General features: G+C 42.1%; 2 protein-coding genes across 3 annotated transcripts in view; both read left to right on the forward strand.

The window, feature by feature from the left end:
- The first annotated feature begins 15,402 nt into the window (after window positions 1-15,402).
- LOC115458904 (protein virilizer homolog) lies at window positions 15,403-47,942 on the forward strand. The gene is made up of 6 exons (XM_030188750.1): window positions 15,403-15,522; window positions 21,348-21,444; window positions 28,885-29,051; window positions 41,019-41,350; window positions 42,852-42,992; window positions 47,508-47,942. Exons 1-6 carry the CDS (start codon window positions 15,425-15,427, stop codon window positions 47,660-47,662), a joined length of 990 nt encoding a protein of 329 aa, XP_030044610.1. The 5' UTR covers window positions 15,403-15,424; the 3' UTR covers window positions 47,663-47,942.
- A 21,665-nt stretch (window positions 47,943-69,607) lies between these two features.
- LOC115458903 (DNA repair and recombination protein RAD54B-like) overlaps window positions 69,608-72,089 on the forward strand; it is a 94,259-nt gene continuing 91,777 nt past the window's right edge. For both annotated transcript variants that reach the window (XM_030188749.1, XM_030188748.1), the window contains exon 1: window positions 69,608-69,887. The gene's annotated coding sequence lies outside the window, so the exon portion shown is untranslated. The remainder of the gene's footprint in view (window positions 69,888-72,089) is intronic.

Consider the following 72,089-nt stretch of genomic DNA (forward strand, 5'->3'; position numbering starts at 1 on the left):
TCTTTGCTTAAGGAACTGGAGAATGAGAGGGAGTTCCGGGAGTCCTAATAATTCACGGAGTTGATGTAATTTGTCTTAACTGATCAGAGGGCAGTAAGGCTATTTTTGCATCCAAAAAGGAGCCAAATTGCATAGGGTCAAAAAATCTATATTTGACCGAATGCAACTTAACTACACATTTACATGGAAAATTCAACCACCAGATAGCGCCCAACTGTTGAATTTTTGGGTGAAGTTTAAGGAATTCTTTACGCCGTTTTTGGGTAGCCCTAGAGACATCCGAAAACATTCTTATTTTATAGTTCATAAAAAGCTGTTCTCTATAACGGAAAAATTGGTTTAATATCCAGTCCCTATCCGGCTGTAGTACAAAAGAGACAATTAGAGTCATTGGTATTAATCCCAAGTTATCATCTTCCAAAGTTTGAGTCAAATTTAAATCCAAAGTATCAAATGGGATTTCATTTCCTTGTTGTGATGCTTGTTGATTCTCTTTTCTCTTATAAGGTGGTAGGAAATAAATTCTTGAAATAGGTGGGTATACCTTTTCCGGTATGCCCAGAACTTCACCTAAATATTTTTTAAAAGTTATTAATGGAGCTATCATTGGTTGCTTAGGAAAATTTATCAATCGAAGAGTATTAGCTCTCTGTACATTCTCTAAGGTTTCAATTTTGTTCTGTAGATATTGATTCTCTTTAATTAAATTGGTTTGCACTTGCTGTAAATTTCGTATTTCTTGCAAATTATTTTCTACTAAATTGTCCACAGTTTGTATTCGTCCTTCTAGGACTGGTATTTTATTCAACAACAGCTGAGATTGTTCTGATAAAGGGGTAAGCTTTTGTACAAACAACGCTTCCAGTTTCTTTAGTGCCTCCCAAATGGCGTCTAACGTTATATTTTCTGGTTTCTCAGCAAGTAAAAACTTACTTGATACATCCATCTGAATAGGGTGCTCCAACAGCCCCGCTCCCTCTGAAGAATGGTCTCGAGTCAAGTCCTTCCCGTCATTCAGTCCCAACACCTCGTGTGTTGTTACTTTCGGCAGAGTTTCAACCAGGGTGGGTCCCGCGCCGAGTTTCCCTTTCACCTCCTGGGTACTAGGGGTTTCTCGGTCCCTTCCTGGCGTATCTGCCGGCATAGGCGGGGCTAACCGCTGCTCGGGGCTCAATGTTGTTTCAGTTTCCAGGCGGTGAGGCGGCTCTCCTTCTTCCGCTCTCTCTGTCAGCGGAATAGAGACTCCCGACATTGCTCCCGGGGTGAAGTAACGCTCCAAAGTTGAAACCGACGGCGAAGCTGGAGCCGCGGGACCAACTCTTTGCCTGCCCCTCCTCTTGGGCATTGCCGAGCAGGAGTTTAAGAGGTAAATAGGTAATAGATCCGGAGCGTCTTTTCAAAGCTCCCTCTCAGACGCCATCTTGCCCATGCATGCTATATCGACCCTGCATTTTTTAGCATGTTTTCATTGACTATGAAAAAGGATCATATGGTTCTGAAAAATAATTGCATTTCTATATGGAGATTGACAAAAGGAAACAAGAGTAGATTGATTTGTTGTTTCAAAGGAGGGTTTCTTATATTTCAGTAAGATTTAAATGATCAAAACCAATTCCACCAATATCTCCTTCAGTATTTGGAAGTCTTCTTATGGTACTAGGGATATAATAACCCCTATTTACTATAGGCAATGAATCCATTGATAATTTCAAAACAGCCAAACAATAATTTGTCCACATCTTTGATCCAAATATCAAATGATCAAAAGGTTTTAATTATTATAATGGATCACATTTTCAAAATTTTTCATATTATGCTTGGAACAAACTCCCTGAGCCCATACGCCAGGCCCCCTCCCTGCCCATCTTCAAATCATTGCTCAAAGCCCACTTCTTCAATGTCGCCTTCGGCACCTAACCACTACACCTCTACTCAGGAAATCTAGACTACCCCACTTGACATTTCGTCCTTTAGATTGTAAGCTCCTTTGAGCAGGGACCGTCCTTCTTTGTTAATTTGTACAGTGCTGCGTAACCCTAGTAGCGCTCTAGAAATGCTAAGTAGTAGTAGTAGAAATATATATTTCCTTCAATTACAGAAGTTCCATCACCTTCTAATGCAATCATCCTAGTGTCATCTTGCAATGTACTTCTAATTCTGAACTGATAACTTAGAAGCTGACTCAGCAGAGAACTTACAAAGCTGGGACAGACAGCTACTTAGGGAATCCTCCATCCTGCATGTCAGCCTCCAAAGCTCCAGATTCATGACTTTTTTTTGAGGGTGAAGTCGAGGGGTTACCTGAAGTCCATTTATCAGCCCTGTAAATAAAATAGGTTGAACTGTTTTCAAATACAGAAGGACAATGGGTGAGGAGCAACCACTCCCAACTACCAAAAGAGATCTCCCTTCTGTTTCTTCACCCAAAGCCACTTCCAACTCAGATGTACTCAAATCTGAGTGAAATGTCTCTGCTATATTGTTATTAACTCTCAACCGTGTTGAATTATACCACCACTACCCTGAATCATCTTGGGGTAAGGAAGATATAGAGGCTGGGTGGAGTTACCTCCTGGAACTTGAGGCAATGGGTGGATCGTAGGACTAAGGGAGACCTCAGGCATGTCTTGTGAGGAGGGATTGCAATCTGCCAATTTCCTGCAGTCACTTACTGTGAGTTCTGCACTTTTTATGCTGACACCACAGGTCATAGGTGATGTTGCGCTTGGTTGGGGCCACCCCCTCGCCGTATGCTCTGGTCTCTTTTGCTACCACTGGTATGTTATGTCCTGGTGCATAAATCTTCCAGGCCCAGCCACACTGACCCTCTTGCAATAAGGTAGTAATATATCAAGTAGCTGGAGAAAAATCAGCTAAATTTTGATATCAAACATGATATAACATACAGTATAGTTACAAACAAATTAGATTATAAAAATCCTATATAATAAAACTCACCCTCAACGTTCTGAGGACACTGACGTCAGTGTCACTTCCTGCGGGCACTTCCTTCGGGTTCGAAGGGTTTGTGGTGGTGAAGCCACCAAAATCACTGTGTCTGGGCCCCGCCCTCGCGTCAAATGTGATGACGTCGAGGGCGGAGCAATGGCGTCAGTGGATGAAGGTGGCGTGCGTTGATGAGGTGCGGAGCAATGGCGGTCAGTGGCTTCACAACGCCGAAGGGGTGGGTAGGGTGGGGGGGTTCGGGAGGAAAACCTTGCTAGCGCCCGTTTCATTTCCTCCAGAAACGGGCATGTTTTACTAGTATTTATATATTTTAGATTAATATACTAACATAGTAACCTAGAAGGTGCCAGGTTACCACCATTTTGCTGATCCTGACTTTTTGATTACTAGATGGCTATAGTCTGTGATGTCCTTATATGGGGAAGGGCCAGAATATTTGGTAGAGATCAATATTAAACTGGTCAGCACTGGAGATCTACTGGCAATTCATTTAATTTAATTTGCTGCTCACTATATATAAAGTGAAAGAATGTAGCTTTGTAGCACCTAGGAAACCTGTTTTTAAAATTTCAAATATAGAGACTTCCGGTGGAGTTGCTGCCCAAGATGGCCGCAACACATTAAGCTCCAGCAGCCTCTTCCAACTACATCCTATTGTTACCTGCTCACAGATGACAAAGGACCCACCAGTGGAGGTTGAAGGAACCAGTTTTGATCAGATTCTCTCTGGTGAGCGGTGTCATTCCTACTTAGTGGTATTGTTACTGTGGATTACAGTAGCGCAGGGATTTTATCCCTGGAGGGAGTGGAGCCACCTGGGAGTTGGGCTGCTTTCAGTGCAGTGGGCAGGACCAGCCATTTCTGGCGACAGTGCGGAAGTGACAGTGTGCTCCTGGTGAAGGAGGGGGAGGTAGAGAAGCGCAGGAGGGAGAAGGCTGCTTTAGGCGACAGGACATCTTGCCGGTTTCCCCTTGTGTGAGCGCGAGGAGGTTGCTACGGATGCTGGCTGGAGTCGGCGTGATGTGCGCAAAAACGGCCTCGCATTTCATAAACTGAATTGCAAGACTACAGATCCCTGACCACGCTGGCTGGCGGCCCTGGAGTCTAGCAGGGGCCTCACTGGGGACAGAGTGCTTGCTTGGTGGATGAGAGTTGACGCCTTTTTTTATAGACCATTGTGAGCTCAGTCAGCCATCTTGTCATCTCCTCCTGACTGCACAGCTGCCCTTTCTGGTTGGCTTAGCAGATGTGGATAAGAGGATCGGGGATAGCGGTGAGCCTTGTGGTACTCTGCAATCTGCTTTCCACGGTGATATGTTTGATTTTGACTTTACCTGATAGGTTCTTGTGGTTAGGAAACCCTTGATCCAGTTAAGTATATTGCCAGCAATCCTGAATTTGTCAAGTAATCTTATTAATATGTTATGGTTTACCATGTTGAATTGGAGGAGGAGGACGTTGTGCTGTGTAACAGGCGAAAGCCAGACTGTGATTCATGTAATATTGAGAATTTGTTTATGTAGTCTGTTAGTTGTTTGTCTACCATACTTTCCATCAGTTTGACTGACAGCGGGATGGATGCCACTGGTCGGTAGTTGGTGATTTCATTTGCTTTTTTCGTGGTGTCCGGTATTGTGGTGAGTAAAATATTACTCTTTTCCTTCGGGAGGAGACCTTGCTGAAGCATGTAGTGTAGGTGGGATGTGAGATCTACCATGAAGCGGTCAGGGGCTGATTTCAGTAAGTAGTTGGGACATGTATCTAGTTTGCAGTGAGTGTTGACAAACCTCCTGAGCACCCGTGTTACAGTATCGACAGTAAGGGGGGGCGAAGTTTAACCAAATGCGGTCCGCCGGGTGTTCCCCATTTATTGGGTCCAGCTCGTTTAGGAAGTTTTTGATCTCTATGCTGCCTTGGGGTAACGTATTGCGTAGGTTTACAATTTTTTCATTGAACTACTTAGCAAGTTTGTCTGCAGATGGGGTGTCTGTTCGATGCAGTGACCCGGTTGGTATCTAGGAGTTTATTCACTAGTTGATATAGTTTCTTTGTGTCTTTGTAATCTGTTCCTAATTTAGTTTTATAGTATGATCTTTTGATCTGTCTTATTGAGTATTTGTATTTTCTTTGTGATTGTTTCCATGTGTTGAATGTGTGTTCATCTTTTGTTTTTTTCCATGCTCGTTCATGTTGCCTGGTTTGTGTTTTTAGCTTTTTCAGTTCATCGTTGAACCACGGTATCGAGCTGTGCTTTTGTCACATTCTTGTTCGTAAAGGTGATATTTCATCTAGTATGCACTTACATCTTTTATCCCATTCCAGGAGGTAGTCTGTGGATTCAGTTAGTGCTGTCCATCCATTGTTGTATAACAGTTGCCAGAATGTTTTTGTGTCTACATGGCCTCTGGATGTATATGTAGTGTGTTCTTGTGTTTGGTGTACTCCCTTCTTTCGCCAGTGTAATGATAGGTTTAGTTTATAATGATCAGACCAGGATGTTTCTGTCCATTTAATATCTGTTATTGTTCTGGTCTGTTAATAGTTTGTGTGATATGAGATTGAATGTGTGCCCTTTGACGTGGGTTGCTTGCAGTTGTGGCCATTTGAAATCCCGAAAGTGAAGGAATTCCTTGCATTCTCGTGCATTGGTAGAGTTTGGGTCTTCTAGGTGAAGGTTAATGTCTCTTAGTACTAGTACATTGGAGTTGGTCGCACATGTGTTTGAAATGAAGTCCATGAAATTGGTCTGGCCTTCGTTCCAAATACCAGGGGGTCTGTAAAGCAGTACACAATTTAAGTAATCGTGTAGGGTTTTGTTGTGGATTATGATTGAAGCGATTTCAAGTTGGGGTGTTATGGACTCGGCGATGGTTTCGGTGATAACGTGAGATCGATAGATTAGTGCTATGCCTCCTCCTTTTTTTTTTCCTTCCTGGTCCAGTGTGTGATTTTGTATCCTGGAGGACACAGGTCTAGGTTTATGGGGTCTTTTTGGTCATGGATCCAGGTTTCACTGATAAGTAATTCAAAGTCTTCTGCCATGATCCAGTCTGTTAGTGTTGCCGTTTTGTTTACTGCGGATCTGGCATTGATATAACCCACTTGGATTGTTTGGTATGGGTCTTCTGCACTTGGTATTTTGTGAACTTTTATTAGTTGTCTTAGTTGGGGTGCTTTTGTTAGGGCCCTTTTGTGTGCTCTGAGTTGATTGTCTAAATGTTGGTGTTCTGCCTTTGCTTAGGTAGTTGTCTGTTTGATAGGTTGTGGTGTGTCTGATCAGTCTTTGATGGTTGTGCAATATTCGTATGGTATTACTGTCTGCAGTCCCCGCTGGGTCCACAGCACAGACAGGGTACTCTCCCTCTCCTTACCTCCAGCCTCTTGAATGCAGCATCTCTGTCTCTCTCTCTCTCTCACTCACCCTAGCTCCTCCCTTAAAGCTTACCTTGATCCCTAGGGGCAATAGTAGCCATCAAGTCACGCTACTCAGGCCGGCGTCGGGGGCCTTCTCTCTGCCGAGTCATGCCTTCTGGGAGGTAGCTTCCTGCTTCCTTACAGGTGGGACTTGGCAGAAGGAAGGCTCTGACGCCGGCCAAGGCAGCATGTCTTGATTACTGCCGATGCTGAGGATCAAGGTAAGCTTCGAGGGGGGAAGAAAGGGTGAGAGAAACACACTGTATTCAGGAGGCTGAAGGCAAGGAGAAGGATAAAGATATGTTGGACCCATTGGGGGGTGGACTGGAGGGAAGGGAATTGTGCTAAACTGGGGGGGGCTTGGAGAGATATTGAGATGTGCTGAACCCTGTGGTGGGTGAGATGGAGAGGGGCTGGACCCTGGGGTGTGGGGCTGGATGGAGATGGAGAGGCCCTAGACCTGCTAGGAAGAGAAGCACAAAGGGGGGGGAGAGCTCAGACACTGGGGGAGGGCAGAGAGAAACACTGGTTTCGGGGGTGGAACAGAGGAGGAGAGATGCTGCACCCACCGATGGAAAGAGAGGGTTATACCAGAACATGGTGGGGGGCAGGGGAGAGAGAAGGAGAGATACTGGACCAGGGTAGTGGAAGAAAGGGGAGGGACAGGGCATAGACGAGATGCTGGACATGGAGTAAGAATAGAGACTGAGACACTGGGCAATGCTGGAAAAGGGGTGGGATAGGAACACAGAGGGGCATTGTTGATCACAGGGAGAAAGATAGGGAGATAGAGGGGTAATGCTCAATATAAGGGGGGAGCACAAAGTGGGTGTCTGTTGCTGGAGGGAGAGGTAGGGGGAGGGGGGGAACACAGACTGGTCTGTGCAGGTGGAGAAGATAAAAAGCTGGTGAACAGTACTGAGGATCTAGTTGGGGAGGGTCATCTTGGGAGACAGCTACCTGGGGAAGGGAAGTGTATGCCACAGGAGGGTGGCATGGTGATTGACAGAAATCTGTGGGTGAGTGAATGTGCTGGGGGGGGGGGGCAGAGAGAGAGAGAGGGAGTTATGGGGGCGTGTGCTTGTGCACTGTGGGAGGCACAGAGAGAGCACAATGGATGTATGTGTGTGTGTGTGCACTGGAGGGATGTAGAAATAAGTTATGGGTATGTGTGTAAGGGTGTCGCGCTGCAGAGAGGGAGAGAGCTAGTGGGAAAGAGGGTGGGTGTTTGTGTGTGTGTGTGCTGGGGGAGGCAGTGAGAGAGCTATGTGGGTGGGTGTTTATGGGCTGGGTGGTGGGGAAGAAGAGAGGTAGAGAGAGAAATTTGGGGATATCCACCCTGGAGAGGCAGTCTGCATGGAGCCACCTTGATCAGGAGGATACTTGGAGTACTATCAATCGCAGCCCTTAAGGCGCTTTGTTGGTACGATAAATCTAAATTTTTTAAGAATCTGTGTTTTGGGGGGTTTTTTTTTTGGTGGGGGGAGAAGTGAGGATTGAGAGAAGCTACTGTTTTGGGGGAATGGGATAGAGGAGAGATTCAGAGGCTGCTGTTATTGATGGGAATGTGAACTTCTGCTTCTGCTGAGATAGCTAGGTAGGTGATGAAGAGTATCTTTGCTGGGAGTGGATGGGACTAACAGTGGGGAGGGGTTAAAACTGCAGCTGCTGGGGGCGCAGGTAGGCAATGAAGGGGAGGCTAAGGCTGCAGCTTTTTGGGGGTAGGGGGGAGGGTGCATCGTCCCACCCACTCATAGTAGCTGTAACTTTGGCTTCTCTCCAGTTGCCCCACCAACCACAGCCAAATCCTCTCCCCATTGCCAGAAGGTAGGCTGTAGGTAGGTGGGCAAAAGGGAGAGCATTTGCCTCCTATCTGCTCCTTCCCTGCTACTGTGTTAAATAACTTGCTGTGCATCATCTTGAGCACATTATGAATCTGCAATTTATAAATGTGCATAAATGATTAAAAATTCCAGGGGACTGGTTCCTAGATCCTAAGAAACTTTGTCGAGCCCTGGCTTATGGACCCATGGCATGAAAAATCAGCCATTCTCAACATTTTGGATCCACTACTTTAGTCACCTTTTCCCAAAGATGGTCACAAATGTATGACTGATTTTTTAGCATTAAATCTTAAATGCTAAATTCTAGACCATTCTTAAAGCTTTGCTGGATCCCTCCTCATGTATTCCACACCATCAGGAGGAACAGATGCTTACTCTGTTGCAGATTTTGGTATCATCTGCAGAGACAAACCTTGCCAGACAGCCTTTTTGCATTCATAAAAATGTTAAAAAGAATGAAATGAAGAACCAGTCCCTGCGATACACCACAGATAACACCTTCTTGGAGTGAACTCAGTTTACAACCACCCTTTGTCACCTTTGACTCAACTAGTTTCTGAGTTGGTCACTTCAGGGCCCATACCAAGGGTGTTAGGTATATTTAAGTCACCTTTGTGGACCTATGCTAAAGGCTTTGTTAATTTCTAAGTACGTTGCATCTAGCAGCTTTGCTATCAAAATGTTGGTGTCGATATTCAAAATGGCTTAACTGGGCAGGAGAGGCTCCTACCTGGTTAAATTGCTTGTGCTGGGCTATGTGCTCATACTCATCAGCACTTATTCAGATAGTAGTGATCTTCAGCGGTGCTAACTGCTAAACATGAAGCCAGTGGGAGCAGAGTTAGCACTATGCAGTTAAATGCCGATAGTCATCACTTAACCACCTAAGTTAACCGGGGAAAACACAGGCCTGTCTTTGTCCACTTCACTTTAGGCAGTTAAGTGCTGAATATTGGTCTTAGCCAGATAAGGGATAGCCAGTTGCATAAACCCAGATATTCGGTGCTGATGCCCAGACATGGCTCGGCATATAAATCTGGACATAACATAAGTACATGAGTACATAAGTAATGCCACACTGGGAAAAGACCAAGGGTCCATCGAGCCCAGCATCCTATCCACGACAGAGGCCAATCCAGGCCAAGGGCACCTGGCAAGCTTCCCAAACTTACAAACATTCTATACAGGTTATTCCTGGCAGCAGATAAAGATCTGTATGGTCTATCCAGTCTGCCCAGCAAGATTTAACTCATAAGGTATGATGCACTACTACATTATCTACACTTGATCTTGGTTTGTCCTTGCCGTTTTCAGGGCACGGACCATAGAAATCAGACAAGCACTAGCCTTGTTCCCTAACTATTGAAGCTGTCGTTGAAACCCCACACCAGCCCATCGAAATCTATCCAGCCATGAATAGGGCACAGTCCATAGAAGTCTGCCCAGCACCGGCTTTGCTTCCCAATTACTGGAGGTGGTATCTAAGGACTGCTAAATTTGTTTAGTTTCATTCTTTCCATGTACGATTCCAAAAATAATGTTGACTGCCACTGTCTGAATATTTACCCCATTAATATATGTTTGTTTTTTAAAGTGTGCTATGATTAGAAGCTGGAGGCAGATCACACTTTGCCAGTTGAGGTGCTTGATATCTGATCTTTGAACATAGTTTTATTTTCCTTGTATGTTCTTTTTATGTTTCTCCATATGCAACTTTAAAAATACTCAAAACACTAAGGACTCACTTTCTGGTATGATGTTTTAGTGTAATGCCAAATGTCAGCATGTACTTTTTACCCTTTGATTTTGATGCATCTTAAAAATTGGCAAGCAGCTATACCAGATCTTTAAGTAGAAAATTGTGTTTATATATTCAGAGCTGTTGTGGAGATGAAGGCAGTCTCATGGAAGTAGATGGATCCCACCCTACAAGGACATTAGGACTGAGTACTGCAGAGCTAAAACACCTGCTGCAGAACACAGAAGACACCCCTGAAAAACTGTTGCTTAACTTGGAGAAACACCTTTTGGTAAGAATATGAATAGTCTAAATCTGCTTCAGTGAAGTGTATTGTATACAGTTATATACCATAGCTCATCTATATTTTAGCTTTGACAATTGGTAATATTTCTTGAGTTAGTGTTAACTTGGGTGCCTAGAATTCATACGTCTCCTTTTATGTACTATTTGAATATGAGCATTCCAACTTAGATATGTTCTATCTCCAACTTTGTGCAGTGAACCTTAAACCAAGGAGACCTAGGTTCAAATCCCACATTAATTCTTTTATTTTGTAATAGTGAGCCCTCCAAGAACAGAAAAATACCTACTGTACTACTACTACTACTTAACATTTCTAAAGCGCTACTAGGGTTACACAGTGCTGTACAGATTAACAAAGAAGGACAGTCCCTGCTCAAAGGAGCTTACAATCTAAAGGACGAAATGTCAAGTTGGGGCAGTCTAGATTTCCTGAATAGAGGTATATAATGGTTAGGTGCCGAATTCGACATTGAAGAGGTGTGCCTTGAGCAAGGATTTGAAGATGGGCAAGGAGGGGGCTTGGCGTATGGACTCGGGGAGTTTATTCCAAGCATAGGGTGAGGCGAGACAGAAAGGGAGGAGCCTGGAGTTGGCGGTGGAGGAGAAGGGTACTGAGAGGAGGGATTTGTCCTGTGAGCGGAGGTTTCGGGTAGGAACGTAAGGGGAGATAAGGGTAGAGAGGTAACAAGGGGCTGCAGATCGAGTGCATTTGTAGGTTAGTAGGAGAAGCTTGAACTGTATGCGGTACCTGATCGGAAGCCAGTGAAGTGACTTGAGGAGAGGGGTGATATGAGCATATCGGTCCAGACGGAAGATAAGACGTGCAGCAGAGTTCTGAACGGATTGAAGGGGGGATAGATGGCTAAGTGGGAGGCCAGTGAGGAGCAGGTTGCAGTAGTCAAGGCGAGAGGTAATGAGCGAGTGAATGAGAGTTCGGGTGGTGTGCTCAGATAGGAAAGGGCGAATTTTGCTGATGTTATAGAGAAAGAAGTGACAGGTCTTGGCTATCTGCTGGATATGTGCAGAGAAGGAGAGGGAGGAGTCGAAGATGACTCCGAGGTTGTACACCACGCAGATGTACACCACTTCAATAGGCTTCAGACTTGCAGATGGCTTATATATTGAGGTACAGTAGCTATTCTGTTTCTGGAGGGCTCAAAATAATAAAAAAAAAAAAAAAGTGCAGTGGACTGAGAACCTCAGGAGCTAGGTTCAGTTCCTACTACAGCTCCTTGTGATCCTGGGCAAGTCACTTAGGGGCTCTTTTACAAAGGCACATAAGGGCCTATACACGTCCAGCGCACACCAAATCGGCATTACCACCTGGCTACCAGATGCCCCGGGTGGTACTTGGTGTGCGCTGAACACGTGGTAGAAAATAAATTTTCTATTTTCTACCATTAGGCAGTTACCCTGCAGTAACCAGCAGTGGACACTCAGTGCATGCTTACCGCCCAGGTGGCGCGTGAGACCTCACCGCTAAGTCAATGGGTGGCAGTAAGGTCTTAGGCTGAAAATGGATGCATGCTAGTTTTTATTTTGCTGCACTTCCATTTTCCGGCCCCTTAAAAAAAGGCCCTTTTTCCAGGATGCAGCAAAAACTGGCCTGGCGTGCGCCTAAAAGATGCGCTCGCACTGCTGCAGGCCACTTTTTTGCTGCGGCTTAGTAAAAGGGTCCCTTAACCCTGCATTGCCCCTGTTAGAGTAGCTAATGTCGCAAGTCAGTATAAAAAAAACTTGGACCTGGTATCTCTTTCACCAGGTAACAAATCTTTGGGGATGCAATAAAGCTACAAAGTAGTAAATTTAAAACAAATCAGAGAAAATATATTTTCACTCAATGTGAAATTAAAGTCTGGAATTCATTGCCTGAGAACGTGGTAAAAGCAATTAGCTTAGTGGGGTTTAAAATAGATTTGAATATCTTCCTAAAAGAAAAGTCCATAATCCATTATTAAAATGGACTTGGGAAAATCCACTACTTAGGATAAGCAGCATAAAATGTACTGTTTTGGGATCTTGCCAGGTACTTATGACCTGAATTGGCCACTGTTGGAAACAGGATACTGGGCTTGATGGACCTTCGGTCTGTCTTAGTAATGAAACGCTTATGTTCACTAACCACTAAGTAGCCCTCAGACTTACTTCCTGCTTTGCTAAGAATGCTCATAATACCTGAAGCTGTCATGATAGAACCTGGTATCCCCTTTCAGTTTTATTTTCAAGGGAGAGGGACAACAACCACTGGAGGGTTAAGGAGGTGTCATACCTTAATCCCTCTAGTGGTCAGCTGCTCAATCAGAGCACCATTTTGTACCCTGGAGGTGACTGAAATAGGTCTAATTTAGGGCGTCCTTTTTAGGCTTGGAGGTTTCTTCCCATTCAGTAATCTCTGATGGATATCCTGATTTTGGGCCTGCCCTAGTCCCGCCCAGAACATGCCCATAACACGCTCCTTTGCTATTTGGATGTACTGCAGTGTTGGATGTCCTTTTTCTGTCTGCAGAATCGGGATTTGGATGTTTCAAGCACATGGACGTCTATTTTGCCGTTTTGAAATATCCAAATTCTCTGTTTCTTCTTGGTTTTCTTCTTAGCTCTCTTATCACACTTTTAGTATATGATATGGTGGATCCTCCTTCTATCCCACTATCAGTTGGTGTACCTCAGGGCTCTGTCTTGGGACCTCTTCTTTTCTCCATCTATACTTCTTCCCTGGTGCTCTGATCTCTTTTCATGGTTTTCAGTAACACCTTTATGCTGATGACTCCTATATCTACCTCTCCACACCAGAATTTCAGCAGAAATCCAGGCCAAGTCTCAGCCTGCCTGTCTGACATTGCTGCCTGGATGTCTTACCACCATCTGAAACTAAACATGACTAAGACTGAGCTTCTTATCTTTCCCCCTAAACTCACCTTTCCTCTTCCCCCCATTCTCTATCTCTGTAGGTAACACTCATCCTCCCTGTCTCATCAACTCTTAACCTTGGGGTCATCTTTGACTCCTATCTCTCTTTCTCTGCACATATCCAACAGAATGCTAAAACATGTTGTTTCTTTCTCTGTAACATCACCAAAATTTGTCCCAGTTCCTTTCTGAGCACACTACCAAAACCCTTATCCATACTCTTATCACCTCTCACTTAGACTACTGCAATTTGCTTCTCGCAGGTCTCCCATGGAGCCATCTCGTTCTCCTTCAATCTGTTCAAAACTCTGCTGCACGACTTATGTTCCGCCAGTGTCACTATGCTCATATTAGCCCTCTCCTCAAGTCACTTCATTGGTTCCCTATCCATTTACGCATACAAGTCATACTCCTCTTATTGACTTACAGTGCATTCATTCTGCAGCTCCTCAGTACCTCTCCTCTCATCTCTCCCTACACTCCTCCCTGGGAACTCCGCTCATAGGGTAAGTCTTTTATCTGTACCCTTCTCCTCTACTGCAAACTCCAGTCCAGACGCCATTCCTTTTATCTTGCTGCACCATACGCCTAGAATAGACTTCCTGAATCAGTACGCCAAGCTCCAGCTCTGACCGTCTTCAAATCTAGGCGAAAAGCACACCTTTTTGAGGCTGCTTTTAATTCCTCTTGTTCACTTGTTCAGTACCCATGTCTGTTTTATCATTTCCACAATTCCCTTATCCCTTGTTTGTCCTGTTTATCTGTCTTGATTAGATTATGAGCGCTGTCGAGCAGGGACAGTCTTTTACATGTTCAGTGTATAGTGCTGTGCATGTCAAGTAGCGCTATAGAAATAATAAGTAGTAGAAGTAATATGCCTAGAAAATAAGCTCCATAATGTCACAACCAGGAATAATAATAAAAGTCACCACCACAAGTCATTGCATTTTCTACACTATATCTTAGAATCAAAACTCAACAGTTGTTCCAATAAGCAAACCCCCTAGGACCCCTTCCCTCCTTTCATCCCACCTCCAAAAATTGACTCGACTCTGGTTGTTATTGTCCCCAGTTGTGAGTTTGCATAGCAATCAAATAACTTCTTACAGAGAGTGTCTTGGACACTCTGTAATGGTGGAGGTTGTGGCTGTCGCCACCACTGTTCAGGCTGCCACAAAAGCAAGCAACATCAATTTATCCCTATGCCCCTCAGTCCCCACTTTCTGGCATTCAGGAGGGCAAATCCCAGAGCAAAGGGTAGCATAGCATCCAAAAGGTGGTGTACATATTCAAATCCTTTACTCAAAATTTCCAAAGCACTGGACAGTCCCACTACATATGAGCCCTCCCCTCCCACATCTCTTCCAACACATCTTATCTTTCTGGGTGATTTTGAATACTGATAGCGATGTCCTATACCTCCATGCTAAGATCTTAAATACACTGTCAATTACCTGTGGTGCATAGGTTATCTTGTGTGTGTGTAGTGAAATGTTCTCCCAGTCTTTCCTATTCACCACTCAAACCATGTCCTTTTCCTAGGCAACTATATAACCCATCCTTCTGCTATCATCTTCATGTAAAAATCCATATGGTCTAGAGATCCCCTTTGTTGTGTGCCCTCCATCATTTTTTCAAATTTACTTTCATTTAGCCCTTTTAACGGTGCATCGCTGCCTTTCTGAATATAGTTTATCTCCTGAAAGTAGGAGAACAGATACCTTGATTATAGTAGATATCTGTCCTTCAAATCTCCACTTCCGTCCCAAGCTGTCTAGTTGCTGATGCTGAGTTGGGCCAGAATATTGGTGGGGCAATGACCCTTGTGGCCTTCCCAGTTCCTCTGCTCATGATCTCTCTTTTCCCCTCTGTTGGTCCAACTTTGCTATTCTTGAGTCTGAAAAAAAATCGTGTTAGCGTTTTTTTGAAAACAAGCTGATACTTGCATTTAAACCCAGGGCAGAGAACAAAACAATCAATTTGCAATGCCCATTTTTAAATTGGCAATATCAGTTTGTGTTGTAGTCTGAGATGCTGATGACAGTGGAGTACCTCTTCTGTCATTTAAACAGAATGTAGGTACTTTTCTTAGTTTATTCTTTGAAGATTTCTAAACTGTCTGTTGGCTAATTTGAAATCTCTCTGGAGGCGTATACAGTAAATTCTTGTATTTTCGGTGCAGGAATCTTCCAAAGATGATGACAATCTGGAATCGTTATTGGATAATGTGGTTGGATTCAGACAGATGTTGGAGTCAGCTGGAGATTCCTCTCCACTGAGTGACCAGGATGTAGAACCAGTTCTCTCTGCCCCAGACTCCCTCCAGAACCTATTTAATAACAGGTAATTCTTAAGCAGGCCCTTCACCTTACATATTCTGATCAGCCAAGGGCTGTGTAGTACATAGGAGGTCATAATCCATGATGACTAATTCAGCTGTGAACATGTGTTAATTGTATTCTGCTAATTGAAAAAAGGAAACACCAGTACTACAAATTAATTTCTAAATTATTTCAAATTGACATTAACATTTTTTGTATCTGACTACAATAGGGGATAGTGCTTAGATAAAACAGGTAATAGAAATAAAATGAAAACAAAATAAAGATGATGATACCTTTTTTTATTCAACTAACTTCATACATTTTTTGACTAGCTTTCGAAGGCAATACCTTGTTCTTTGTGTCAGAAATGCACAGAAGGGGTTGCCTTCGAAAGCTAGTCAAAAATGTATAAAGTTAGTCCAGTGAAAAAGTTAGTATCTGATCTATGTTTTTTTGTTTTTGTTTTATTTCTATTTATTACTTAAAAGTGGATGAACATGGCAATCACACTACTTTATTCTAAATGGAACAGAAAATTTTATGGTTATATCCAACTCTCTTATCTATATATAAATATATATATATATTTATTTGGCTTCATTTGTAGCTTGAGTGAGTAAAATTCAAGTAAAATAGATGTATGTAAATATACAGACAAACACATATTTATCTGCCTATAAATAATTTAAAGTTGCTTTCCATATTATCTCTTTTCCAAACTATTGTATTTGATTTCCTCTGTTATATATTGGCTCTCTGAAGATAAATTAAATAATTTTACTTTTGAGAGTAACAATTTTATTTTTTCCAATGTTAGCAAGTTTTGTGTTGACAGTATTCAAGAGATCTACTTTGTTTACACTATTTTTTTCTGATGAGTCAAAAAATTGACATAGTGTGGTTTGATATATGGTGCAAATCCAGCACTGGATTTTTAGGATATAAAAATTCATTAAACTTAGGGGACTGATAAGAAGAAAAAAAATCTTGGTTTACAGGTCCATAAGAAGAGACTATGATAAGTTAAGTGCTAACCCCAGGATTCTATATATCATGCTGAGATTTCCACACAGGTATCAAATCATATTCCATAATAATGTGCTGAAGCTAATTGGGTAACAAGCTAATCTGTACTGATAATTTGACTTTAACAACCAAGGACAAGCAGGCTAATATTCTCAAATGTGGGTGTGGTCCGAGTTGCCTGGTCTGGAGCCTGTATCAAGATGTGGCACTGGCATTGACTGCCGCCTGTTTCGGTCGACGTCGGTGCAGAGAGTTTTGTGGAAGTCGAGGCAGACTTGGTCTCAGCCCTCCCATGCGGAGTTCCTGGCTGACACTGATGAAGGACCTGTTATGTGTTATGCTCTCCTCCCAACAGAGCAGGTCAAGTCGCATTGCCGGTTGGTCGAGCTACAGAGGACGTGTTGCAAATTCTTGGCCAGGGGCGCTTATGACACGTTTGCTGTGGCTTCCAGGATCTATGGCCACAGTGTGGCTGCACATCTCTGACTTGTAGTGGAGACTGGTAACTACCATGTGCAAACCCCTTTTGGAGAGCACATGGAGGGGGTGGGGTCGCTGACCTTATCGAAAAATACACAGATGCCATCGACGCTTTCTCTTCCTGGATGCCTTGAACAACTACCACCTTTTCTAGGAGGTTTCTCGTCAAGTCAGAGGGGTCCTTGCTATATGCAGAGATGTGGGTATGGCACCTCTTCTCACTAGCCTCAATAGACTCGACCCCAGTGCACTCGTTCTCATCAATGGCATGCGCCTGAGCCCTGGACAGCTCTCCAGTCACAGCAAGGGGCGGCTTTCATAGCTGCAGTGCCAGTAACTGTCCCGGACGACCTACTGGTCGGTGGGAAGCTGTTTCTTTTCGAGACAGGCCAAAGGCCGCCGACTTGCCTGCCGACAGCAATTCACATTAGTTGTCAGTTCAAGCAGCTCCTTGCGGAGGCATACTCCGCCTTTCTGAAGGCCCCTGTGGTTGAGCCCATACCACCAGGGGAAGAGGGATGGGATTGTATTCCAGGTCCTTCCCTGTGCCAGAGAAGGCCTGGGCATTCCATCCTAGGCCTAAGTGCCCTACACAACGTTCTGATCAAAAGCACTTCAGGATGGTTTCCCTAGGCACCCTGCTGTCCATGATTCTGGGCAATGATTGGCTCTACTCTCTGGACTTGGAGGATGTTTATGCACAAGAAATAGTTCCTATTTTCCCTAGGGGCATTTCAGCTTCCAGTACTGCCTTTTGGCCTCACGTCAGCTCCCAGGGTATTTTCTGAGTCTAGCAGTACTCACAGCTTCGCTGAGCAGACTGGGAATCCATGTATTTACTATCTGACCGGTTGGCTTGTGCAGAGCATGCCAACAATCAGTACTCAGGAGTCCATATGGAGAACCTTTTTGGGTTTTGAACCTACTAGGGTTCGTTTTAAAATACCTTCAGTCCCATCTACTTCTTGTCTCCCGTTTAGAGATAATTGGAATCCTGCTGGATACTCATCGGACTTGGGCATTTCTTCCCATGCCCGGGGGCAGACACTCTTGTCGTTCTTGCCACTCAGGTTCGAGCCTTTCAGCAGGTCACACCTCTACAGATGTGGAAGTTCATGCCTTGTTTTTCACATGGGAACTACCCAGTGGACCCTAGCTTCTTAGTGGTGTTGGACCCCAGGGATCCTGGACGATGTCATCCAACTGTCCCCACAGCTCATTTATTCTCCTCTTTGGTGAACTCTATGGTCCACTTGGACTCTGGGACTGCCTTTTCAAATTTCTCAACCACGCAGGGTGCTGACAGTGGCTGTATCCCACCTAGGATGGAAAGCTTCTTTATATGGTCTTCACACTCAAGGTGCTTGGTCAGCCCAGGAGACAGCTCTCCCTATCACCTTTTGGAACTCCGAGCAATATAGAATGCTCTAAAAGATGCTGTCCACATGTAGCAGGGGGCAATCTGTTCTAGGACTGCTCCTCAGAGCCACTCATCTGGCAGACACAGCCAACAACCTGGTCACCAGACTGGCCTCTTAATATGGGTGTTGCCTGCAAGATCTTCCAACTGTGGATGGATCTCTCGGCAACTCAAGTCAATCATGCCATAACTCAATTCTGTTCCAGGTCCACCACAGACTGCTGTCGGTTCCCTTCTTCCTGTGGGAACAGTCTTCTGTATTTGTATCCTCTCATCTCTTTCATAGGGCCAATTCTGCTCTGGCAGGCTCATGGGACCAGGATTCTCATCGCTCCTTACTGGCCCCACAGATCTTGCTTCCTCTTCTGCCATTCTCCTTCCTAGAACCATGGAACATGGAGTTTTCTCCAACCCTCAGCACGCATAACAAGGGTTCTTTTCTACATCCCTTGCTCCAGTCTCTAGCCCTCACGATCTGGATGTTCAAGGCTTTGCATTACCTGCCTTGCGTCTTCCTGTAGGTGTCTCCACGGTCTTGCTGGCTTTTAGGAAAGTTTCCACTAAGAGGTTTTTCCTCTTTCTAGTTGTGGAGGTATGCTGTCTAGAGTGGGGGTGGGGCACTAGGTCCTCTTTCTTGCCTGCACAGGCCCAGATTCCATACCTTCTACATCTTTCTGAATTTGGTCTGAAACCCAACGGTGGGGGTTCACCTCAGTATACTCAGTGCTTCTCATCTTCGCATAGGGGATACTCCCATCTCTTGACAACTTTTAGTTGTTCAATTCATGAGAGGCTTGCTTTTGTCGCATCCCCATTTTTTGTTTGTCTTTGTACTTTGTTCTTATTTTGATACTTCATTACCGGCAGTCTTCTTTGGGATTTTTTTAAATACAGTTGGGGAAATAAGTATTTGATCCCTTGCTGATTTTGTAAGTTTGCCCACTGACAAAGACATGAGCAGCCCATAATTGAAGGGTAGGTTATTGGTAACAGTGAGAGATAGCACATCACAAATTAAATCCGGAAAATCACATTGTGGAAAGTATATGAATTTATTTGCATTCTGCAGAGGGAAATAAGTATTTGATCCCCCACCAACCAGTAAGAGATCTGGCCCCTACAGACCAGGTAGATGCTCCAAATCAACTCGTTACCTGCATGACAGACAGCTGTCGGCAATGGTCACCTGTATGAAAGACACCTGTCCACAGACTCAGTGAATCAGTCAGACTCTAACCTCTACAAAATGGCCAAGAGCAAGGAGCTGTCTAAGGATGTCAGGGACAAGATCATACACCTGCACAAGGCTGGAATGGGCTACAAAACCATCAGTAAGACGCTGGGCGAGAAGGAGACAACTGTTGGTGCCATAGTAAGAAAATGGAAGAAGTACAACATGACTGTCAATCGACAAAGATCTGGGGCTCCACGCAAAATCTCACCTCGTGGGGTATCCTTGATCATGAGGAAGGTTAGAAATCAGCCTACAACTACAAGGGGGGAACTTGTCAATGATCTCAAGGCAGCTGGGACCGCTGTCACCACGAAAACCATTGGTAACACATTACGACATAACGGATTGCAATCCTGCAGTGCCCGCAAGGTCCCCCTGCTCCGGAAGGCACATGTGACGGCCCGTCTGAAGTTTGCCAGTGAACACCTGGATGATGCCGAGAGTGATTGGGAGAAGGTGCTGTGGTCAGATGAGACAAAAATTGAGCTCTTTGGCATGAACTCAACTCGCCGTGTTTGGAGGAAGAGAAATGCTGCCTATGACCCAAAGAACACCGTCCCCACTGTCAAGCATGGAGGTGGAAATGTTATGTTTTGGGGGTGTTTCTCTGCTAAGGGCACAGGACTACTTCACCGCATCAATGGGAGAATGGATGGGGCCATGTACCGTACAATTCTGAGTGACAACCTCCTTCCCTCCGCCAGGGCCTTAAAAATGGGTCGTGGCTGGGTCTTCCAGCACGACAATGACCCAAAACATACAGCCAAGGCAACAAAGGAGTGGCTCAGGAAGAAGCACATTAGGGTCATGGAGTGGCCTAGCCAGTCACCAGACCTTAATCCCATTGAAAACTTATGGAGGGAGCTGAAGCTGCGAGTTGCCAAGCGACAGCCCAGAACTCTTAATGATTTAGAGATGATCTGCAAAGAGGAGTGGACCAAAATTCCTCCTGACATGTGTGCAAACCTCATCATCAACTACAGAAGACGTCTGACTGCTGTGCTTGCCAACAAGGGTTTTGCCACCAAGTATTAGGTCTTGTTTGCCAGAGGGATTAAATACTTATTTCCCTCTGCAGAATGCAAATAAATTCATATACTTTCCACAATGTGATTTTCCGGATTTAATTTGTGATGTGCTATCTCTCACTGTTACCAATAACCTACCCTTCAATTATGGGCTGCTCATGTCTTTGTCAGTGGGCAAACTTACAAAATCAGCAAGGGATCAAATACTTATTTCCCCCACTGTATATTTGCAGTTCCTTTAGGGTTTGATTTACCAAGGCTGTTTTCCTATTCTTGGGCCAGTGTTAAGCCACAGCAGTTGATGATCTTAAAGTCACTGACCACTGCCTAGATTAGACCTAGCATTGAATATCCAGGCCAACATTGAATATCTGGGTCTTCAGCATTCACTTGAAGTTATCCACAGTAAAATTTATTACAAGTCCGTGACTACCCTTTATAAAAACACCAATATATATTTTTTAAATTTTAGCTCTTATGGGCAAGAATAATTAAAACAGTTTGATATATTATCTTAGCCCTTTTACATTTACTATTATATAAAACTTGACCTTAAATAAATCATTTTAAAAACTGTTTGAAGCACGTGAATCATATGGGTCTGTACAACATATAGTAATGTGTTTTTTTTCTCTCTTCCCCCCACTCCTCCCCAGGACTGTGTACGTATTAGGAGATGTGATGGATGAACAGATAAAGTCCTTGTCATTTTCACCCTTCCAGCCTGAAGAAATTGATACAGATCTTGATATGGTACATAATTTACTTTTTGAAAGTGAAAAAATTAAAATAAGGATCTGAATTTACTAGCACTTGAGAATTTTGTTGGCTCTTAGGTTCTTGTTTTTGAAGAATACATTCACACATGTTAGACACGCATACAGAGTTGTTTGGGGTGGTTTTAAAAATCGCATGGATGTGTTAAAAAAGCATGTGTAGTTTTTGTGGTGCAGAATTTGATCAGATTTTGAAAATGAAAGTATGCGCATACTTGTGCTTCGAAAATTACTCCAGGGAAGTGAGCTTACACCTGTGCTTTTCTGGCATGCAGATTTTCAAGGTTGGTTAATTTGTATGTGTTTGAATTTGAAAAAGTATGGAGGAAAGAGCAAATGAATGTCTTTGCTTATTTTGGGTAACCTTACATACACACAGGCTGTACACATGTAACTTTATCAGGGCTGTCGAAAGACTGGGCCGGGGCAAGGCCCCCCCTCCCTACCGAGATCACCCCTCCACCGGGCTGGGCCCCCTGCATTGAAATCACAGTGCCTCTCACCTCCTTGTGAAAGCGCTGCAGGCAACAGCAGATCGCCTCCCTTCGGGCCTCCTTCCCTCCTTGTGTCCTGCCATCGTGGAAGTTATGTCAGACGAGGGCGGGACACAGGGAGGGAAGGAGGCCCGAAGGGAGGCGATCTGCTGCCTGCAGTGCTTTCACAAGGAGGTGAGAGGCGCTGTGATTTCAATGCAGGAGGCCCAGTGGCAGACAGTCGACGACGGAGGGCGGGTGGGACTGCAGCGCCGGGCCCCCCTTGGAGGCCCAGGGAATTTTGTCCCCCCTGCCCCCCCTCTCGGCGGCCCTGAACTTTATACACGTATTACTACTACTACTTAACATTTCTAGAGCGCTACTAGGGTTACGCAGCGCTGTACAATTTAACAAAGAGAGACAGTCCCTGCTCAAAGAGCTTACAATCTAATAGACAAGTGAACGGTCGGTCCGATTGGGGCAGTCTGGATTCACTGAACGGTAAGAGTTAGGTGCCGAACGCAGCATTGAAGAGGTGGGCTTTAAGCAAAGACTTGAAGACGGGCAGGGAGGGGGCTTGGCGTAAGGGTTCAGGAAGGTTGTTCCAAGCATAGGGTGAGGCGAGGCAGAATGAGCGGAGCCTGGAGTTGGCGGTGGTGGAGAAGGGTACTGAGAGGAGGGATTTATCCTGTGAACGGAGGTTACGGGCGGGAACGTAAGGGGAGATGAGGGTAGAAAGATAGTGAGGGGCAGCAGACCGAGTGCATTTGTAGGTAAGAAGGAGAAGCTTGAATTGAATGCGGTATCTGATCGGAAGCCAGTGAAGTGACCTGAGGAGAGGGGTGATATGAGTATATCGGTTCTGGCGGAATATGAGACGTGCAGCAGAGTTCTGAACAGACTGAAGGGGGGATAGATGGCTAAGTGGGAGGCCGGTGAGGAGTAAGTTGCAGTAGTCCAGGTGAGAGATAATGAGAGCGTGGACGAGAGTTCGGGTGGTGTGTTTAGAGAGGAAAGGGCGAATTTTGGGTAGGCCATTTTATAAAAATCCCTTTTATACAGTTAAAACACTGTTTTAGTTGCCAGAATCCATTTGAAAATTACCCTACCTACGTTTAGGGTTTTTTTTTTTCTGTGTTTAACACAGCACAGTGTTATTTTATTTGATTAACCACTTAGGGAAAACCATCAAAACTGAGTACAATATTTATTTATATTTGCTCACACCTTTTTCAGTAGTAGCTCAAGGTGGGTTGCATTCAGGTACACTCAGAATTTCCCTGTCCCTGGAGGGCTCACAATCTAAGTACCTTAGGCAATAGAGGGTTAAGTGACTTGCCCAAGGTCAGAAGGAGCACAGTGGTGTTTGAACCGGGCACCTCTGGATGTCAAGACTGGTGTTCTAACCACACTAGGCCACTCCTCCACTCCAATATATAATAGAAAGTCAAGACAATTGTATGAAAAGACAGGAATTCACAAATACTTCTACAGGATGCTTCCAGAGGCAAAAGCTGTGACAAACAGAGCAAGCTGTGCACTGGTAGATTAGTGATACAGTGTATATATGTTGTATAACAGTGTAAACTTAAACCACCAGCTAATATTTAATTCCTTCTCAACTGGGTATTCTGTTGTACTGTGCATAAAATAGACATGTAAGTTCACTTGTGAACTCTTAAAGCATAATCCATATGTATCTTACAGATTCCTGAACAGCCTCTCTGGGCTACCTAACTGGAATATGCTGCTTTATTCTTCAGAAGCCATGTTTTTTTCATGGACAGCTCTGTAGTATTACATAGAATCACCAACCTGGATGTCTTTTTTTTTTTCTTTCATTTGTAATAATCAAATGAGCATAATTAGCCTGCCCAATGGTAAGGCAGAGCTGTTCCAATCCTAATGCAGATAAATTGTAATAATAACTGGTCAAAAATTTCATACAGTTTTCATTAAAATGTTCATTTTTTAAATGCCTGCTTAATAGATCATCATATATTTCCAATCCCAGTAGTACACAGAGAAGGAATCTGATGAACCTCAAGCAAGAAATGATGGGTATTCTGGGGGTAAATTTATAAGTAGTATAATGTTTTATGTGCAGAAATCACTTCAGTTAATATTGCCCAGGGTTTTATGCACATAAAAGTATGTGCAGAACTTAATTATGGCATATAAAATAATTATGGCAGAGTGGAGTGGCATTGACTATTTCCATGCACACTTTTCATTATAAAAAGTATGCTTGAAAATCTACAAGCATAAAGATATAGCTTACAAAGATCAAGTGTAACTTTGTGCTGCTTAGTTGTGCAGGCTTGTTAAGGCTTATTTTATAAAGGAAAGTATACATGTACTTGTGCTTGAAAAATACATGTGCATTTGTTTGCTGCTTATGATTTTTTTTTTTTTTTATTTAATTATTTAAATTTTCCAATATATCACCACTTAAAGTGAATATGCAATCGGCATTATTTAACATTAGGAAACAAAAATGATAAGTATATATCTTTACAGCCCATTTGTCCACAAGTTAAAGAAATTTGATTCCAAGATTAAGGAAATTAAAAAAAGAAAAAGAAATACAAAAATTAATAATCAATAGATGCTTGCTCTGGTTCAGACCCCAGCCTGCTAAATTAGGGAAGGTTTACTATATTCACATCAACTCTTGCATCAATAAACTCTTTCAACTGTTTTGGATCTACAAACTGAAAATGTTTACCCTCAAGCATCACATTACAAAAACAAGGAAATCGCAAAACAAAATTTGCTCCCAATGCCACCACCCTGGGGCGAAGTTCCAAAAAGGCCCTTCGTCTCATCTGTGTAGGCCATGAGAGATCTGGAAAGATACGGACCTTTGAGCCCAAAAACAGATTTTCTAAGTGTCTCAACGAAAGCCGTAGTACGGCATTCCTATCAGGCTCCAACGCAAAAGTGGCAAGCAGAGTTAAATGCTGCTTATGATTTTTGAGGACTCAAGAGCTTCTTTGTCTGATCACATTTAACTCTGTTCACACTAGGCAACCTGTTGAAAAATTACCCTCTCTGTGAATCAAATAGCTTGCACCTTGTCAGCTCTTGCCCTCACCATACATTTATAACTGTTGGGAGCTACTTGAATTTCTTAACATGCACTAACCCAGGAAGGATTCATATTCAAAGCAGTGAGATACTTTATTCTACAGGTCAGGCTCTTCAGGCATATCCCAAGTGTCTAATTAGGCAGGGTACATACTAGAGAGTTGCATGGGGACAGAAATTTCACCCATCTCCAACCTCCTCACTGAATTCTATCCCTTCTCCACCTGTACTTACTAAGATACTTTCCATTCTCACCTGTACCGACTAAGAGGCAGCCGTATTGGGCAGAGCAGCAGCAGTGGGCAGGAAAGAGTGGGCTTCTTTCCTGCCCTGAAGAGGCCACTAGACCACCAGGGCACTTTGAGGTGGGACAGCCAGACCTTTATCCCCATTACCGCGGGCATAAAGATATAGCGGCCCCGTCTCTCGCGGCACTACTTCATGACATCATACTGTTACCATGGTAGTACTGCATAATTTTATTTTTTAAAATTCTCCATTACTGTGTCCTCTCTACTCCTTTATCTCCTCTCAGTGCACTTGAGACCTCACTGTGGTGCTCCCATTGCCTCTCTCAGTATATTTCGAGCTTCAGCTCCCATAGTCTCTCTCAGTATATTACGAGCTTCATTCAAGTGATTCAATAGCTCTCAGTACATTCTTCCAAGCCTTACTCTGGTGCTGAAGTCAGAAGTACCTTCCTGTGTGAAGCCTGCAGCAACGTTGCTTGTCCCCACAGAACTCCCATGGTCTAGCAGGTCATACCTATGGGGTTATGTGAATTCTGCAGAATTCCTGCAATACCAGTTCCTGTGCAGCTGTCTAGAACATATACCTCACATGCTTATCTGCTCAGATATGTTGGAAGGTATTTCCTCATCTTTTTATTCTGCCTGTTTATAGCTCCATATTCATTGAATAGTGCCTTCGCATTCTCCGTAGCTTAAATTTTGTCTGTTGTGCTCTGGACTTTATACGGTTAATAGCTGATAACCAAATGAACAAGAAACAAGTAAACTTCAATTTCCGAAATCATTTTCTCTGTTCATCAATTAAACAAGAGTAATTTTTGCTAGCATCATTTCACAGAAGAAATTGGAGAATAGTAGTACAGTCTTTGGAATAAATGCCTGTCAAGTAAAAGCATCACTTCTACATTCCAACTTAGCTTCGTGTGCCATTTGCTTCATTAACAAACCAACAAGTGGAAGACGAGACCAAAATGTCAAAAGGGCAATAATCTCTGCTGAAAATATCAGCTTGATGCTACGTATTTTAGTTTTGTTTGAAGTTCCTTGTTTTATTATATTTTCTTTCTTACGTTTTTACAGACATTTTTTAATAAGAGACATGCACTTTTTATTACTGAGATTGCATGAGTTAGGGGTTATAATAGATTGGAAATGAATATAGCTGGGTTCAAAACCTGCTTCTGTCACTGATGCTTCTTGTGACCATGGGAAAATCAAGTTTTCACTATTGTCTCAGGTACCCACTTAGATTGTAGATTCCCTGAGGCAGAAACTTGTGGTTGTATATATTTATTTTCTAAAGCGCCCTGGTTCAGAGCACTATACAAAATATTGCAATCTCCTACACTCATAGTCATAATTTATCAGTTTCATAGTTCATGAAAATAGTCATTCTGTAGAAATATATAGATTATACATAGGTAGCTGTAGGCAGCTTCTCAAATGTCCATTCGTATGCATACAAATCCAGTTATGCATTCTTCAAGGTAATTTAAAACATAGAACAGGGATAAAAATGCAAACATTTGTTGTCCACCTTATTAGTAAAATCCAGGGATGAGAGACCTAAAAGAGCCCAGTGGTATTTTGCACTGATACTGCTGTTTTAAGATGTACAGCACTATCATCTGAGCTGGTAGGGAGAATAATGGGGAGGCTCTTCCTGAAGTCTGTTGGTGAAATTTGCACTCTGTTTTATCCTTTATGTATAATTTATTTTATTTACTTGTTTTTATATCTTGTCTTTCTAATCAAACATAAAGTATCTCATTGCATTAAGATTTTACAAATATAAATAAGATAATGTTCAAGACACAAAGCAAAAAAAAAACAAAAACATTTAAACAGAAACAAAAATATTTGTAGTCTGGTTTGCTCTACCCAAAATTCAAAATGGATGATGTAATATATTTTATTTATTTGTTACATTTGTATCCCACATTTTCCCACCTATTTGCAGGCTCAGTGTGGCTTACATAGTACCGTAAAGGCATTCACCAATTCCGGTATGAACAAATACAGTAATGTGGTAGAATAAGGTTCGTGTGTATAGACAAAAATAAATATGCTATTTATTTTATAACTTAATACTGCCTTTTCATATCTTGGAATATACAAAGCGGTATAGTGACATGGAATGCTTGTGGATAGAAATTCCATGTGTGAAAGGAAAGAGTATACTGTTAGGGCTGTTTACCATCCGCCAAGATAGAACAGACAGACAAATGAAGAAATGTTTACAGAAATTAGACCTCAGACTTGGAAGAATTCTTTAGAAAACTCTGCTTGAAGGTACATTTCCACAAAAAGAGACTCCCAACAGACTGGAATCCAATTAAAAAAAAAAAAGAAAACCCCCACATATTTCACCTGCACACGATGGACAAAGCAATAATTAGACAACTGCATAGAAAGTTTCAGGCGTAAGGTAAAATCATAAGTTTCAAGCAAACAAAAGAAAATTCTGTGCAACCTTTCTGCACCAGAAAAAGCAGACATTAAAGCCCTATAAAACAACCGACACATTGTCATCAAACCTGCATACAAAGAGGCTCTGTGGTGATTATGGACACACAAAAATACATCGAAGGACACAGTCAGCTCTCAAACTGTCATTGGAATGCTTTGGTGTTTCACTTATTTATACTATTTATCAACATTTACTTCTGATCTGAAGAAGAAGGGTTACCTTTGAAAGCTAATCAAAAAATATATTAAGTTCAATAAAAAAGGTATCATCTTATTTTCTTTTCTATGTTTTGTTTTATTTCTATTTATTACTTTTAAAAGTGGACTAACATGGCAACCACATAATTGTACAGAAATTAGGAAAGCTGGCAAATTATAATAATGGGTGATTTCAGTTACCAATAAATAAACAGAGATAAATGAACAATATCAAGAAATTACTAATCAAAAAGTCTCATTCAGTCTAAGTGGTGAGAAGGTACTGGATTAATGACCCAGTATCCTGCTTCCAACAGTGGCCAGTCCAGGTCATAAGTATGTGGCAGAAATCCCAGGGCAAGCAGTGGTTCCCCCATGTCCATCTTAATAACAGACTATGGACTTTTCCTCCAGGAACTTGTCCAAACCTTTTTTTAAAAGCAGAGTTGACAGGGTGTTCCAGTCATCCCCTGAAGCAGCAGTCGCAAAACAAGTTGTCTCTGTCGGGAATTTACAAGATTGGTGCAAATTTTGAAAGTATGGAGGATGAACTCTTAAAGCTATATTGGTCTGACCCAGTATGGCTATTCTTATGTTCTTATATAGATAACACAACTAATGGGTAAAACACAAAAAAATTATATATTACATTGTTAAAAAGATAGCATCACAATAAAATAACATAACTTAAAGCATCTTAGCCCCCTCAAAGACTTGAACAATCAGGTTTTTGGTTTTATATCAAAATAAACTCAGTATCCAAACACCACAAATCCATATACCAAAACTACTAAGAATAATTAATCATAAAAACTAATAATTTCATTCAAGCAGGCCAATCATGTATGCGTTTCATTTTTGATTTGGAAATTTTACATTGTTAATGACATATCTTTGGGTTGTGCTTTCTGTTAAAATTATTTTTTGTGCTTTTAGGTAAAGGTAGATTTGATTGAACTGTCAGAGAAGTGTTGTAGTGACTTTGACCTGAAGTCGGAACTGGAGAGATCATTTTTGTCAGAACCTTCTTCTCCTGGAAGAACAAAAACCACAAAAGGGTTCAAACTTGGCAAGCATAAACATGAGACCTTCATAACTTCGAGGTAAGATATATTATTGAACTTATATACATTGTTCAATTAAGTTGGTTGGCCGCAGAAGGGATGAAAGAAAGAGGAGGCGGCTATCCCAAGGCTCTTTTTAAGACTGGGCCTAGTGAAGGGAGGTTTAGATGGAAGAATGAGCCTCTAAGACTCGCTTATCCCATTCCCACACATACACCCCTACATACCCCTTCCCAAATGCACCCCCAGAGAGATGCACTATGTACACATGCATGCGCTCGTCACATATGCAATCCCTGACACCCTATCAAGCCATTGTTAGCCACATACGTCTCACTGAACCCAAACACAAATGTATCTGAGCCTGCAAATGGAAGAAGGGGAAATGTGCTATTTTGTTGTTCTGTAAATGTGAACTTTCCAACTTCTTTTTGTGCCAGTCTTGCATAAATTAAGCCAGGCCAAATGGTAGACCCCTTATATTTCCCTCTTTCATGCTGTACTTCAAATACATTTTAGGGAAAAGCCATTCAGTTTCTTTCCAAGGGTAACTGAGGATTTTTTTCTGTCTTTGCATCTCAAACGTGTAATGGCTCTGGTGGTAAATTTTTGGAGTCTGGCCACCAACCCTATTGGTCTTTCAAGATAACATTTTTAAATTCATAGTTGTAGTAAAAGTTAATTCTCAACGTGAGACCGTTAGCTCTACCATGTTATGAGTTAAATAGGACTTCAAAAGTTAAACAAAGTCACCAGGGTTCCACATTAGGAAGCATATTAAATAAATACCATGTCTGGAACCATGTTTAAATATCTCATTGACTGCAGAGGAAGTCAGTGGACATGGCTTAATGTGCCAAGGGGTGGAGCTTATTGATCCTGGTGATGCTACCAGGTAAGCTGTCAGCAGTCAGGAAAACTAGCAAGCCAGCTTCAATAGGTAATATTTTCCCCCCTTAATCTATAAATTTTGTATTAAATGTCTTTCTAGATTGTAAGCTCTCTGAGCAGGGACTGTCTTTTTTATGTTTGGTGTACAGCGCTGCGTATGCCTTGTAGCGCTATACAAATGTTAAATAGTAGTAGTAGTAGTATTACAATGCAAAATAAGTCCAAATCTCATTTAGTTTACATTAGTATCCCATCCTATGTCTTTAATAACATTGCATTGCAACTATTATTCAACTCACCCCCCCCCCCCCCCAGCAATCCCTCTCTGCCTCTCATTTCCTCCCCTTCCCCCTACAGCATGTTGTAACATATTCAACATATCTAAAATCCCCCCACATGGCATACATCATGGTTTGTTCATTATACCCTCCTATTCACAGTGCCCTCCTCTTCCCTACCACTCTACTGAAGTATATCCATTCTTTACTGCCTTCATATCTCTCGTTACATTTATTTTTCTAATTTACCTTGTATCTTCATTCTCAGTTTCCAGTCTTGTTCAGTGGGTCCAATTGCTTGCTTCCATTTTGCTGCTGTTTCACGTTTAACAGCTGCTAGCCCATTCTACACAGTCTTCTGTTGTTTAACTCCTTGCCCATTTTCTAGTCCCAGTAAACATATTTTTGGCTCGCTCAAAATGTGTATGCCCATCCCCTCTTCCATTTCCTTAAAAACATCTGCCCAGAACTATTGGATTTTGGGGCAGGACCACCAAATGTGCAAAAATGTCCACAACATCTCCAATGTGCATCTGAAACCCCAGGATACCACACAACCACCACTTGGATGTTGAGAGGGTACTTTGCCTTCCTTGAACCTGCCAAACATTGTGTCAGAAGTCCTTTTGTTTTCCAGGAGGGATTCCACTAGGAGGACAGTCAGTTTTAAAGTAAGAGATTTGCCATGTGATGTGATGGAAAGGCCTAGATCCTTTTATCCTGTCCCACACAAAAACTGTTTGAATACCTTCTACATTTGTTAGTCTGGCTTAAAAACCATCTCAGGGTACACCTTAGTACATTTGGCACATGTCATTATCTTGTAGAAAGTACATCCATCTCTGTGCAACCTTTAGTTGTTCACTTTATCCATGGCTTGCTTCTGTTGATACCTTCTGTGAAGCCTCCTGTGTCATCAAACCTCAGTATTGTATTAACCTAGCTGATATAAGCTCATTTTGAGCCACTCAATAACTGTCACCTGAAGTACCTGACATGGAGAGTCTTGTTTCTGCTGGTGGGCTCTAAGTTCTAGAAACCGATCCATCTTACTCAAAATTTTACAACAAAGAAGTGGTTCTGTGTTTGCATTGGTTCTGTGTTTGCATTCCAAGGTCTTTGCAAAGGTAGTGTTGGATTTCCATTTTAATCTATTGTCCTGTCTTACACCCACAAAGGTTAAAGTGCACTGCACACGCTGGATTGTAGGAGAACCTTGGCTTTCTATCTGGAGTGGCCTAAAATCCACCCAGGTTTTTTTTTTCCTCTAACAGGATGAGGGCTGCCATTGGCGAGCACACACTTTCTTTTTTTTTTTTTTTTTTTAATATTTTTATTGAAGGAAATGTTACATCACATGCCAACACAGTGAGCCAACTGACTCGTACCTTTCCAACAACTACAAGATCACCGCTCTACTGTCGATTCACACAAGGAATGAGTAACAAAATTGGCTAGCAGGCTACATTTTCTCCACTAATGCCCATGCAGGTATCATTCTTGAAGGTCATGTCACAGCTCATAATGTTAGAGCTGTATTGATAGTCCATTTGAAATTAACCTCCATGGAGGAGATTTGCAGAGCTATGACCAGGGTTGGCATTAGATATACGGGGGCCCAGAACTGAAAATGGGGCAAGCTTAGAGCCTGGAGCAGTAGCCCTGTTTGCTGCCCCCTAATACTGGCCCTAGCTGTAACATAGACATCTGTTCATACATTCACTTCTCACTACTGTTTGGAGCAGGACTCCCAATGCAGTAGTGTGTTTGGCTAGTCAGTCCTCCAGAATCTCTTTGAGGATTATAATCCAGCTCCAGTTCTCTTAGACCCCTTTCTTTCAGTTCCAGGCTGCGTTCTTAAATTAAAAAGCTAAAAAAACATCACAGTACTCAGAGGCCATTAGTTGTTATATTTTCCCTTTTTCTGTTAAAGGTGGCCTGTTTCTAGGGAGTCCCATGTTATGAGGACTTGCTATCCTGCTTGTCCTCATTACTTACCTGTACCAGGTGTTCTCTATGGACAGCAGGTTACAAGTCCTCACATACCCTCCCATCTCCCTGTGGGGGTTTTGTTCTGTTGTAAGCTTTAGAAATGGACTGAAGAAGTCCTATGTGACAGGAGTAGGCAGGAAGTGGTATGCATGCACAGTGAGCCTACTCAAAAACTTCTAGAAACTCTTGAGTACTGATTCCCGTGCCAGGCTATGTCAGAGATATTACCTATGTTCTGAAGATTTACCCTACTGTCCATGGAGTACACCTTTTACATCTAAGTGTCTTGGGTTTCCTAACGATTTACCATGATGCAGACATTTGCTTCTGGGAACTAAATATATGAAATGCCATCCTAGGTCAGATCTATGGTCCACTGAGCCCAGCATCCCATTTGACAGTGATCCATTTGGGTCAATAGCAAGTACCCCCACTATATTTTAATGGGGAGATCTAGAAATGTTAAGTAGTAGTAGATCTGTTTTCTTATCGCTGACATCAAGAAAAATATGACAATTCTTGTGTCTGTCTGTCTAATGATTAACAGACCTGCTTCCAGTAATTTGGATACATTTTCTTTAAACCTAACTGTACTGTTAGCTTTGACAACTTTTGGCAACAAAATTTGTAGCTTATTTGTGCATTGACTGAAAAAATACTTTCTTAAATGTGTTTTACATTTTTATTTGCTGTTTTAAACATCTTAGTTCTTGTCAGTGAGCGATATATCAAATGAATAAATTAAATTAATAGTTTCCTGCTAATTTCATGGAGCGTCCCCTAATCTTATGAAAGCATTAATAACTTCTCCAGGCTGAAGAGCCATAACCTGTTTAGCCTTTCTTCTTAAAGGGAAGGGGGAATATTTCAGCCTCTTTATTATCTTTATCTATTTTTCTTTATCTGCTTTATCTTTTCAAAATGGTACTGTGAGAACTGCACACAGTACTGAAGGTGTTTTTGCAACTTCGCTTCTTGATAGGCTCCTTTTTTCAGGTAATCAAGTAAAAAAAATCAGTGGTCCTGCTACAGATTTCTGTCCATTGGGAAAACTAGCCATCTAGTTGTAAAACATAGTAACATAGTACATGACGGCAGAAAAAGACCTGCACGGTCCATCCAGTCTGCCCAACAAGATAAACTCATATGTGTATAACTTACCTTGATTTGTACCTGTCTTTTTCAGGGCACAGACCGTATAAGTCTGCCCAGCACTATTCCCTGCCTCCCAACCACCAGCCCCGCCTCCCACCACCGGCTCTGGCACAGACCGTATAAGTCTGACCAGCACTATTCCCCGCCTCCCAACCACCAGTCCCGCCTCCCACCACTGGCTCTGGCACAGACCGTATAAGTCTGCCCACCACTATCCTCGCCTCCCAACCACTAACCCCTCTTCCCCCCACTGGCTCCGCCACACAATTTCGGCTAAGCTCGTGAGGATCCATTCCTTCTGCACAGGATTCCTTTATGTATATCCCACGCATGTTTGAATTCCATTACTGTTTTCATTACACCACCTTCAGTGGGAGGGCATTCCAAGCATCCACCACTCTATCTGTGAAAAAATACTTCCTGACATCTTCTTGAGTCTGCCCCCCTTCAATCTCATTTCATGTCCTCTCGTTCTACTGCCTTCCCATCTCTGGAAAAGATTTGTTTGCGGATTAATACTTTTGGTTTCCAGCACAAGCTGAACTGCTACTAATGATGATTGATTTAAGTCACCTAATTAATTTTATAAAATAAGTTTGTGGATTTGTGGGCACCTGCTTGAGTATATATATAACTACATAAGTATTGCCACACTGAGACAGACCAAAGGTCCATCAAGCCCAGCATCCTGTTTCCAACAGTGGCCAATCTAGGTCACAAATACCCAGTGCTTTTTTTGTGCCGGTACGCAATGGTACGGCGTACCGGCACCTTTTTTTGCCCGCCCCGCCCCCCGCGACACTCCGGGCGAGTCCTGCACTTAGTTTTTTTTTTTTTTTAAAGACTCAGAACGCGCGAACGATGCAGCCGGCAGCGATTGAAAGAGGCTGTTTGGGCTGGCGTCTGCGTCGGAGCTTCCCTCACCCTCTGCGAGTCCCGCGAAACAGGAAGTTGTAACAACAAAGGCGGGACTCGCAGAGGGTGAGGGAAGCTCCGACGCAGACGCCAGCCCAGACAGCCTCTTTCAATTGCTGCCGGCTGCATCGTTCGCACGTTCTGAGTCTTAAAAAAAAAAAAAACTAAGTGCAGGACTCGCCCGGAGTGTCGCGGGGGGGGGGGGGGGGGAAGGATTGGGGAGAGAAAGAGGGAAACCAACAGAGGGAAGGATTGGGGAGAGAGGGAAAGAGGGAAACCAACAGAGGGAAGGATTGGGGAGAGAGGGAAAGAGGGAAACCAACAGAGGGAAGGATTGGGGAGAGAGGGAAAGAGGGAAACCAACAGAGGGAAGGATTGGGGAGAGAGGGAAACCAACAGAGGGAAGGATTGGGGAGAGAGGGAAAGAGGGAAACCAACAGAGGGAAGGATTGGGGAGAGAGGGAAAGAGGGAAACCAACAGAGGGAAGGATTGGGGAGAGAGAGAAAGAGGGAAACCAACAGAGGGAAGGATTGGGGAGAGAGGGAAAGAGGGAAACCAACAGAGGGAAGGATTGGGGAGAGAGGGAAACCAACAGAGGGAAGGATTGGGGAGAGAGGGAAACCAACAGAGGGAAGGATTGGGGAGAGAGGGAAAGAGGGAAACCAACAGAGGGAAGGATTGGGGAGAGAGAGAAAGAGGGAAACCAACAGAGGGAAGGATTGGGGAGAGAGAGAAAGAGGGAAACCAACAGAGGGAAGGATTGGGGAGAGAGAGGGAAACCAACAGAGGGAAGGATTGGGGGGAGAGAGGGAAACCAACAGAGGGAAGGATGGGGAGAGAGAGGGAAAAACAGATGGAAGGATTGGGGAGAGAGGGGAAAAACAGATGGATTGGGGAGAGAGGGGAAAAACAGATGGAAGGATTGGGGAGAGGGGAAAACAGATGGAAGGATGGGGGGAGAGAGAGGGAAAACACAGATGGAAGGATTGGGGAGAGAGGGAAAAACAGATGGAAGGATGGGGAGAGAGAGGGAAAACAGATGGAAGGATGGGGAGAGAGAGGGGGGAAAACAGATGGAAGGATGGGGAGAGAGAGAGGGGGAAAACAGATGGAAGGATGGGGAGAGAAAGAGGGAAGACGGATGGAAGAATGCAGAAAGAAATAGGGGAGACACTGGAAGGATGGGGAGAGAAAGCAGAGCTGCTGGATGGAAAAGAGGAATAAAGAAAGACTGGAGAATAAGAGGAAGGGGCATGGGGAGAACAAGGGTGAGGAAAAGATGAAAAGCCACAGGTAGATGAAGGAAATTAAAGAATGGATAGTAAGAATGAATTAAATCTGGACAGAGAGAGAGCCTGAAAAATATTGAAGAAAGCAAAGAAAAAGGAGACAAAAATGACAAATGGCACAGAAGAGTTAAGCAAAAACAAAGGAAAGCAGAATCACAGACTGGGACCAATATGGAAAGAAAAACAGTCACCAGACAACAAAGGTAGAAAAAAATCATTTTATTTTCATTTTAGTGTTTGTAATATGTCCAATTTGAGAATTTACATTGGCTGTCTTATTTTGCACTGGGTATACTGGAGCTGTAAGAGCTTACAGAGATTATTTATCATGAAAAAAAATCACGTTACTTTTTTCTCCTATAGTACTATAATATTTTCAATGATGTCTGTTTATATGCGCCATGGCTGGTATAGGGGGTGTGGTTAATGTGGGTGTGGCTATCACAGGGGTGGAGCCATATGTGGTGACCCCGCCCATAATGAGTACCGGCACCTTTTTTTCTACAAAAAAAGCACTGCAAATACCTAGCAAGAACCCAAAAAAAGTAGAACACATTTTATGCTGCTTATCCCATAAATATTTTCCCCAAGTCCAATTTAATAATGGTGTATGGACTTTTCCTTTAGAAAGCCGTCCAAAACTTTTAAAAACTCTGCTAAGCTAACCGCCAAGCAGTGGCAAAGATATCCTGCTTGGAAATAGTACTAGACAGTTTCTTATACTGTTTTGTGTTATTCTTATGTATGGGAAAACTCCTATGCATATGCGTCTTGTTCAGTGTTACTATATGGTAGCCACACCCACAGTAGCCACACAACTTATACCAGCTGTGGCGCATATAAGCAGTATCATTGAAAATACTATACCAGGAGAAAAAAATTACTTGTGATTTTTTTTCATTATAAATAATTTCTATAAGCTGTTACAGCTCTTAGTATACCCAGTGCAAAATAAGACTCAGATATAAATTCTCAAATTGGACATCTTCCAAACTACCTTTGTTGTCTGGTGACTTTGTTTTTCTGATCATGTTGGTCCCAGTCTCTGATTCTGCTGCTCTCTATCTGTTCCCTTACCTCTGTTTCCAGGACTTCGCTTTCATTTATTTCTTTACTTTCCTTCTTTCTTCTTCATTTCTTGCCCTACATCCATAGGTAAAAGGTGGGTCCTCTGCGGACTTGAGTGGAGGAGGTATAGAGTGGATCCTGCTTTTGCCTATTTTATTCATCCATGTGCAGGTTTTTTCCTCTTTTCCCTTTCCCTCATCTTGTCAATATGCATCTCTCCTCTTTCCATCCATGTCTAGCATTTTTCCTCTTCTCCTCCATCCTTGTCCAGCATTTCTCCTCCCCTACATCCATGTTCATCTCACTTCCTCTCTCTTCCCTCCCCTCCATCCATGTCCAGTATTTCAACTCTCTCCCCTCCCCTCCATCCATGTCCAGCATTTCAACTCTCTCCCCTCCCCTCCATCCATGTCCAGCATTTCAATTCTCTCCCCTCCCCTCCATCCATGTCCAGCATTTCAATTCTCTCCCCTCCATCCATGTCCAGCGATTTCTCCTCTCTCCCCTCCCGTCCATGTCCAGCGATTTCTCCTCTCTCCCCTCCCGTCCATGTCCAGCGATTTCTCCTCTCTCCCCTCCCGTCCATGTCCAGCGATTTCTCCTCTCTCCCCTCCCGTCCATGCCCAACGATTTCTCCTCTCTCCCCTCCCGTCCATGTCCAGCGATTTCTCTCTCCTGCTCTTCCCTGCCATCCATGTCCAGCGATTTCTCCTCTGCTCTCCCCTCCCCTCCATGTCCAGCGATTTCTCCTCTCCCCTCCATGTCCAGCAATTCTCCTTTGCCCCTGTCCTTCCCTCCATGTGTAGTAGCTCGCCCCAGCCTCCACCTGCCCCCCTTTTAAGCCCCCGTCGAGTTCCAGTACCCCAGCCCCACCTGCCCGCCCTTAGCTCCCCGACAACCCTGCGATGTGTTTAAATCTTTTTTTTTTTTACCTGAAATAGCAGCACTGGCGCTGGTGAAAGGACCAGTTTCGCCTCCTCCAGCATTCTCTTCATTCCCTTTCAGTGTCCCGCCCTCGCAGAAACAGGAAACTATGTCAGAGGAAGGTGGGACACTGAGAGGGAATGAAGGAAAAGCTAGAGAAGGCGAGCCTGGTCCTTTCACTAATGCCGGCGCTGTGACTTCAGGTAAAAAAAGAAAAAAATAAAAGATTTAAACATGTTGCGGGTGGCAGGAACAGAAAGCAGTGCTGTCGGGGAGCTAATGGCGGGCAGGTGAGCTGGCCCTAGGAAAAAAAGGTACCGGTATGCCATACCGGCACAAAAAGAAACACTGCTTAAACCTGAGTATCATACTCGGGAACTATTACTCAAAAAGCAACAACATTTTCCTTGGCTTGATTTATTTAAATGTGGAATTCAGTGACTGAGTTTCCAATTTGCTCTGTTCTAAGAGATTTTAGGCCAGTCCTGCATTTCAGGAAACCCTTTCCTGACACATAGAGCCTGCAGCATTGATTTCACTGGGTAGAATCAAGGACTACAAATACCATAAAGTTTCCTTTCTGGAACCAGAAAACTTGACAGCTCTGTGTTTTTCGCTCATCAGAGGGTCATCAGGGGTCAACTATCTAAATGTAGAGTAAAAGTCACTATAACACTCCCATCAATCATATAAACATAATCACACAAAATTCACACTATAATCAAAGTTAAATAAACTAACAAATTAACTTACCAGCAATAATGGGCAGTAAGAAACTGCATCAGGCTCCCATACCATGCAGCGGGTAAGTCAAAAGACACCCACACAGGTGTATGGAGCCTGCCGGAAGTACAGCCTCTAAACTAAAATCCAACCCCAGCCACACAGCCAATCAATTTCCTCGTTAAAGCCATGAGGTGCTACTGTATTCCACCTAAAAATCATATGTTGTTCTTACCTAGACCGCATCAAAGGAATTTTACCACCCCTGGGTACAACCAACTGACACAATACAAACCTCAGCTCTTGCACAATATGACCTGCTTGCAGCCAATGAGATACAAGGGGGGCTTCCATGCGTTGTAGACACAAATTGCTCAAATGTTGAGCAATGCAAAATTTAATCTTGCATATAATTTGCCCGATATACCACAATCCACAGGGACACCAAATTAAAATCAGTATGCGCATGTAGCTTAAACACCTGTCCCCATGAATGTAGTATAATTACTTGCACCTGCAACACATATTGACAATACATGCACTGACTGCACGCATGGTGCCCCCTGACCAAATTGCCATTATTGCCCACAGAATCCTTTACCTCAAATACAAATAGCCTTTCACCCAAATTCCTACCTCGAGTATATGCAAACATAGGTATGTTTTGAAATTGAGTATGCATGGTCAAAATAGATCAATGTTTCGTAATAATTTGGGCTACCATTTTGGATGCATGGGTATAGGGCAAGACACATATGAGATGCGGATTATGTTTAGATGATGACGGCTGTCTAAGCCATTACTGTTGAGCATTATAGGCCTGGTTGACCTGCCCTACATACCACCTTAGAAGGATAAGTGTGTCATCATGGAGCATGCCTGCTCCTGAAAATCGTGATTAGAACTTCACAATCTACAGATCCGCAGGAACTGACTCTCAGGGATGCTATCTTTCAAATCCTGCGGATGATGGCTGCGATAATGTAAAATGGCATTGCGGTCAGTATCTTTATGGTACAACCGTGTAATACATTGCCCATCACGCCACTGAACATTCACATCCAAAATATTTACACTGAAACCCCCTACATGATGAACAAACTTAATATTGGGGTCCCTAGAATTTAAATGTTCAATGAACTGTGTTAATTCAGAAATACTCCCTTTCCAAATAAGGAGAATGCTGTCTATATATCGCAGCCAATGCACTACATCAGAAAAAAATTGAGATGGATACACAAAAGCTTTCTCAAATTGAGCCATATACAAATACTGATTCTCAAAAACAAAATAGCTGTTGAAAATGACCAACTTGACCATCTCATTCAAGAAGGATAACATGCTCTCTGATAAAGGCAATGTGTTTAATAGGCGTCCATGCATCTCAACAGCCACCGTCTGAGGTATATTCATGTAGAGAGCAGTGATGTCTAAAGTCACCAAAACAATCTCCAAATCATTAGCTTCCGCGTATTGGTCTAACAGGCTCAAAAGATGCCCTTTCACATAAGAAGCAATTTGATTCAAACGTGGATGTAAATGAAAGTCCAAAAATTGTGACAACGGCTCAAAAAGAGAGCCGTTACTTGATACTATGGGGTGTCCCGGGGAGGGGGGGGGGGTGATTGAGGGTCTTATGGACCGGAGCAAAATAAATGACCGGAACCTTCGGGATTCGATTAAACAAATACTTAAACTCAGGGCTAGAAATAATACCAGATTTACTGGCTGCTGAGAGCAGAGAAAAAAAAAAACATGTTGTTGATATAACCCCATAGGGTCTGTGGTTAGAATTTTATAAAAAGATTCACCCGAAAGTTGCCTCATCGATTCTTGTTTATACTCCCAACTATTTTGTACAACTACCCCACTCACCTTGTCAGCCCGCAATATGACTATGGACTCATCCATTTGAAGATCAAACAAAGCCTGCTTCTTCTGCTCAGTGGTTAAATTACAGTGAAACTTAACCATGTGATGCTCAATATTCTGTAAATCATATAGAACCCACTGTTGAAAGGTAGCCAACGTGGGATCCATAGACCCATACGGAACCCACGTGGATGGCAACTGATATTTCTGTAAAAACATTTGAGCACAAGTATCCTGGGTGCATAAGTCAACATCTGAAAAATGAAGCCACAAATGTAATTTGCGAAAAAATTTATATAGTCCCACCCAGATATTGAAAGAATCATAATACTGAGTAGGGACATATAATAAATCCAATCCTAATAGCTGTAACTGGGCCACCATGAGATGCTTGGACAACAAATTAAACACTATTGAGATGTTTTCCTCAACTGTCTGTTTGGCCGTACCGCCATTGCCACAGGAGCTGCCTCGGTCCTTTGATTGACTGCGCTTATCAACGGTCCTTCCGTTGATGGGCTGGGTTCTAGCTTATTTGGCTTTTTTGTTCTTTCTCTTCTCTTATAGGTGTTATGATGATATGTGATGAATGCAATGTTGGTGAGCAATAGCACTATATGAATGTAATAGGTTTTTAAAAATGTATTAGAATATTTGGAATAGTGTTTGATACAGTTTTTGCAACTATATTGGAATTTATTTATCCATTTATTGATTATATGTATGTATGTAGATATATATTTTTCCAGTGGCATTTTAATAGATATTAAAAAAAATAGTAGTTTAGTTTCGTACTAAATCTTTCTTCCAGATTTTACAAATTAAAGTTGGAAGACCTGTAGAGATCATGTCACTAGAAAAAAAAAGGATCCATACTTAATTTCTTTTTACATTTTAGTGGCAAATCTGATTATATTGAACCTGCTAAGAGAGCACATGTCCTACCACCTCCTAGAGGAAGAGGTCGAGGAGGATTTGGGCAGGGTTTACGGCCACATGACCTCTTCCGTCAGAGAAAGCAGAACACAAGCAGACCACCTTCCATGCACGTGGATGACTTTGTTGCTGCGGAAAGCAAAGAGGTGATCCCCCCAGTTGGAATACCACCTCCAAAGAGGCTACCAAAAGTATCACAGAAGGTTGCTGTGCGGGGTGCTTTTTCAGGAAACCGAGGTGGACGAGGGACTTTCCACAGTCAGAATCGATTCTTTACACCACCTGCTCCAAAAGGTAAGTTCTTTGTTGTGACATGTAAAATGCAGAATATGAAGACTTTTGCAAAGCACTGTGCAGGTTTTATATGATGCAGTACAACAATTAATGATTGTAACAACCAGTGTGTTTCTTCTAGCAAAAAAGGTGCCAGTACTCAAATGCTAGGCCACCCTTCAGGGGTGAGGAGATGACTGAGGGACCCACCCCACAGTGGCCAGGCTCCCTGCAACCAGTCCCAGAATATATGACAAGGCAGAATTAGTGTGTAGAGCCTGACCTCTTTCATTAAAATTTGGGGTCCATAGGTCAATTTTAGGAGACAATGGAAAAGGTGCCGGTACTCAGTACCCCCAAGTACCCCCTCAAAAAAAGCCTTGGTAGCAACCAACTGCTAAGTTTCCTTATTCCGGAAAGATTTTAGGCCAGTCCTGAGTTTCTGACAGTTCTATCCTGGTGCACTATGAGACCTACAGCATTGATTTTAATGGGTAGAATTAAGGACTACAAATACACTGATTTGGGATGGAAATTTAAAACCAGAACTAGCTAGTTTTTCCTCAGAAATACTTCCTCAATTATTACTTTAAAAGGAGTGAAGCCTGTGAAAACTGGGATTACTTTAATCAGTGGGATCTGAGTTAGAGACTTAAGTATATTTATTGTTAAATAACCTCTGGTTTTTAAAAGAGAGAGAATGTAATCATATGTATTATTTCTAACTAATATTGGATAATAAGTATGTTTTCAATTAAATGAATTGACTATACACCGTATTGGGCTTGAAGAAGTTAACCAGATGATCAATGTGGAATAATAAATTAGATGAGTAATATCTGGGGATAAACAGGTTAATACGTTTTTTTTTTTTTTTTGTTTACTGTTTAATTGATCTCTTTGTCTTGTTTCACTCTCCCTATTTAGTGGTCTAAGGAAGAGAATAGAATTACCTGATTGAAATAATTCCTATATATTATCTTCTCTGTATTTCTGGCAAGTTGTTTTATCGCTTGTAAAAATTTAAAATGGTTATAAATAAAATAAACAAAAAAAAAACAGAACTAGCCAAAAAATCTCTCTTCTCAAACTAGGCAACATTGTATCTCTACAGATGCATTTAATTGAAAATCATAATCACTCGCACTTGATGGACTTTATTACACCATGAACATCATATACTGTATTATACATATTCTCAAGCTCTTTTTTGATAAGCACTGAAGGGCAATGTGGTGAAAGCACAGCTAAATGAGATGTACTTAGGATTGCAAGATATTAACATTGTTGTCTTGCCATTGGTTCTTTTAATTAAAAAAAAGGGGGGGGGGTGATTTTATAAGCAAACATAAACAGAGAGAAAATACTATCTTTGTGCACCTTTCTTTGCCAGTCAACCAAGAATAAAGGCATATTTTCATAATTACGTACTACCAAAGACAAACATCTTATTTTCTAGACAAATGAAGTAATGAATTTGAAATGTTGAACTGTGCAAATCTTTTCTATTCTGTGTGCTTAGGAAATTATAGTCGGCGTGAGGGGGCACGGGGCTTGAGCTGGACTGCACAAACTACACCACGCGGAACCTACAGTGAAAGCAGAGGAGGTCAAAGCAGTTTTAACAGGGGGCCACTGCCACCATTACGACAAAGCTCTGCAGGTATATATAGTTCTATTGTATATAAGAAGCTTAACTTTGACACATGTAAGCGTAGTCTCATAAAAATGAGTACCTATACAAAGTACAATTAATGGTGCTTTTCCTGTACCATAACTAGGAATGAAATACAGTAAAAGTTCCAATATTTATGACCCACTCCACCCACCATAATGGATGGGGGGGGGGGGGGGGGGAACAAATTCATCTTTAAAAATTAAAGACATAAAACATAAATTATTAGGATTGAACACAGCACATTAGATAAAACATAGTTGTAATTCTGTCATAAAAACTGTACAATCTTTTGGCCAGACATATGTAAATGTATGCTGTCATCACAATATAAACGCCTGCTGAAAAAAAAATCATAATTTTAAATTTTTTTCTGACGTCAATGACATTCTCAATTTATCTCAATTCCTGAGGCAGCAAATTCCATTCAACTGGGCCCGACATCAAAAAGACACAAGCACATATCTCAACCAGATTACTTTGTTGAATGGAGGGAATCTGAAGTTGGCAAAAGCCCTCAGAGCGTAACAGGACATGTTGGTCTATGAATTCAAAAGCTAGATTTCTATAATGTGGGGCATCACCATTTAATGTTCGATGGATTAAAGTTAGCTTTAGATGCAGTCTTAAATTTCATCTGCTAGACTACTAGAAACCAATGTAAGGGGAAATGTGTTCAAAACAGGAAGTGTGCAGCTGCACTCTGGACTATTGGTAGGCCTTTCTGCACTATCTTTGGTAGCCCTAGGTATTCAGTGAGTTACAGTAATGAAACCTCAAGATCACTAAGGCATGTAGAACAGTTCTCAAGTCAATAGGCAAATAATCTTGTAATCTCTGCAGTAAGCACAGTTTTAAAAATGCAGAGCACATTATATCCTTTATTAGTGGCTTTATGCATAACAAAGGGTCAAGAATCACGCTGAGTATTTTTTTTTTGTTACATTTGTACCCCGCGCTTTCCCACTCATGGCAGGTTCAATGCGGCTTATATGGGGCAATGGAGGGTTAAGTGACTTGCCCAGAGTCACAAGGAGCTGCCTGTGCCTGAAGTGGGAATCGAACTCCGTATTTGAGAGGCTACAGCTATCTGATATGTCCCGAGCTGAAAATCACCTTTTCAGTTGGAATGCTTTAACAACAGCATTTTGCTGGACACTGTGACAATAACGTATGATGCAGAGAGGGAAACGGAAAGGAGATGGGATTTTTTAATATACTGCCTTTCTGTGACTACATAACAAGTAGACCAAAGGGACTCAGCAACACAAACAATAAATAGTGAGATGATGAAAGTGCAGAGGGCTACAGCTGGAACAAAAAACAAAGTCGAGCTTTGGAGGAGACAGATTTTATTGAGGACCTGGCGCAGTCTGTGTTTTGGCTATTGCTTGTACACATTCAAAATATCAGTATTAAAATATAAAAAGTAAAATCATGCCAAGTCCAAAACCAAACAATATAAAAACATTGGTAAGTAGAGTAATACCATAAATATGTCAGCTGTACACACACTCTTGGGTCAATCACACAGTCTCAATGATGGTGTATCTACATGCTACAAAAACAAGCAATAAAATTCAATCAATAATAACAGTCTCAGAGATAAAATATGATCAAAACAAGCACAGATGAAAAAAATAATGAGTTTAAGCAAAATTGCTACTAAGCAAACACAATTGGCTTCTATAAAATATTATAACACAATCCAGTCATAGTTACAGAAGTAATGAGTGTTATGAGTACAACAGTTTGTGATATTGACTAAAAAAAATCATTCTATACAGGCAAAGATGTACCCTATTGTACATATAGTAAAAAAAATGTTTAGTCAACAGTGTTATGTGTCTTTTATAATGCAATACAAAAACATTGGGATTTATCTACTTCTCAGTGTTTTTGCATGGTTTGTTTTTGGACTAGACGTGATTTCAATTTTTATATTTTAATATTGATGTTTTTTTATGTGCAGACCCCTGATGCAGGCACTAACCAAAATATAGGCTATGTTGTGTTCAATAAAATCCGCTTCTTCCAAAGATTGACTTTGTTTTTTGTTCCAGCTGTGGCCCTCCACACTTTCATCGTCTTTCTGTAGTTACAGTCAAAGCAGTTTATGTTTTATATACAGGTACTCATTTTGTACCTGAAGCAATGGAAGGTTAAATGACTTACCCAGTCATGGGGAGCTACAGTGGGAATTGAACCTGGTTCTCCTGGTTTTCAGGCTGCTGCACTAATCATTAGGCTATTCCTTCACATATGGCATGTACACTGCCATGAGGCCTTTGGGAGGGCAGGGGTTAAAAATGACTGGGGAAAGCAATGCAAACTCCCTTGCTAATATGGTCTGCTAAGAAACTGTCACACAAGTTCTGGCCCTCATAAGTCATTTGGTGCTTGTACCTGTTAATTGACTTTTAAAGTTCTGCCCAACGCATAGTCTTTCTCACCAAGAGAGATCTTTCCATGTGAAAGCAACTGGGCACTATCTCGTCGTCATGTGTTTCTTGCAGTGGAGTGCCACAAGGTCTCTGTCACCTATTTTGTTTAACATTATGATGATCCCCTTTTGGCCATTTGCTTGAATCAAATGGGATTTTAGCATTCATATATGCGGATGATGATACAATTTATATTGTGTGTATGCAATAAGAAAGATGAGTGTTTGTGCATATCCTCTCCTGATGAAGTAGCGAAACATAAAGGAATTCTTTGACTGTCGAGAGAGAGAGCTATTAGAACCATGTTTGGTGAAGGAAATCTTTGGATATGAAAATGGGAGAAGCCATTTGTGAATATGAGACATCTCTACATAGATAGGAAGATATACTACAACGAGGATTGGCTCTGTGAAAGCGCTTTAGGTTCTTTCGCTGGATGAAGCTAAGTAATTCTTCATTTTTTGGGGTGAACTATCTATGTATCATAGGTTTTTTTTCTCCCGATAGCATACATTTTGATTATTTTGAAAATTACTCTTCTGATAATACACATTCTCGTTTGATAATATAGTTTAATTTTTCTGCTTGACCATTTAGATTAGAGATTTGTCACGGTTATAGCCTCCGTTTTTTTACTGTAGAATTTTTTTCTCTGTTGTTTAGTCGTTTTTTTTTCTGCAGGTTTTTCGGAGGTGGGTGGTGGCCCGTGATGAAAATCACTACAGGTGTTTCCACTGAGTTGGTACCCTGGACTTATGAGGCCGACATTTTGATAAATACAATAAGTGACCTTTAATAGATTTGCACAAGTGATATTAGATTTGTAGAGCAAATAAATACAGTAGTTTCTGAAGTTACAATTTATATCCCATTCATCAAAGAATTATATGAGATGCAAATAAAATCAAAGTAGGTATCAACTTAAGGGAATCCTGGGCTCTTAATTTTAAACTGAAACGTAATACTGATAAAACAACATTTAAGATAGTAACTAGCCCTTATCACCTAATAACCATCTCAGTTTTAAGATTGATCATGTTACGTATTCTTTGGTTTCAACAGTGAAAATCTTGGGGATTGTAATTGATCAGTTTCTTTCTTTTGATTGCCAAATTTCCAAAGTAGTCTCGAATGTCTTTAATTCATTGTGGAAACTTAAAAGATTAAGACCATTCTTTTCAAGATCAGTCTTTCACACTTTAGTTCAGTCATATTAAATAAATTTGACTATTGTGATTCAGTTTATGCAGGTATTAAGCGGAGTCTCCTAAGAAAACTACAGACTGCACAAAACATGGCTGCCCTCCTTATATATAGATCGCTGTGTTACGTTAAAGCATCTCTTCTTAAGGATCTGCATTGGTTACCTATCAATGAAAGAATTTCATTTAAGCTCTGTGTTCTTGTTCATCAGATTCTTTATGGTATCTTACCATATGATCTGATTAAGTTATCACCACAAAATGCCACCTCGTCATTTGGAGAATATCTCGTATTACATTTCCCAAATTGTAAAAACTTAACCTACAAAATTATCCATAATGCTAATGTTTCTTACCAAAGTACCAAACTCTGGAACTCATTACCCAAGTATATCAGACACTCCGTTGATTATATATTGTTTAGAAGTTTACTTAAAGCTCACTTCTTTAGATCTGTGTTCAGCTAATATGAAAATAATTTTTTTAAATAGTTGTATTCTTGGATTAATATTAATGATCTTGTAATGCTTCTTAATTTGTTATGTAAGCCACATTGAACCTAAGCTTTCTTGGGAAAATACAGGGTAGAAATGTCATAATAACTAAAATACATAGTGGCTAGGAAGAGATCGATATTAGAGTTCTGAAGAATTTCTGCTTTCTTGGTCATGTGGAGTCCATTATTGTAATGCTTGTAATATGTCCCCCAAAAAAAGGAAAAATCAGAAGCCATGTGTAATAAATTGCTTCCAAGGATTGGCTGCTGAGAATTAAAGATAGGAACATAGCTGTAGCGGATGAAAGAAAAAAATATATAAAGGATTTTAGAATTTGTGTTTTTCTCCTACTTTTTAAAGGATATCGCCCGAATCCCCGCGATCGTGCATCAAGAGGCCGTGGTGGAATTCTTCCTGCTTGGGCAACTCTCAGCAGTGGAGGAAGCAGCTCAAGAGGAAAGTTTCCTAGTGGAAACAGTGGAAGGGGCCGTCATGTGCGTTCCTTTACACGGTAGAACTTAATGCTGAAGAATCTCCTTTGTATGTCGACTCATGCAGCTAACGTTAAAGAAGCAGTTAATGCACTAAAGGACCAATTTAGTTTCCTTCATAACTAGAGGATAATTTGATTAAAGCAGAATGAAACAAGACTTGAAATGTCAGTAACATTGAAGACTGTACATTTTTTAACTCTTTTTTGGTCTGTCAATTCATAGACAATTTTTTTGTGCGTAGAATTTTTTGGACTTGGAATGCTCAAATGCAAAACAATTTGTTTATATCTAAATGTCTTTTGTTTAAAAAAAATAATAAAAATTGTTAAAACATTATAAATTTGTAGTAAATTGAACTAGCTTTCTGTTAGTGTTTGGAGTCTCTCACCATGATCATGTCTAGTTGCCTTAATCGTTTAGGGGCCTAGTTAATCTTAAGTGGGTGATGTTTCTCGCATTTAATGGAGGTTTATATACCAGAACATGCTGTATTGGGCACTTAAAAATACCTAAATGGGGTATATTCTATAATTTGTGTAAATGTGTACCTGAAAATCTAGAATGATCACTTTGTACAAGCCTTTACAAATTTCTGGATTGTTTCTGAATTTCTTACATCTGACTCCTCTAAATGAAGACTAGCTGGGTTGGTCTGTGAAGAGACATGAATTGATCTTGGTCATGTCACTGTTGCCCCTATTTACTAATGCTTTGTGCATGATTGTGGTATTATTAGGTGCTATCTGCCACAAAGCCCATTTTATACAATGGATTTTGTGGCAGATAATGTGCAATAACGCTATTACCAAGTGCTAAGCATTAAGTAAATAGAGGCCTATATGGTCTTGATGTACTGTTAAAGAATTCTTATAAAGGGCTTACTGGTATCAATCAAAAGCACTGCTGAACAGAGTTATTCTTAGCATTATTTAAAATACTTTGAAGTTAAAAATTGGAACTATTTTTGTGTCAGTGTTTCTTCAGGTGTGCAGCCTAAAGTACAATAAATCTGCTTGTTTTTTTTTGAGGGACTGGGAAGGCTGATCAAGTCCAGCTGTTTTTCACACTCTTTTTGGCCTTTCATCTCAATTGAGCTAAGGCTTCTATTGGGCTGTTGTGCCATGAGCTTTTTTTTTCCCCACATTTCTTGCTTCTCACCTTCTATTTATTAAAAACACTCTTCCCCTTCTTTCTAGCCCTGTCATTGCAAAGATGGTGCCCTGCTAGGAGCTTCAGCTAGTGGCTCCTTCCAGAAACCTGAGGTTTGTACTAGGTGTTGCTATTGTGTGATGCTGGAGACACTGTTGCACCAGTGCTGTGAACCTTGCCTCTACAGCATCCTCAGTTCTACACAGCTCTCTCTTTTCTATGCTATAATCACTCTCACCACCTCTTTCTGTTCAAACTAAACCTTTTCTCTATGCACTGCTATCTAGAAATGAAGCCAAATTGGAGCTTCTTGCATATTCCCTTTTGATAGCAACAGCAATAAGTTTAAGATTTTATTTTCAGGTTTTTAAAAATCGCTGAAAACATTTTCAGAATTTGAGATCAAGTGTTAACACAGAAAATTACCTGTGAGGCTGGTGCACGTTTTGGGGAAGCTAGAGCTCTGTTAAATAGTTTGCATCTCTAATTTGCCACTCATGACATTTTACTTGGATTTAACCTATTTTCTGTGGTTGTATTTTTACATAGTACTATATCCACTGTTTAAAACTAGGGCTGTCCATTTAAAGCATTATGTATAACTCATGTTAACGCTGTCAGACCTCCTTCACTAGCCAGCACCTCTTCTTACATCTCCCAGCACGGCACTCTAGCAGCCCCCTTCTCCTCTGCGGCTCACCACTGCAGTGAAAACAGTGCTGCTTCTCACCCAGCCAAAGCGTCTCTCTGTAACAGAAGTTCTGCCTCAGAACTTACTGTTACAGAGAGACGCTTTGGGCTGGGTGAGAAGCAGCAGCAGCACTGTTTTCAGGTCAGCCTGGAGCAGGGAGAAGGAGCCACACAGTAGAGGTTGCCCGCTGGAGTACTGTGCTGTGCTGGGAGAGATAAGAAGAGGTGCTGAAGACAAAGAAAGATGTGACCACAGGGGTGGAGGGGGGCACAGGTGAAAGAGGAAGCAGAAAAAAAAAAGAAAAGACAGAGAAATATGCAGACCACGGAGGGGGCAGGGCGCACAGGAGAAAGAGGAAAAAAGAAAAGACAGAGAAAGATGGGGAGGGCAGGGATGGATGCTGAAAATAGGGGATGGAAAGATCAACAATGGGAGGGGAGGAAAGAGAGGGGAAACCATGGTGATCATGAAAGGCGGGAAGGGAGGAGATAGTACCCATGTAGGGTAAGGGAGGGGATGATTTGGTGCCCGTGGAGGGGAAGGGAGAAAATGGTGCCTATGGAGCAGAAGGGAAAGGAGGGGAGGGTGGTGGTGCTCATTATTTTTATTTTTGTTACATTTGTACCCCGCGCTTTCCCACTCATGGCAGGCTCAATGCGGCTTACATGGGGCAATGGAGGGTTAAGTGACTTGCCCAGAGTCACAAGGAGCTGCCTGTGAATTTAACTCAGTTCCTCAGTTCCCCAGGACCAAAGTCCACCACCCTAACCACTAGGCCACTCCTCCACATTTGGATCATGCAACCAACTGTGTGATTAAAAATTTTAATCACAATCAATTGTGTGGTTAAAACTTTTAATTGATGTACAGCCCTATTTAAAACACTTTGAAAGTAATGGTAAATAACGTTTCCTGTACTACATGCCCTATAAGGAAATTGTTTATTTGTGATTCCCTAAAGTTAGTATCAAAGTATAACTATACTACTAAGGATACAGGACACCTGTCAGGCCAAGTTCAAAATCTATATCCTATAGGTGGCATTGCAACCAACCAGCCTTGCTTCAATCTTATTTCTGCAGAAAATATTGGGGTGTAGATCGGGTAGTACATGTCCATCCCACCGTGGGCTGGGGGAAGTAGAATAGCTGTACTGAGTAAAGATACTTTACTAAGATATAAATAATACCAACTTGCCCAGTAGAGAATTAAGGGAATAAAAATCCAATATGTATCATGCTTTTACCATTGGCACAGTAACAACGTTTTATTTTGAGGGGGAGGGGGTGTGTGAGAGGGACAGTAACTAGTTTCCTCCTGCTCTTTTATGAGCAAGATGGATTGATTCAATCACATTGACTATGAATATACTATTGAGTAGCCTTCAGAGATAAGCAGAAGATTGACTTTCCAGTCTGCTCTTTCTATGTGGTCACCCAGAGCTGTCAGACTTCATCAGCAACAAATCGTAAACGCTTAGTACATTTTTAAGGAATGATATCTAGTACCATGTCTAAGGTATACATTCTAATTGCTCCTCTAGATCTGGGCTATGTAAGATTCTTGTGTTTCTTTTAATTGTGGTTGTAATATGATCTGTATTTCCTTATCCTTTTAAGTTTGGATGTTATTACTTTGAAACTTGAAATAAGAAAAAAATGTAATACCATACAAGTGATCAAAAGGCTCTATTGCTGCAGACAGAATGACAAACAAAACCCAATTCCTATATGGAGACTATGGTTATTCAGATCATCACAGAAGATAGCTCAACTATGTTAAAAAAAAATCAATTTAAAAGAAATGGAATACCAGTTTGCTTTTGGCTCATGTAATTACACGGAGTACCATGATGTCAAAAATCTTCAAACATTGTCAAACCAAATCTAGAGTCCTCATTTCTCTTTTCTTTGGCAATGGTGGGGCAATCATTTACCTTTGGCTTGTCTTTACCAGTGGTAGGGTATATAGCTTCTTGATACTGCTGGGCTTTTCACACCTCTCCCGAGTACTCCATAGACATTAATGAATATGCATACTATTTTGCATATATTGTATCTACTGTATGTAAATTTACCTAATGCCTTTTCGTTGTATGTCCTGAAAACCTAGTTGGCTGTGGGGTTATTAGGACAGGTTTGGGAAACTGTTCTACTTCATGAGTGGAAATGGTACAGTGGATAGCCCTGCTTGTTTCTAATTCCTCAGTACTTGAGCGGGGATAAATAGAAGGGGGGTAGCCCTCTTCCTCTCCAACTTGTCCTTCCCTCATTGGATGGGGAAGCAGCAGATTAGTGATGGTACAGGAGCATCATTACTTTGGCACATCTGCACTGTCCAGTCTGAATACTAATAGTCTGTACAATAGTGGCTGGAAAATGAATAAATTGAATGTAGTGTTCTAGCCTTAAACAATTTTATAAGCAGAGCATGCTTGCCATTGACAACCATTGTTTGAACAGCATTTTTAGGTTTATTTTTAGACAGGAACAAAAATAGGTGTCCCCTTCCCCCTCCTGTTTTATCTCATTCTCAGCTTAATCCAGCCATTGTAGCAACACATCTGGAACCTAACACAAGACTCTAAACCTAACCAATAAATATTGTTATTGAACCACTACGGAGACTTCTCCTCAACTTAGGGGCAGTGAAGGGTTGCCTTTACAGCCTTTCAATCACACTGAGCCCGCAAATAGGTGGGAAAATGTGGGATACAAATGCAATTAAATAAATAAATAAATCCCAGCAATCAGTACCAAGTCCCTTGCATGGCAGGATGCAGCACTTGCCATTCAACTGGGACTCTATAAGCTAGAATACATCTGGTAGGGGAGAGTGGCAGAATGGAGCAGAACACTTGCCTGTCACCACTCCTATCATTGTTTGCCTATGTGCGAAAGCTGAGCACACATGACTGGTACCTTGCTATTGCTCAGTTTGCATGTATGCCTGAAATGCCAGCTCAGGCTCAGAAACACTGTCTCAGCACCAACTGCAGAATTTGGCAGGCATGGTTTTGGTGTGTTAGGCACCTTCAAAGGACTGCGGTCTTAAGCGGAGGGATCTCTGTCAGCTTGGGTATATATATTGTAAAGGGGTCCGCTTCCTCCACTCTGGGTTGGGGCCGGCAGCCCTGTTAGGCTCACAGGTTTCCAGCAAAGAACTAGACTGCCATATGGACTTAAGACTAAAATGCTTTATTCTCAATTCAGTTCCACTCTCAAAATTGAAATGCAGTTCACAAGCAGGGTTCAGGCCCGGTTCCAAACTCCAGCCAACATACAGTTCCTTAACAGTTCAGGTCCACTTCCTTTGCACAGTGGCGTTCCTAGGGGGGCGGACACCCGGGGCGGCGCCCCCCCCCCCCCCCGATGCAGCGCGGACCCCACCCCTGGATGCAGCCCCCCCCTGATGCAGCACAGAACCCCCCCCCCCCCCGGGTGCATGCCGCTAGGGGGGGGTGCCGCAGCGCGCGCGCCTGCTCAGAGTTCCCTGACTTCACGCGTTCGCTGGAGCTCCCTCTGACCCGGAACAGGAAGTAACCTGTTCCAGGGCAGAGGGAGCTGCAGCGAACGCGCGAAGTCAGCGACCTCAGAGCAGGCGCGCGACGCGGCACCCCCCCCCCCCCAGCGGCGTGCACCTGGGGTGGACTGCCCCCCCCCCCTTGGTACGCCACTACCTTTGCACTACCTTCCCCTCTCCCTCAGAAGGGCTCAGTCAAAGTTCAGCCTGCTGTTCTATACAAACCAATAATTCAACCCTTTCACAAACAGTCTCTTCAAAGGAAACCATTACTTAATGCCCCTGTCCTCTTCACAGCACCCAGGAGGACCCTGTAGCAAACAGGGCTGGCAGCTTTCCTCCTACCTTCCAGCACCACACCCCTGTGGCCTCTCCCACTGCCTTCATGTGCTGGACAGGGCTACATTTACATTCTCCCACTCCATGGCAGCTTACTCTTCCCCCCCCCCCCCCCCCCCCAGGGAAGCTCCAGTGGCAGGCCCTTCTTGTCCTCCACCTACTCCATGGCAGTTTCCTCTCCCTCCTGGTGGCTGGGAGCCACCCAGAAATCTCTCCCCCTCTCACAGCTAGAGAGAATTATATACTGGAGATGCAGCTAAGGGACTGTGCTTCACCTCCCCTTCTCTCTCTAGTGGGGAAGGGTGTAACTGGCTCCCCTAGCACTGAGCCACTGCTCCCCCTGCTGGGGTTGGAAATCTGTTCCACCCTTTTGGGGCTACCCTCCTCTCCTGCTTGCAAGGGCTTCTGGGAACTGTAGTTCAGGGATTAGCTGCTTCTCTGTGGGGCCCCGAGTGCTAGCTTTGTCACAATATTGTGAGTTGGAGCAGTGGAGAGGATATTTTTGTGCTCACCCATTCAGCCCCTAGCGCAGGTGGCAGCTGGTAAATTAACAGGCTCTCTCCGGGCATAGCCAGCCCTGCAGTTTGGAGGGGAGGGGCACAGATAGACTGGCAGGAGCAACGCATGCCTCTTCCCCCCCCCCCCCTCCTCATGCAGGCATGCTAGGCATATCTTTGCTTGCAGGGATGCCGAGCCTCGCCAGCTAAGAAATGACTGCCACCACTCCCTGCTGCTTGTTTTTGGCTCAGAGCTGCATGCTGGGAATTCTCACACATGCATGAGAAGTCCCAGCCCACTGCTCAGAGCTGGCAAGGCTCAGCATCCCCACCAGCAAAGTAAAAGAATTCAGGAAGGAGTGGAAGCCCACATTTTGGGAGCCAGTTGCTCAGGTAGTTAGTGGGGGGAGAGGAGGAGCTAATTTAACAACCGGCTCCTAAAATTCTTTAAAAAAAAATTAACAGCCCTAGCCCTACCCAAAATTTGCTAACAGAGGATATTGATGTCGTAATCACTAAATCATACTTCAGTGATAATCAGAAAGAACTAGGAGATATAACAAGACATATATATATATATATATTTTTTTTTAATGCCAATACCATACAGTATATAGTGTAGATCACTGAAACATACTTTACATTAATGCATTTTGGAATTTTATTTTTAGGCAGGACTGTAAAAAAAGACACAAGTGGTGGACTTGTACACAGAATCTTAAAGGCACATTATGCATTTGGCATTATATATTAAATTTGACTGCTGGTATTTTATATACATTGTAAAATTAGAACTACAAACTTTCTATAGAAGCGCTACAGTTATGGTATGTACGCAAAATTACATTTGAGGCTTTAAGAAAAATACAATATTAAGAGAAAAATATACCTAAAAGATCAAGTCTATAACCTATGTTTCCACACAATCTTCAAGTTAGGAAATAGGGGCAGTGGATATGAAAAAAATGCTGTATGTATCCTTTGCTGTCAGGCAGCAATAGAACCACTTTTGTGCAATAAATATTTTGAAAAGATACATAAGTACATAAGTAATGCTCCACTGGGAAAAGACCAAGGGTCCATCGAGCCCAGCATCCTGTCCACGACAGTGGCCATTCATATAAAATCATCTTCACATCCTCTAAGTTGCATAGGTTGTGTAGTCAGTGTATCAGTTGCCACTGAACTAGGAATTTTACAGAGAAGATAGATGAAGAGTAGATGAGTTAGGCAGAATTACAGCCTCATCTCTTACATGAAGTAAACATTAGCAATGCTTATGTTACCATACAACAAAATAATTAAAGATTTCTAAAATGATACTGAGCAAACTTTTTAAAACTGATCACACCTATGTAAGTTAATCCACGTTAAACAAACTCAACATTTTTGTTCAAGTTCCCTTATTAAAATTAACCAATTATATGGAATACCTTTAAAAGGCATTGAGAAGTACTATCAAACTGAGGATGGACTTTATAAAAAAAATATTCAGTAAGATTAACATTTTAGACTAGCTGTTATATTTTGAAATTTATTATTGCAATCAAAGTTGCTGATAGGAGGAAAAGACCACAGAAGTTCTAAGTATCCCAAATAGTAAAACTGTCCAAGGGCCTTCAGTCAAATCTAGAACAGGATGTTTGTAGTATTTTTATAATAGTGATTTATTCCACTATCATCATACTGCACGGAGGAGTAATTACATCCTTAAACAGTATGATTGTATCAACAGAAAGGGAATGGCAAGGCCAACACTGACAGATTTTGGCCTGGCTAGGGATAGATTAGAGAGGTCAGGCATAAGATCTGGGTAAGCAGCAAGCTGGTGTTGTGAATATAACACTACTACTACTTATCATTTCTATGGCGCTACAAGGCATACAAAGCGCTGTACACCATACACAAAAAAAGACAGTCCCTGCTCAAAGAGCTTACAATCTAGATATCACACTTACCAAGAAATTTGGGGTTTTAGCTGCTGCCATTTACTATGTATTAAGGTATGATTACAAACATCTAATGTAAATTATAATTCTTTTGAGCCAATGGATTGCTTTTGTTAGCCATCAACTACTAAGTCAAATGGGACATCCAGTCTGCCTTGTAGTTCAATCCATACTACAATGATAGATCCCAGCTGTCTGCAATGGCAGCCTGACCACTTTTAGGATATCACTCTCCCAAATGGTTTTTGTTGGTTCTCTAGAAAGATGTTCTAAATGCGCCCTTGGTTTGATACAAATAGGCATTTCTGAAAGGGAAATGGGATTTGATATACTGCCTTTCTGAGGTTTTTGCAACTACATTCAAAGCGGTTTACATATATTCAGGTACTTATTTTGTACCAGGGGCAATGGAGGGTTAAGTGACTTGCCCAGAGTCACAAGGAGCTGCAGTGGGAATCGAACTCAGTTCCCCAGGATCAAAGCCCACTGCACTAACCACTAGGCTACTCCTCCACTCAATGTTCAAGTCAGAATTGGGAAGTGTTGCTCCTAATGTTCCTCTCCCTTCCCAAAAACAAAAATTCCATTTCACAGCCATTTTTGAACAGGAAAAAGTGCCGGGATTTCCTGCTCAAAAATTGCACTGAAAACCACAAAACATCACTTCCTGGATCGAGGCCTTCCTCAGTATAAGTTGGCATCTCTTTTACTATCTGTTGACATTCAGTCGAACTACAGTGATAGTTCTCCCAGTAGGCAGCAAGAAAGATGCCAAGGAACATCAGTTCCTGGGTTGAGGCTCTCCTGGGTATAAGCTAGCATCCCTGCTTCAGCACACAGCCTATTGGCTGTGCCTGAAGGGATGTAACTAAAGAGGCAGGTCATTCTGCTCTTCTACATGGGGAAACGATATATGAACTAATGAACTTCCACAGACTACTGAAGACCCATCTCTTTAACAAGGCATACCACAAAGATCAACAAATGTGAACTCCTCCACATATATCCAGAATTGTCTTATAATACTTGCTGGTTATACTATTATCATGCTTTTTCATTATCATGTACCCAAGATCCTTCTGTAATACTAAATGTCTATTTTCTTGTATATTTCCACCATCCATGATTTATTGTAAGCCACATTGAGCCTGCAAAGAGGTGGGAAAATGTGGGATACAAATGCAATAAATAAATAAAATTAGCAGTCAGCAGCTGTTAAGGGGCCTATGGATTATCTACAGCAGACAGTGATGTCAATTGTGAGTACTCATCCCTCCTTTGAAGCATCCCTATTCTCTGGGGGCTCTCCCCTGCAGCCTACTACAATGCAGGAGAAATGTGGTGCTCCCCCACGCACCTTTTGGGTTCATCCCCACTAGGAGGTCCTTCTCTTCAATCTGTTACTTTATTACAAGGAACTATGGGTGCCTCTAAGTTCCCTGTCTGAACTTTTCTGCAGTCTGTTTGCTACTTTGCCAGAGCCATCTTTGAGAGACTTACAGCTGCTATTACTAGAGTAGAAAAATACATTGCAGGATAATTTCTGATGTTTTCATAAGTTCACAGAGTAAGCGGCTATTAAATTTGTGGATGAAGCCCAAAGCTAGCTAATTTGGAAAACTGGATAAGGCTGAATCACAAGCGATTTTCTGCTAGGCATACTATTTAGCTCTTCACCTCCAATGTGGCTTGAAATTTGAGATTGTGTAAGTTTCCCTAAACTAATTTTTTAGTGCTGGTAGAGGTATTTAAATCTGTATAAAGGCGGTTTTGCAATTACCTGAAGATTATGTGGTTAATAACTTATATTATTTACCCCAGTTTTCTAGAGGGCAGAATAAGGAGGAGGGAGTGTGTGATACTGAAGCCATCAGCTAGTTGGGATATATCCAGAATTCTTGAATCCTCACAAGAATCTATAACGAAGAGTACTACACTGTTGGTATCTTTTCAATTAGAAAAACATAAGTTAATCTTGAAGGCTTATTAAGAAAACAGTTCCCTTTTATGGGTAAACAATTATGAGTTTTGCAGATGTTGCCAGGCTAACCCAATTAAGATATAAGCCCTTCCTCCAGTTAAGACCAAGAGTCTTGACTTTATGGCTAACTTTTTTTTTCTTGAAGTTTCCTTGTAAGTGCCTGATAACACTTGGGCATAATTCATATGGTTTTATGGACCCTACACACTTGGAAGCTTTTTTGTTAGAGACGAAGGTATTCATTGGTTTAGCAAGTAGATGGGGCTTATGTAATTTTGTTTCTCACTAGGACTTGCATGTGCCTAGTTTTGTTTTTGGTGTAATGTTGAGTAGCTCCTTTGTTTCTCTGCAGAGTAGACTGGTATGCTCTTTGTGGTTCCTATTCACCTATTTCGATATTTTGATTGATGCATATTTCTAGTTATGTTTGATGAGTGTAAATGAAAGTTCAATAAAAAATGTCACTACTTAGTATCAACACACTTTTAAACAGAAGTAATGTAACAAGTGTTCAAACTGTCAGAAGTTCCAATGTGTCACACAGCCCTTTGGTGGAAGAAACCTCTGAATCCAAGCCAATTTAGGAAATCATCCCATCACCACTAGTTTAATTCCATAGTGTATCCAGACTGCATCATTCATCATATTGGAGATGTATCTTACATATAACTGCATCTCTGGCACAAGAGAAGGCATACAAGTTAGTGTTTCTTTCCACCACAACAAATTTTATTTTTATAAAGTAAGCATCACCATCATTATTATGTTAGAGGATATTAACCCTACTGGCAGACAAGAGCATAGCCAGCCCTCTGATGTTGAGGGGCCTAATGGGGGGGGGGGCAACACCTTCTCTCCCCCCCCCCCCCCCCCCATTAAAGTACCTTTGCTAGCGGGGATGCCGAGGCACTGCTAGCCAATAGAATTCACTGCTCCCCTTTTCCTCTTGCTACTGCAGGAAATAAGAAAGTAGCAGCATGCCTCCAGCTACTTTACTCCAGGATAAAATTAAGAGGGATATAACAGCTTGCAGAATGGCCAGAATTTGACGGCCAAGATGTAATACTAACAAATCAGAGTTGTGCATTTGAGCTACAAAAACCCAAGGAAGCAGAGCAGTTTAGGGGGTGAAGTCCTTCTATACACGAAAGAGGACTTGGGATGATCGTATTGGCCAAACAGGTAGGGTGCTTGGGTGGATAGGAAGAGGAATGGCCAACAGGAAAAAGGAAATAATAATGTCTCTTTATAAGTCTCTGGTGAGATTGAGTAGAGCACTGTGTATAATAATTCCAGAGACAGCGCCTTCAAAAAAATATAAACAGGATGGAGTCTGTCCAGAGGGTGGCTACTAAAATGGGCAGTGTTCATCATAAAGTGTATGGGAACAAATTTAAATTAAAAGAGAAAGATGTATACTTTGGAAGAAAAGGGAGACATGACAGAGATATTTAAATACCATTGAGGCATAAAGGCATAGGAGGTGAGTCTCTTTCAATTTCAAAGGAAGTTCTGGAATGAGGGGGCATAAGATGAAAGGGACAGACTCAGGAGTAACCTAAGAAACTTCACAGAAAGGGTGGTGAATTTGTGTAACAGCTTCCCGGTGGAGATGAAGAATGTATCTGAATTTAAGAAAGCTTGGGACAAGCTTGTAGCAAAGCCTTTGGGTAGAGGAGTAGCCTAATGGTTAGTGCAGCAGGCTTTGATCCTGGCAACCTGGGTTCAATTCCCATTGTAGCTCCTTGTGACCTTGGGCAAGTCACTTAACCCTCCATTGCCCCAGGTACAAAAACTGTGAACCCTCTAGGAACAGAAAAAAGTACCTGCATATATTGTGTACAGCACTGCGTTACATCTAGTAGCACTATAGTATTAGTAGTAGTAGTAGTACAAGTACATAAGATCTCTAAGGGAGAGGAAGGTACAATAGATGGTATGGACTGCATAGGCCATATGGTCTTTGTCTTCATTTTGTATGTTTCTATGGAAGACAACATTTTCCTCCACAAATGCTTAGCCTGAGTATTTTCTTTCTGGGTTGTTGTTGTAAGGTTCTGCAAATCAAGGAGTGGGGCATTCCTGAGGTGCAAGAACATCAAAGAATAGAGAAGATGTGGGGGACCAAGTTAACAGCTTCTTCTCAGAAGGTGAAGAGAAGTAATTGTCTCAATTACACTGCTTTTGAGTACAAAGAATTCTGGTCAAATGAGGGGCTGACAAATGTTGCAAAGCAGAAAAAATTGGATAGCAAAAGAGATTAAATAGTGGGCTGACTAGGACAAAGGAGTGATAAAAGAGGAGATAATGACCCCACAATTCCTAGAGGCAACAATGTCCAGAAAGAAGCTGCAAATATGAATTGACACACACAAAGGAATGGTAAAGTTCAAGTAATTTAGAAAGCCAATAAAAGCACATTCTGATGGAGAGAGTGATGATTATCAAGATGTATATCACTTAAACTCGATAGAACACTGGGACCGAGAGAAAAATCAGTCACTAATAGACTTAATGCATCCAAAGTATCTTGAGAAACAGTTCGAGGCTGGTAAACAAAATAGGAAGTAAGAGACTGATAAACACAGTTCAGGAGAGAGACATTGGGGTAATAAGTGTCTGAGGATCTCAAGGTGGCAAAATGTGACAAGGCAGAGGCCATAGCCAGAAGGTTACTAATCTGAATACAGAAAGGTAAAACTAGCAGAAGAAAGGAGGTGATATTGCTCCTGTATACATCGTTGGTGAGGCCCCACTTTTTATTTATTAATTCATCTTGATATACTGCAAAGGGGCCAATAATGGTGTATCTACTGTTAAATTACTTAGGGGCCCTTTTACTAAGCTGCGTAGGCAGCTACGTGCACCCAATGCGCGTCAATTTGGAGTTACCGCCTGGCTACTGTGTGGCCCTTGTAGTAACTTCAGTTTTGATGTGTGTCCGCTACGCGCACCAGAAAATCATTTTTATTTTCTGGCACATGGCAGAAACCAGGCAGTAATTGTCATTCTACGCACGTAGACGATTACAGCACTGTTAACGCGTGAGACCTTACCACTAAGTCAATGGCTGGCAGTTTTAAACATTAAAAAAAAAAGGCCTTCTTACAGGCGTGCTGAAAATGGATCTGTGTGCGCCCAAAACACGCGCCTACACTAGCGCAGCCCATTTTTCGGCACACCTTAGAATACTAGGTTCAGTTTTGAAGGCCGTATCTCGCTAAGGGTCCCTTTTACTAAGTTGCTGGGTGTCCATTTCCTAGAGAAGCCCTCACCACCACCCATGAGGCGGCAGTAAAGGCTCCCGTGCTACCCAGGCAGTAACTGGGCAGCGATTACCGCCAGGTAAACCCCTGGCACTAGAAAATAGGCATTTTCTAGTGCTAGAGTTGGCGCACAGCAGAGGCTGGGACTACTATCACGCACCAACACGGCGGTGGCCCTACCCCCCTTTAGTAAAAGGGCTCCCAAGGGCCATAAGGCTAGAAACTGTTCAGAGGAAAATGGTGTGTGATTTGTGCCAAAAGATGTATAGATGTATGAGAAGAGACTTGAGCTGAAAATGTATTCATACCTCTCTGCTCAATCAGGTTTCCTTCAATAACCTATTGGCAACATTTACACTCACTTCTGGTCCACAGGGCTCTATACTATTGGCAATGCTGTTTAACAGCTTTCTGGCTCCACTCCTTACACTCAGTCAATCTCTAGGCTTTACTAACTACATCTGTGCTGACGACATCCAGTTCTCCATCCCGTAGACTACAATGACAGTCATTTAATTCAGAAACTCAATTTTCATCTAAAACTAATTACTGATTGGCCATTTCACAACAAGTTAGTCCTAAATGCTAAAACATTTAGCTGCGTACTCTTTTCAAACAATCCTAATGCCCGACAATGACGCCTAGATCCCTTTCCTGGTTGGTGACTCCTAACATGGAATGTTGCATTACGTAGCTATAATTCAGGTTCCTCTTTCCCACATGAATCACTTTGTACTTCCTCACATTAAACGCCATCTGCCATTTAGATGCCCAGTCTCATTAAGGTCCTCTTATAATTTTTCCAATCCTCTTGCGATTTAACAACTTTGAGTCATCAGCAAATGTAATTACCTCACTAGTTACTCCCATCTCTTAGGTCATTTATAAATATGTTAAAAAGCAGCGGTCCCAGCACAGACCCCTGGGGAACCCCACTAACTACCCTTCTCCATTGAGAATACTGACCATTTAACCCTACTCTCTGTTGTCTATCTTTTAACCAGTTTTTAATCCACAATGGGACACTACCTCTTATCCCATGACTCTCCAATTTCCTCTAGAGTCTTTCATGAGGTACTTTGTCAAGTGCCTTTTGAAAATCCAGATACACAATACCAACCGGCTCACCTTTATCCATATGTTTGTTCACCTCTTCAAAGAAATGTAATAGATTGGTGAGGCAAGATTTCCCTTCACTAAATCCATGTTGGCTTTGTCTAATTAATCCATGCTTTTGAATATGCTCTGTAATTTTGTTCTTTATAATAGTCTCTACCATTTTGCCCGGCGCCGACGTCAGGCTCACCAGTCTATAATTTCCTGGATCTCCTCTGAACCTTTTAAAAATAAAATTGGCGTTATATTGGCCACCCTCCAATCTTCCGGTACAACGCTTGATTTTAAAGATAAATTACATATTACTAACAATAGTTCCGCAATATTCGAGGTGCGGTTGCACCATGGTGCGATACAAAGGCATTATAACATCCTCATTTTTGTTTTCCATTCCTTTCCTAATAATACCTAACATTCTATTTGCAGAACACTGAGCAGAAGATTTCAATGTATCATCAACGACGACACCTAAATCCCTTTCTTAGTCCGTGACTCCTAACATGGAACCTTGCATGACGTAGCTATAATTTGGGTTCCTCTTTCCCACATGCATCACTTTGCACTTGCTCACATTAAACATCATCATCTGCCATTTATACGCCCAGTCTCCCAGTCTCGTAAGGTCCTCTTGAAATTTTTCACAATCCTCCTGCAATTTAACGACTTTGAATAACATTGTGTCATCAGCCTGGCCAGTCATCTTCTCCTTTCTCTTTCCTCACATTATGCTTTTCCTCTGCTCCAATCTCACCCTCAGCCTCATGCCCTTCTCTGGAAACACACCTTGGTTCAACCTCTCCTCAAGAAGCCCCACGTTGACTCTGCTCCTGCCTCCAACTTTTGTCCTATTTAAAATCTTCCCTTCTCCAAAATTCTTGAAAAGATGGTCCTCCTTCAGTTGGCATCATTCCCTTAAAAACACCAATACCCTCTGGATTTTTTCACAACCACAACCCTCCTGCTTGCTACATAAGTACTGCCATACTGGGACAGACCAAAGGTCCATCAAGCGCAGCATCCTGTTTCCAACAGTGGCCAATCCAGGTCACAAATACCTGGCAAGATCCTAAAAAGTACAAAACATTTTATACTATTTATCCCAGAAATAGTGGATTTTCCCAAAGTCCAGTTAATAATGGTCTATGGACTTTTCCTTTAGGAAGCCGTCCAAACCTTTTTAAAACTCCGCTAAGCTAACCGCCTTTATCACATTCTCCGGCAATGAATTCCAGAGTTTAATTACACGTTGAGTGAAGAAAATTCTCTGATTCGTTTTAAATTTACTACATTGTAGCTTCATTGCATGCCCCCTAGTCCTAGTATTTTTGGAAAGCGTAAACAGACACTTCACATCTACCCATTCAACTCCACTCATTATTTTATAGACCTCTATCATATCTCCCCTCAGCCGTATTTTCTACAAGCTGAAGATCCCTAGCCGCTTTAGCCTTTCCTCATAGGGAAGTCGTCCCAACCCCGTTATCATTTTCGTCACCCTTTTCTGCATCTTTTCTAATTCCACTATATCTTTTTTTGAGATGCAGCGACCACAATTGAACACAACATTCGAGGTGCAGTCGCACCATGGAGCGATACAAAGGCATTATAATGTCCTCATTTTTGTTTTCCATTCCTAATAATACCTAACATTCTATTTGCTTTTTTAGGTGCAGCAGCACACCGAGCAGAAGGTTTAAACTTATCAATGACGACACCTAGATCCCTTTCCTGGTCAGTGACTCCTAACGTGGAACCTTGCATGACGTAGCTATAATTTGGGTTCCTCTTTCCCACATATATCACTTTGCATTTGCTCACATTAAATGTCATCTGCCATGTAGCCGCTCAGTCTCCTGGTCTTGTAAGGTCCTCTTGTAATTTTTCACAATCCTCCTGCAATTTAATGACTTTGAATAACGTGTCATCAGCAAATTTAATTACATCACTAGTTAATCCCATCTCTTAACAATATTATGCACTCTTCCATTGACCATTATCGTTCTGTCATTGTTGTCTCCCTGGATCCCTCATCCGCTTTCGACATAAGTCGATCGCTCTTCTCTCTCACCTTCACTTCCTGGGTATCTGAGGCACTGTGCTTTTCTTGGTTTTCAAGTTACCTCTCTGGATGCACTTTTCAGCTTTTCCATGGTACTTCTTTTTCCCCTGTTTTCCCAGTAAAATCTCTCTCTCTCCCTTCCCCACATTGATTCAGGAACAAGTCTGCACTCCCTTCAGTAACACTGATATGACAGAGAATCTGAATGTCTCCAACCACTGCAACTTACTTTTCACTCTCAGTGGCTGCCTCCATGTTTTCAGCCAGCTCAAGGCTAATCCTCTTTTTCTGAACACATCCAAAAGTGAAGCCATTATATTCCCCAGCCCTCACTCACCCTTACCACCCTGCCCTTCTGTTGATGACCATCTACTCCCTTTCCGTGACACCGTCAAAATCTTGGGCGTCACTTTCGACTCTAAGCTGAGCTTTAAACCCCAGATTGATTCTGTTGTCCAGTCCTCTTTTTTGCTCTACATCATGTTCAGCCCCTGTGCTTGTTACTCAACCCATTGCTTATCCCCACGTTTCTCCTTTCTATTCTTCTCACATTAATTATTGCAGTTACTTATATTCTGATCTCTCTTTCTTCTCACTCAAACATCTTCAACTCATCCAGTTCACTGCTGTTAAACGCCTTCACTCCACTCACTTTGACCACATTACTCCCCTCCCTGCCTGGTCTTCAAATTGCATCTTCCTTCTGCTCCAGCATATCTCAACTCTCTCCTTATTCCCTATGCCCCAACACATTCTCTCCATTCCTCCACCGCTAACCTATTTACGGTCCTGTCCCTCCCTGCCTTCTGTTTAACTATTTCTCATGAGAATAGCTTTAGCTATCTTAGCCCAATCTTCTGGAACTCTCTGCCCCCTCACATCACAAACTCTGCTATTCAAAGTTCAAAACACTACTGAAAACTCATCTGTTTGTTGAGTCCTTTGATTCCTCTACTCCTTGATCTCGTCGCCCCTCCATAATTATCTTCTTTTATTGTTAACTGCATAGTTGCCTTTATGGACTCCTTGTGATATATCAAGCACTGGAAATAAATAAATACTGCTTTTCCAGAACCTCCATTTAACATCTGGCAAGGCCTTCAGTTAACAGTTCATCCCAAAGAACCAGAGGAGGGCCGACCTCACAACTAGGTATTCAAAAGGTAGAGACAGTAAGAGAAATGGTCCAGAAAACTATAGTTGGGAGCCACTACCAATGTCCATGTGAAGACCTTCCTCACCCACTTCCACCTGGACAAATCAGGTCCTAAAGCCCCAGGAAGAGCCAGTGGGGAGGGGGGGGAATGGGTTATTTCATAAGATTTTCTGGGATTCAAACTCTTGATTCTGTGCGGTTAAGCTGCAGAGGCTATTTAGCTGCAACCCAAGTTCAAGGAAATGAGCTCCAGTGGTAGAAAGAAATGCCTATTTATTTATTTGTTACATTTGTATCCCACATTTTCCAACCTATTTGCAGGCTCAATGTGGCTTACATAGTGCCAGAAAGGATCCCATTGGGCCAGCAAGAAGCTTGTGTAGTCTTATATCATACATATGGATGGTCTTATGGACAAATGGGCTACAATATTTTTCACACCTGAGGTGGTTGCCCCAGTTGTCCATGCGGCTAGTGGGGATAGCCCATTCAATCACATGCAAAAATCTGCAAAGTTCATGGACTTTTAAGCTTAATCCATTTGTCTATAGATAAATATTGATGGACTGATGCAGTAGATCCAAAAAGCTGCAAGTTGGCAAATTTGAGGGTTAGCCCTCTTGTCGGTAATATTATTCATATAAGAAAAGCAAGACAAACACATCCACATCCTTCCTGACAAAACAGTTCAGTGGGCCAGGTCTGCTCTGCATTTATTGCCTAGTAAAATTGTATCTTACTATGCTTTTAATGTAGCTGTAGCTCCACACCCAGCTCCCGCATCACATCTGTACTGCTCCACCCAGGAGGTCTTGATATTCTCATCAATCAATATAATGTGATGTGCAGTAGGATTCCATGCACACAACTACCTCTTGGTTTACTTGGATTCTTAACTGTAGCTATATGAGGAAGTCTACAGGACATGCCCACTTCCCCTTAAGGACACTCCCTCACAGAGTCAGAATCACTTTAAGACTCATAGTCCCACCCATGGAGGAAGCGACACCAGAGGGGTGCAGCCAGAAGTATAAAAGCTCAGGGCACAGCTAGGTTAAGGAAGCCCAGAGGAAAGCTGTGAAGGTCCACTGTGTATGCCTCCATCCCATGTCTGTGAACTTTTTCAACTGCAACAGCCAGGTAGGCCAAGTTTTAACTTGAGACCTGGAAGAACTGTATTCTTGACCCTGCCAGAGGCAGGGTGGCGAATATTGTTGACTAGAGACCACAGCGCATGCCATGGCCTGCAGGACCAGGACCACGGAAGGATTTTACTGCATAGGACTAATTTTTCTCCCTGGCCCAGGACACTTACCCTCATACCTGGCACTTTTAATAAACTATTGTTTTCTGTTCCCCCTGAACCAACTCTGTAGTTCCTTTTTGTCTGGGCTCTGGGCCTGCCCGAGCTCACATTACCGCAAGCTATTACAGTACAAGACAAAAAAAAAGTGTTCTGCTATCCCAATACAAAATAAAAACTAAAAATGTATACATGGCTCTTATGAAGAATAAGTCACTTTATAGAGGGGCTGGGTGAGGGGATGCAAGCTGTACACTGGATTACAAACTGGTTGACAGATGCCAGAGGGTGGTGGTCAATAGAATTCCCTCAGAGGACGGAAACGTGAGTAGCGGAGTGCCTCAAGGATTAGTGCTGGGGCTGATTCTGTTCAACATTATTTGTGAGCAACATGGCTGAAGGGTTAAAAGATAAGGTTTGCCTTTTTGCAGATGATACCAAAATTTGTAATAGAGTGGACACCCCAGAGGGAGTGAAAAACATGAAAAAGGGACTGCAAAGGTTAGAAGAATGATCCAATGTTTGGCAGTTAAAATTAAATGCAAAGAAGTGCAGAGTGATGCATTTGGGGAGTAGGAATCCAAGGGAGCCGTATGTCCTAGGAGGTGAAACCTGGGAAGTTATGGTGTCCAAATACCTTAAAGTAACAAAACAGTGCAACAAGGTGGTGGCAGTAGCCAGAAGGATGCAAGGCTGAATCAAGAGAGGTATAACCAGCAGAAGAAAGGAAGTATTGATGTCCCTGTACAAGCTGTTGGTGAGGTCCACTTGGAGTATTGTGTTTTTTTGGATGTTATACCTTGCTATGGATGTAAAAAGACTAGAAGCAGTCCAGAGGAAGGCAACAAAAGTGGTATGGGATTTGTGGCAAAAGACATACGAGAAGAGACTGGAAGACCTAAGTATGTATACCCTAGAAGGAAAAAGGGACAGGGGAGATATGATACAATAATTTAAATACTTGAAAGGTATTAATATAGAAAAAATATTTTCCAAAAAAGGGGAAACAAACTAGAGGACATAAATTGAAGTTGCGGGGCAGTAGACTTATGAGTAATGTCAAATTCTTTCACAGATAGCGTGGTCCAGACAAAAACAGTGAATGAATTCAAAATGGCTTGGGATAAACAGCGGATCTCCAATTAGAAAATGAAGTATAAGCCCCCCCCCCTAAACTTACATAGCTACATGTGTGTGGATATGTCAAGTGACCCTTAGATGGTGACTCCTGCTGTGATGACCTAGGGCCAGTGCTGGGCAGACTTGTATAGTAAGTGTTCTGTATACCGTAATCCAGTTTAGGATGGGCTGGAAAGGGCTTCAACAGCAACTTTAGTGGTTGGAACCTGAGGACAGTACTGGGCAGACTTTTACAGTCTGTGTCCAATAAATGACAAGACAGATAGGCTAGAGTGGGCTGTGACAGCAACTCCAGTAGCTGGAATGTAAGGACAGGGCCAGGTGGACTTCTATGGTCTATGTCCCAGAAATGCCAAAGAAAGACCATGACCAAGTATTTTGCATCACATTGATAGTTAATTTAAATCATGAATTCATAATGTGACAGCTGGGTAGACTGGATGGACCATTCAGGTCATATCTACTGTTACTTACTATAGCAAAATACAGCTGTGAATTTTTATCAATACAAAATATGATAGGGTTTCTCCTTTGATGTGCAGATTACATTGGTTGCTACTAGAATAGCTTTTAAGATTTTGTGCCTTTATACAGTAATTGTCCTCTATCTTTCTAATCTAATAAAAAATTCCTCGTCTGATTTTCACTCTAAGAACTCACTTAAATAAGCTAGAGTTACCTTCAGTTTCCTTATTAAGACTGCATTCCTCTGCTAAACAACTTTTCAGTTTTGCCATTCCATCGATGTGGAACTCGTCACCTAGTATTTGTGAACCGAATTATCTTAGATTTAGAAAAAAGTTGTACGCCTAAAATACCTTAAAGTGGGTTCATGGCTCGGCTCTATTTTAATCTTTGGATTATAATTCTTAATCTTTTGTGAACCAATCTTCAGTTTCTGGTACAGACAGTACATAAATGCCCTATTGTAAGTCAGTCAGAAAATAGTAGAGTCTTCAGGTGTGTACTTGTGTGCCAAGGTTATACTTTCAAGATATCAAGACTTTCTAGTCATAACTCTTTCTCCTTACAATTCATGTCTGTCACACATGAACTCTACTCTGCCATAACATCACTCTGTATTTGTTCATACCAATACTGGCGATCGCCTTTACGGTACCACGTAAGCCACATTGAACCTGCAAATAGGTGGGAAAATGTGGGATACAAATGTAACAAATAAATAACTTAGAGGTTATGGTGCATGAATGGATTTAACGCACAATAATAATTAGCGTGCACTAGCTGATAAGATGCCCATCTGTAATTTTACACACCGTAGAAAAGGACACACTAATGACTGGCTAACTATAAAACACATACTCATTGGTATTTCTGTTGAAAAGCTAGTACTAGGGCAGCGATACTGTTTCTTAACAGGCACCACTGCAGAACACGTTCCACCAAAACAATAGACAGCACCACAGAACTTACTAAATATAATCAAGAACTATACCCTGTAGTCTAAGTCACAACGAATAGGAGGACAGGGAAGGTCTGGTGCCTTGATAACTACTATAGTACTATTTACCCTCCAGTGGTAACAGGTTAACTCTATAACCGTACAGGCAACAAAAGCTATAACCCCCATCTGGTGTAATTATCTATCCTGTCTCCTGAACCTGCTACCACCAGGCAGTGGCACCAGCTTTCTTCCTATTTTAAAGGCTCACTCATGGCGGGGGCGGGGCCAACGCTACGTAGAACGTCATCCGGTCCGCATGACGGTGACGGGGCTGGTAGCGAGAGACGTCATAGCGAACGACAACGTTCGAGTAAGGGAAATTGAAGGCTTTCAACTTCTTATCATCAAAAGGGTGGCAAGGGATCCCCCACCTTCTTTACAGAACCAGAAACCATTAATACTCCACGTCCCGCGCGATCCTGAGATTAATTTTATATGTAATCCCGTCCCGTTACCCCCCCTTTCAGCGTGTGTTTTCCGCTCCAGGGAATGCTGGGAAGGCGGGAATCTTGAATAATGATGAACCGGAAATAGAGAACTGAGAAAGAAGGAGATAGAGTAATGCGCTAGAAATAAATATATGCAGGAGCAGCAGGAGTCAAGTTAATCTAAGGTATCTGACTGTAGGAGATAACACTGATATAAGGAAATATTTGAATTAGAAGTTTTGGCTTTAGATTATGCATTTTTAAATAATAACTTAAGACGTCTTGTCGCCAGATGTCTTGCAGTCTAACTTTGTACCTACCTAGATGGTAAAGACAGCGCGGTGAGGTACATCTTTAGACTGTAAGCTCTTTATGGGAAGGACCTAACGAGGCGTTGAGCTTGGACTTGGAATCCCTGTTAATTAAATCTAAGATCAGACCTACCAAACTCGTTTGGATAACTTAATTGATAATGACAGATTTGACGTATGTTGTCAAAATAATTCATAAAGTTATTTTTACAAAATCAGTAATGGTAATAACAGTGAGATGAAATTATAGAGTATATAAAATGTAATAAGACAGTTCTCAGGTTCTGATGTTGGTCAGATGCTTCTGACCTGGTGTCAGCATACTGTTACTATTATTTTATTATTACTTCTGTAGAGAGGTACGCAGCACTGTACATATGCAAGAGACAGTCCCTGCTGGGTAGAACTCAGAATGTATCCAGGGCATGCAAATAGGAGAAATATGAATTTTTTTTTCTTTTTTTTTTGGGGGGGGGGGGGGGTCGTTTAATGGAATGATTAAAACAACAAGTTATTAAACAGGTGAATATGGGGTTTAGAGTTAAATACAAACTCAGACAGATGTCCTTCCTTTTCTCTCCAAATTACTTGAGCGTGCTGTTCACCGCTGCTGCCTTGATTTTTTCTCCTCACATGCTATTCTTGACCCACTACAATCTGGTTTTCGCCCTCTCCACTCAACCGAAACTGCGCTTACTAAAGTCTCCAATGACCTATTACTGGCTAAATCCAGAGGTCAATATTCCATCCTCATTCTTCTTGATCTTTCCGCTGCTTTTGACACTGTCAATCACAGCATACTTCTCGATACCCTGTCCTCACTTGGATTCCAGGGCTCTGTCCTTTCCTGGTTCTCTTCCTACCTCTCCCTCCGCACCTTTAGTGTTCACTCTGGTGGATCCTTTTCTACTTCTATCCCTCTGCCTATCGGCGTACCTCAGGGTTCTGTTCTTGGTCCCCTCCTCTTTTCTATCTACACTTCTTCCCTTGGTTCACTAATCTCATCCCATGGCTTTTCCTACCATCTCTATGCTGATGACTCCCAAATCTACCTTTCTACCCCTGATATCTCACCTTGCATCCAAACCAAAGTTTCAGCGTGCTTGTCTGACATTGCTGTCTGGTTGTCTCAACGCCACCAGAAATTAAATATGACCAAAACCGAGCTTCTCATTTTCCCCCCCAAACCCACCTCCCCGCTCCCCCCATTTTCTATTTCTGTTGATGGCTCTCTCATTCTCCCTGTCTCCTCAGCTCGAAACCTTGGGGTCATCTTTGACTCTTCTCTCTCCTTCTCTGCTCATATCCAGCAGATTGCCAAGACCTGTCGTTTCTTTCTTTACAACATCCGTAAAATCCGCCCCTTTCTTTCCGAGCACTCTACCAAAACCCTCATCCACACCCTTGTCACCTCTCGTTTAGACTACTGCAATCTGCTTCTTGCTGGCCTCCCACTTAGTCACCTCTCCACTCTCCAGTCAGTTCTAACTCTGCTGCCCGTCTTGTCTTCCGCCAGGGTCGCTTTACTCATACTACCCCTCTCCTCAAGACCCTTCACTGGCTCCCTATCCGTTTTCGCATCCTGTTCAAACTTCTTCTACTAACCTATAAATGTACTCACTCTGCTGCTCCTCAGTATCTCTCCACACTCGTCCTTCCCTACACCCCTTCCCGTGCACTCCGTTCCATGGATAAATCCTTCTTATCTGTTCCCTTCTGCACTACTGCCAACTCCAGACTTCGCGCCTTCTGTCTCGCTGCACCCTACGCCTGGAATAAACTTCCTGAGCCCCTACGTCTTGTCCCATCCTTGGCCACCTTTAAATCTAGACTGAAAGCCCACCTCTTTAACATTGCTTTTGACTCGTAACCACTTGTAACCATTCGCCTCCACCTACCCTCCTCTCTTCCTTCCCGTTCACATTAATTGATTTGATTTGCTTACTTTTTTTTGTCTATTAGATTGTAAGCTCTTTGAGCAGGGACTGTCTTTCTTCTATGTTTGTGCAGCGCTGCATACGCCTTGTAGCGCTATATAGAAATGCTAAATAGTAGTAGTAGTAGTAGTAGTACAGA

Source organism: Microcaecilia unicolor, unplaced genomic scaffold (assembly GCF_901765095.1).
Source record: "Microcaecilia unicolor unplaced genomic scaffold, aMicUni1.1, whole genome shotgun sequence".
NCBI classification, from domain to species: domain Eukaryota; kingdom Metazoa; phylum Chordata; class Amphibia; order Gymnophiona; family Siphonopidae; genus Microcaecilia; species Microcaecilia unicolor.

Coding starts and splice junctions, on each gene's coding strand:
- LOC115458904 (XM_030188750.1), top strand. CDS start 15,425: ATGTTGGAGTCAGCTGGAGATTCCTCTCCACTGAGTGACCAGGATGTA. Junction 15,523..21,347: donor CAGAACCTATTTAATAACAG/GTAATTCTTAAG, acceptor ACTCCTCCCCAG/GACTGTGTACGTATTAGGAG. Junction 41,351..42,851: donor TACACCACCTGCTCCAAAAG/GTAAGTTCTTTG, acceptor CTGTGTGCTTAG/GAAATTATAGTCGGCGTGAG.